General features: G+C 33.4%; 3 protein-coding genes and 1 non-coding gene across 4 annotated transcripts in view; all 4 read left to right on the top strand.

Moving 5' to 3' along the window:
- The window catches only part of LOC109807830 (nitrate regulatory gene2 protein), a 5,784-nt gene extending 118 nt beyond the window's left edge, over positions 1-5,666 (top strand). Inside the window, exons 1-4 of the mRNA XM_020370489.3 lie at positions 1-1,234; positions 1,737-1,921; positions 2,898-3,121; positions 4,623-5,666. The exon at positions 1-1,234 is cut by the window's left edge and continues 118 nt beyond it. Coding sequence (XP_020226078.2) covers positions 76-1,234; positions 1,737-1,921; positions 2,898-3,121; positions 4,623-5,412 — 2,358 coding nt within the window. The 5' untranslated portion in view covers positions 1-75 and the 3' untranslated portion in view covers positions 5,413-5,666. The remainder of the gene's footprint in view (positions 1,235-1,736; positions 1,922-2,897; positions 3,122-4,622) is intronic.
- A 7,975-nt stretch (positions 5,667-13,641) lies between these two features.
- LOC145957105 (uncharacterized) lies at positions 13,642-15,757 on the top strand. The gene is made up of 2 exons (XM_083073321.1): positions 13,642-14,519; positions 14,835-15,757. Exons 1-2 carry the CDS (start codon positions 13,987-13,989, stop codon positions 15,505-15,507), a joined length of 1,206 nt encoding a protein of 401 aa, XP_082929447.1. The 5' UTR covers positions 13,642-13,986; the 3' UTR covers positions 15,508-15,757.
- A 19,452-nt stretch (positions 15,758-35,209) lies between these two features.
- LOC109808283 (serine/threonine-protein kinase D6PKL1) lies at positions 35,210-41,666 on the top strand. Its single transcript, XM_020371200.3, has 4 exons — positions 35,210-35,510; positions 36,299-37,752; positions 39,761-40,623; positions 41,308-41,666. Exons 2-4 carry the CDS (start codon positions 36,347-36,349, stop codon positions 41,370-41,372), a joined length of 2,334 nt encoding a protein of 777 aa, XP_020226789.2. The 5' UTR covers positions 35,210-35,510; positions 36,299-36,346; the 3' UTR covers positions 41,373-41,666.
- A 23,001-nt stretch (positions 41,667-64,667) lies between these two features.
- LOC145957659 (small nucleolar RNA R71) lies at positions 64,668-64,773 on the top strand. Its single transcript, XR_014433702.1, has one exon. It is a non-coding gene; the product is annotated as a small nucleolar RNA R71 (small nucleolar RNA).
- The last annotated feature ends 7,316 nt before the right edge of the window (positions 64,774-72,089 follow it).

The following is a 72,089-nucleotide window of genomic DNA, read 5'->3' as shown; positions in this document are numbered from 1 at the left end:
TTAAACTCACACTCACTCACTCACTCACTCCCTCGTCTCCCTTCACTTGTTAAACCCGCCCACGCGCCACCACCCATGGGCTGCACCGCCTCCAAGCTGCAAAACGAGGACACGGTGCGTCGCTGCAAGGACCGCCGCCGCCTCATGAAGGAGGCCGTCTACGCGCGACACCACCTCGCCGCCGCCCACTCCGACTACTGCCGCTCCCTCCGCCTCACCGGCTCCGCCCTCTCCACGTTCGCCGCCGGCGAACCCCTCTCCATCTCCGAGCACACGCCGGCCGTCTTCCTGAGCTCCCAGCAGCCCCAGGCCCCCTCCCCTCCACCCCCTCGGCCGCCCTCCCCTTCGCCTCCCCCTCAGCCGAAGCTCCTCCCGCGGCGGCGTAAAGCTCCGGCGCAGAAACTCCCCCACATTCTCTCGGACTCAAGCCCCTCCTCCACCCCCCGAAGCCACGTGTCGAACTTGTTCCCCACCGCACACTCGACCTACTCCTCCACCCCTTCCCAAACCTCCTCCGTTTGGAATTGGGAAAACTTTTACCCTCCTCCACCCCCTCCCGCTTCTGATTACTTCCCCGAAGAAGATAAAATCTCTCTATCACAATCACACACACAATCACAATCACAATCACAATCACAATCACACACGCAAACACAGACCCAAACGCAAACACAAACACCCTCTCATTACTCTCACAACTCACAAAACACCATTCCCCAACCGCACGACACCGACTCCGAGAGATCTGAATACGATTACTTCCACGAGAAGCTTCAATCGCAGAAGAACCACTCTCTCTCTCCCTCTCACTCTCACTCTCACTCTCACTCTCATCATCTTCAGGAGGAGTATACCGAGACTGAGAGGGAGGAGGTTCAGTGTAGTGAGTGGGGGGATCACTACAGCACCACCAGTTCCTCCGATGATGATGATGATGATGGGGTTGAGGAGGATGTCGAGTCCAGGTCTGAAATCGGGACACGGTCGAATTTCGGCTCCTCTGTGCGGGCGGAGAGTGTTGCTGCGGGTGTTAAGGGTGGTGGAGGTGGCGGTGGCTTTGACGCGGCCTCGTCCGTGGCGGAGATGAAGATGGTGGTGAGGCATAGGGACTTGAAAGAGATCGTGGAGGCCATTAAAGAGAATTTCGACAACGCTGCTTCTGCTGGGGATCAGGTTTCTGAGATGCTCGAGATCAGCAAGGCTCAGCTTGATCGCAGCTTCAGACAATTGAGGAGTATGTTTTACTCTGTTTCCATCTTTATCATACTTAATTGGACTTTTCATCAGTGTCCATAAAGCACTTTTAGTAGTCTTTTGGGTGAGGTAGATTATGGGGTTTCTGTTCATGTTCTTCTATTAGAATTCCAGTTTTTTTTAGCTCATGGAAATTAGTGTTACAAGTATATACAAAGAAGTGTATTTAAGTTTTTTCTATCTTGAACACTAATTTTAATTTGGGAAAGAATCTTGAAGGATAAAGCACTCGAGGGATTGTTTTTGGGTTTTATTTCATGTTTAATTTGGATAAATTTTGTTGGTCTAATGGGGGTGTTTAAATGTTTTAATTGGGGGTGTGATGAGGTTTGTGTTTTGGTTATTTTTGGGGGATTTTAATTTTTCTGCTTTTTGGGTGATTTTTTTTTATTAGGATTAAGGTTTTTGGTTTTCATGATTTTGAAACAGTGGATTGGAAATTGTGGGCAGGTTTGAATTGAATTTTGATTTTGATTTTGCAGAAACTGTGTATCACTCGAGTAGCATATTGAGCAACTTGAGCTCGAGTTGGACCTCGAAACCGCCGCTGGCGGTTAAGTACCGGCTTGACGCCGGTTCACTGGAAGAACCGGGCGGTCCGAAGAGTCTTTGCTCCACTTTGGAACGGCTTTTGGCTTGGGAGAAGAAACTCTACGAGGAGGTTAAGGTAACTCTGCCTTATTTTGTGGGCGTTTATGTTATACTAGTATTTTAAACAACGCGGTTTCCTTTTTAGAAAAAAAATAATTTTATATTTTTCGAGACGATAAAAAGGTGAAGGAAAAAGGAACCGATTGAGGGTATGCGGTGTAGGATATGTTGGATTTTGGTAGCGTAAGGTCACCGCAGAATTTGACTGTTAAGTGTGAAAATGACCTTCTTTGCCTTTCTTCCCGCTTGAATTCACCAAAATGCCCTCGGTTGTTGGGACCAACCTTTATTATTGTGGTACAAATAATGCTCCATGATAGAAACATACTTATCCCCGAAAGCGCTTTTACACATGTCGAGTAATGATTCAAGTGTATATTAGGTGTTATGGTAAACCTTGATTGCCCAAGAATTTTTCATAGTTTTGGATATTATGTTATGTAGCAATCGGTTAAATTATGATACTTGTTATTTGTGTGAGGTTGATAACTTGTGCGTGAAATGACTGAAATACCCTCACCCTTTAAGTCGTTCCTCAATAGCAATGAAAGAGTGAAAGAGCAAACCGCTTAGCAGATTTAAGTTACTTAAGCACTTGCCTGTTTTTTCAATTTTTGTCTTACATGTGATCGGTTGTCCACACTCAATTGGGTCTGTCTTACAACTTTTTGTTGTCCGCAAGCTACATGCATGAAGGGCAAACATTTTCTGTTTTATATATATATATATATGTGTGTGTGTCTAGGTTTAATTACCCAAAAGGGCACGTTTCTTTAGAAATACGGCACTAAGAGAAAAAAAGAAGTACTGCCTAGCATATTGTTGTGGATGTTTGAAATTTCCATAAATGTTGTATCCAAGTTGGCTGCCTTTTTACCAAACTGGAGTCAGGTGGTTCTGTTGCATTTATTTTTAGCTAAAATCCTAAACCATGTGGTGTGGTTTGGAAACGAGCTGTGCTAACACATTCTACAAATTCTGCTTGAATCTAGGCTAGAGAAGGTGTGAAGATTGAACATGAAAAGAAATTGTCAGCCCTGCAGACTCAGGAATACAAAGGAGAGGATGAAGCTAAGATATTCAAAACCAAGACTTCCATAAATAGGCTGCAGTCGCTAATAGTTGTTACATCTCAGGCTGTGTCTACCACCTCAACTGCAATTATTGGCCTTAGGGACTCTGATCTTGTCCCTCAGCTTGTTGATCTTTGCCATGGGTATGTCTCTTCTGCCATAGCTTTATTGGTTTCTAACTTCTGTTAGCTCCAAATGTTGGGATAGCTCCATAATTAAGTTCTAGCATAATGAGATTAGATCAGCGTATCATTAACCAACAATAAAGTGAAGAACTATGGTAATTAACAATCAATCCAATTTGACAATAAATCAGGCATATGGGATCTCACTGAACTTCCGTGTGTACAACTGTAAATAAATGAACTTTAATGGATTCAGTGGGCCCCAAAAATTGTAGTAGAAATCCCATGTGTTTGGATCCTGTCGTGCCCATTTACAAATTAAATGTGATATTTGAGGCTTCATGATCAAACATACTTTGAAGACTGTGAGGCTTCATGATCAAACATACTTTGAAGACTGTGCAGCTTGTTGTGTGGCCATAATTTAGGATCATGCTGTTGCTTGGTCATGGGATACTAAATTAACGGAAACAAATGTAGATGGTGGAATTTGAGGACTTTGACCTGTAACAAATAACCAACACTCTGTAACATAAGTTTAACTGAAAACAATTGAAATGCTTTTTATTTTTTTCAAATCTTTTTCCTTCTCATTTATCTCGTGTGAATATGATTGTATGAGTCAAGAAAATCTTAGGTGGTAGTTGAAAACTTTATGGCTTACTGCTCTCGTATGCCACTTGCTTTATCAGCTCTGTGTAATTGCATGTGCTTCTTCGTACCGAACTGTCCAACTACTGCCTACCTCTTATAATCAAACCTTGGCCCACCACTGCACCTGTCAAAATGTTATTTTGTCTCTTTTAGGATCCGTTTGAGCAAAAATAATTTATTGATGGAGTTAGGTATGTTGAAGTGACTATTGTAGGATGGTATAACCCTTGTTAACTGATTCTAAACTGTTTGACTGTTTGTTGGGTGTTATAAGCTGTAAAGAAAAATATTGATGTTACTGATATTCATCTGTTTTAATTATTGTTCCAAATAATCAAATCTGCGACAATATTGCCATGGTAGTGTGTGTAATTCCAATGAGGCTTTTTTCTTTTCTTTTCTTTATTTATAGAAAATGATTATGGTAATACACCGTTGAAATATAACTAATAGATCTTGAATGTAAAATTCTAGAAAATCTATTTAAACATGTTGATGGCATAAAAAAATTATCTTTAGGTTAATGTGAAATTATGCGAGCTTGATATTCACGATTTAAACTTTGCTGCCATTGTCAACTACCTTGGCCACATGATGGCAAGTTGTTTCCACATTCTGAATAAACCTTCAAGGTGGCAGAGAATTATTGTGCTGAGTCAGTGCATATAAAAGAATAGCTGCATGGCATGAGAATAAATCTTGACAATCGCATCTCTGAGGATAGGAATGCGGTTATCTATCATTCTTAGTGTTTGCTTGTTTTGCAATGAAACAGAGAATTTTTTATTTAAAAATGGGGATGGCCTGCTCACAGATAATAGTGTATTCTTATGATGTGTGTGAATTTGTGATATTTTAAATGTAGATTCATGTACATGTGGAAAGCAATGCACCATTACCATGAAATTCAAAGCAACATAGTGCAGCAAGTCCAGGGTCTGGTGAACAGATCATCCAGGGGAGACTCCACTTCTGAACTGCACAGGCAGGCAACTCGGGACCTTGAATCGGCTGTGTCAGCTTGGCACTCCAGTTTCTGTCGCCTTATAAAATTTCAGCGCGACTTCATCCTGTCCTTGCATGGCTGGTTCAAGCTCAGCCTCCTTCCAGTCAACAATGATAACATCAATAACAACAGTAGGGAAACCTCTGATACATACCACTTTTTTGATGAATGGAAACTCGCACTTGACCGTGTCCCCGACACGGTTGCATCTGAAGCCATCAAGAGCTTCATCAATGTTGTCCATGTGATATCCTCCAAGCAAGCTGAAGAGCTCAAGATAAAGAAACGAACCGAAACAGCTTCCAAGGAACTTGAGAAGAAGGCTTCTTCTCTGAGAAACATAGAGAGGAAATTCTACAACTCATATTCTATGGTAGGCATTAGCCTCCCTGATTCTGCACCTGACAATGGACAAGGCTTGGATGCACGTGACCCACTTTCCGAGAAAAAACTGGAGCTGGCAACCTGTCAAAGGCGCGTGGAAGATGAAATGCTGAGACATTCAAAAGCTGTGGAAGTAACAAGAGCCATGACTCTCAACAATTTGCAAACAGGCTTGCCTGGAGTATTTCAGGCATTGACCAGTTTCTCTTCCTTGTTCACTGAGGCTCTTGAATCAGTGTGTACTCGTTCATATGCCATCAAGTAGGTAAGCTAATTCATTTCTTCTGCATGGGATCTAAGTTCTTCATAAGGGCTGGGAATTTTTGGCGGCAAGCTCTTATTGCTCTCACTATTTTGAGTTATATTTTGAAATGTAAATATGAAGAATTTTGGGGTTCCACCTATTTTGATGGAAAAGGGGAATTTTCTTATTGTACAGGGAAATTTCTTGGTTTATTGTATCAGAGGATTGCAATTTTTACTATATCAATAAATTATACGCATTGTGCTTTCATGTCCCATCATCAATTTTTGCCCTCTATACAAATTGTGTGTATATGTTTGTTTTTCTTTACCCCTTGAGGTTGTATATATATGCTTTTATATCTTAATGGGTTGTATGGGGGACTAAGGAGATGTTTGGATGATCCAGGAAATTACTCAGTACAGATTTTTTTTGTTATTCTGTTGAGTGAGATTATTATATTTCATTCATCATTGGTTAACAGGTAAATATAATTTCTTCGCATGTGCACTAAATAGTTCAGGATCTTAAAACACTAATGGAGGGTCAGATGACCCAGTTTCTGTGGAATATTATTTCCTTTTATCTTCGTTTCCTCAAAAGGAAGTGAGTGTGTTAATTGAGGGTGACAGCTAATGTGGACTTGAATGGACAAGAACGGGCCTCACTTGAAAGTGGAAAGTTCCACAGAGCACATGGCATGTGGAGGAATAGATATGTGCAAGTTGCAAAATGCATAGTCATGATCTTCGCAACTATTGATATTTATTATTTTATACACCTGTTATTATGTTTTTTGGCAATTGGAAATGTTCTCTATCACGTCGTCATCTACCTTTCACATTACGATCCAGATTCATCCCTTTTTTTTTTTTTTTTTTTTTTCAATTCATGCCATTGGTTTAAAGTATTTATTAATTTTGTTGATAATTAATCTGTGTTGGAGAACCTATTAGTCATTTTTAGTGAGATTCTTTTTATCCAAATACATATTTTTCACGCATAAAATTCAATCATGAGACCTTGCTTAAGAATATTGAATCTAGTATGACTCAATTCAATGACTTGTTGATAAATTCATCCATGTTTTATTATTATCATTTTTTTGTATATTTTTTTTTTTTTTGGATAACCATGACATTGACTTGTATATTGTCTTATCCATGTGATACACGTGAATGAAAAAATGAAAATTTTGATTTTATCCACGTCGAAGTCATCTACTCAAACTCTTCTTAATTACATTAAGAATATATAATCTTATATAATTTGAAATTTAATCGACTTGTTGTATTATTTTATTTCAATGGATGGAATATTATTTTAAATATAATTAATTTTATACTATTAAAATACATATTTAAACATTGCAATTTTTAACACGACATTATATAAATTCAAAGGATTTTAATTCTAATAAATTACGTATAACATACCAGCACATCTTATGCAATATTTTGGAGTATATTGAATTACAATTTTGAAAGACTTTTTATTATATATATATATATATATATATATATATATATATATAAAAGCTCTTAGTGGTATACAAATTAGGACTTCTTTTTAAGGTTCAACTATGTTTTAAGTCTCTACAAATATTATTCAGTCTTTAGTTGAGATCTTTGACATTTTCTAAGAGTATTTTTTTAGTCTTATCACCATCTAAAATAACAAAATATAAAACATCAATTAGATGATAAAGGTAATATATATATATATATATATATATATATATATATATATATATATATATATTTAAATTAAGATAATTAAATTATTTTTATTTGCATAATTTAATTGAGTATTTTGTTTATTATATAAATAATAGTTATATATACTTTTCTTTTATAGATTTTTTTTTCATTTTTAATATATTATAAACATGAATTTTTATTACATTTAATTTTAATTTTATTTTTATCGATATTTATTTTTTATTACATTTAATTCTTACTTTTCAATTTGCTAATTTATTTATATTATTGTACTATTTTTTAAAAATATATATAATTTATGTAACATTGTAAGTTTTCCTAAATTATTGTGTTTTTATAAATAATTATATACATGGTACCTATGGAATGGTTGTGACTCTGGGGAGTTAAAGAACTCCTGGAGAGTTAAGGAACTCCTAGGGAGTTACTAAGGTGTTTAGAGGGTTTTTCTGGCCATAAGCCTAATTAACCTTGTGAAAGAAGGTATATAAAATTTTTGTTGAGAACTGAAACTCATAAGTTCATGTTCTTCAAACCCTAGAGAGAGAAGCTCTAAGATTCTAACCAATTCTTCTTCTAGATTTCTCGAATTCGTAGAATCGATGCTAACATATTGATTCCAAGCTTATAGCTGAGGATCTAGGCTATGGGTTGGTGTGGAGCTTCCCAAAGCTCATTCTTCTTTCTTCTTCATCTTTTCCTTCTCAGATTGGCTTAAAGTTGAAGTAAGGGAAGTTAGAATTAGATTCTTGTTGTATGTTTGAGCTAGAAGTATGATTTAGATGTTGGTTGGTTGCATTTGTATGGTAGAATTGCATGATCTTGAATGAAGATGTTGAAACTTAGTGTTTAGGTTTACAAGGAGAGAACTTGGTGAATTTGGAGAATATGAAATCGCATGTTGTACTTCTGGTTGGATTTAGGTTTTTTAGAGTGCCTATGTATGATATTACATGTTGCATGCTTAGATTGTCCAATTTTTAGGTGGTTAGGAGATGAATTCGCGATATGCATAAATGCAAAAATCATAGTTGTGCCAGACACACCTTCATAGCACCAAACATTGTTTCAACCAAAGGCCTTTGTCTCGACTCACATTGGGTGTAGGATCGATGGTGTCACGCATGAGGAGAGAGATTCATCTCGGGTTGGGGCAACACCAAGACACTACAAGAAAAATGCTAATTTTCGACGGAAATGAGTAAATTTTCGACGATTTTTTTTTTCCGACAGATTTAAATCCGTCGAAAAAAGTGGCCTCAGAAAAAAAAAATTGTCGAAAATAATTTAATCCGTTAGAAATTTCTGATTGAATTTTCCGTTGGAAATTTTTTACGGATATTTCCGTCGGAAAATTTCATCAAAAATTATAATTTTTTTTACTTTTAATAAATTTATTAATGTAACAATCCTCATATTTGGCCTCTCAAGGGTTCTCTTTCACGACATTTCACTTTTTAGCGTGTTTTATCCTTACTTGCGCAATTTCTGGAAAATTTCTCAGAAGATCACCCATCCCTATACTACTCTAGGTCAAACACGCTTAACTGTGAAATTCTGATGTCTAAGTTACCGAAATGTATATGTATGTTATCAGTATAACTTGTACAAATTAATTCATTTAAGTCATCCTCAAATATACAATCTCATACTTGTACTATAATAATAATATATAATAATTTTATATTACGAATAATAATAATAATAATAATAATATATTTATTTATTCTTTATTTATATGTAATTACTTTTATAATTAACATCTACTTATTTCTATTTAAAATTATAATTTAAATTATTTAATTTTATAATTTATAATATAATATAATTTATAAAATTATAAATATTTATTTATTAAATACTTATAAATTAAATTTTAACATTTTAAATAAATTATTAATTAATTTAATATATTTATTTACTTTAAATCAAACATATAAAATTAAAAAATATATTTATCCTTGTTTTATTTTCTAATTATCAACTATTAATAAAATACTAACTTAAAATCTTATCTAATTATATCATAATATTCTCATATCAAATTTAAAACCAGATATTAGTTATAAAAAAATATTAAGATCATATAGTAAATTGTCAATAAGATTTTAGTTAAATAATTTAAAATAATTAATATTTCAATTATATTGTTAATTAGAAAATAATTTATTTTTAAGATAATTAATTTTTTATATATTAATTATTAGTAAAATTTAATAATTTTTAATTTAACAATTAATTAGAACGATGAAATTCAACACACACCATGAGTTATTAAGCGGAATAACTTTACTAAGAATTATTTTGTAAGTTATCTTAAATCAAACATATAAAATTCAAAAAATGTATTTATCCTTGTTTTATTTTTTAATTATCAACCATTAATAAAATACTAACTTAAAATCTTATCTAATTATATCATAATATTTTCATATCAAATTTAAAATCAGTTCTTACATTTTTGACAAATATAAATTTGTCAGAAATATTTCATCAATAATATAGCTTTTTCTACAAAAAAAAGAAAATTCATCAAAAATATAAATTTTTCAACAAATTTAATTTTGTTTTATAAGAAATTATCTTCGATTAATATAACATTTTGTATATATGATTTAAGAGTAAATAATTTTCAAGTTAACGATTGGATTTACAAAATTCACATTTAATATAAAGTTATTGACCGGTGTAATACTTAGTAAAATTTACACCGATGTAATTATATATATATATTAAATGTGACTTTTACTAAGTATTACACCGCTCAATAACTTTATATTAAATGTGAATTTTGTAAATCTTACTATTAGATTGAAAGTTCGTATCTCTTAGATTATATATACAAAATTTTATATTAATCCAAGATGATTTGATACTTCATTTTTATAAAACAAAATTGATGTAATATATTCATTTCAAGATACACTAAAATATGAACACTTTGATTACCTTCTAGTTGTTGTTCAATTTTAACAAAATTTGATATACACGTATATATAAAGTGATATGAACTTTTAATTTAACGGTTGGATTTACAAAATTCACATTTAATATAAAATTATTGAGTGGTGTAATACTTAGTAAAAGTTACACCGGTATAATTATAACCCCTACTATTTATGTTAAATAAACTAATATATGCACTAATTATTTAATAGAAAACTCATGAAACACACAAATATGAAAATATTCACACTTGAACTTGCTTACTATAATTTTAATGACAATATACTAACATCTCTAAGTATTTTATAAATATTTGAAAATAAATATTATTTATTTAAAATAATTGTTAAGATCAAAAATATTAATTTATAAGGTTTAAATATATTTTAGTCTCTATAAGATGGGTGATTTTGATTTTGGTCTTTCACTAGTTTGATTATTTTAAGGTAGATAAATAATATTTATTTTAAAAAACTAAAAAAAAAATTAGAGGTGTTAAATATCAAAATGATAATAATACGTAATTGTTGTAGGTGACACCTAAGATAATTATTTATCTTTTTTAAAAAAATAAAAAAAATAGTTAAAAATGATTACATAAAAATAAGAATTAAAAATAAAAATTCTAATTTTAGAAAATGAAAAATATTTTTTTTAACAGAAACTAAAATCAAAACTTATTAATTTTATAAGGATTAAACACATATTTAAGTCATTTTAAAAAGATAAAATTAAAGAAAAATACTTTTTAAAAATAAAAATAAAATTTATTCATTTTATAATATTAAAAGTAATATTTATAAATTTCAAAAAAAGTGATCATCGGATTCCCGAACAGTTCAAACCAGGGACGTTAGGAAGTGTGCTATGGTCTTAAGTTTTTCGACGGAAACAAAAATCCGTCGAAAAATTCCGTCAGAAATTTCTGACGGAATCTTCTGTCAGAAATTTTTTGTTGGAAATTTTCGTCAGATTTATATTTCTATCGAAAATTTTCTACGAAATTTTCCATTAGAATTTTTCTGTTGAAAATTTTCGACAGATTTATATTTATGTTAGAAATTTCTGATGAAAAATTCCGTCGAAAACTTCTGAAGAAAATATAAATCCGTCAGAAATTTCTATCGAAAATTTTTCATCAAAAAAATTATATTTTCTGACGGATTCATATCCGTAAAAAATTTTCTGTTGGAAATTTGCGTTTTTCTTGTAGTGAGAGTGATTTGAATGACATTGGACATGAGAGCATTAAAAAGTCTCTGACTTGGTGATGCTGGACCCTAGTTGGGTGGTGCCAAGCTTGATCAAGACAGGGGCTCTTTGTTTGAAATGAGGCTAGATGTGGATATTGTCAGGCCGGGCAGGAGGTCCTAGGGGTTCCCTACCTTAGCCATGCAGGGCACGAGTTTAGTGATGTCGGTGTGGGTGAGGCAAAGAGCTACCTACCTCAATGGTGTCGGTTGTTTTGAAAACATTTGTTGTTTGGTGAGTTGAAATGGAAACATGAATATAATGGTTGAATCTATTTTATGTTCTATGATGATGATAGTTCTATATATATTGATCTAGGATAATATATATGCAAATGTTTGAATAGTTGAATCATTGATGAGCATTAGTATATTATACTTGAATGAGTTGTTAAACATTGATATACTGTGCATGATTAGTGCGATTTGATCTTTATATTCATTGACGTAGGGTAATGTATATAGGTGATGTGTATTGAGGTGTTGATGTTGAGAATGTTATAGGCATTAAAACATATAGATTGGCTTAGGACTAGAGGAGAGGATGTTAATTTGAAAGTTGAATATCCCATATAAGGGATATTGTTATGATGTTCTAGAAAACTAGTTGTTGAAAACCCTCCTTAAGTAGGTGTGAAACTCTTTGATTGAATTTATTAGGTATCTATAGTCCTTAGTCAATGTTGGAGTAAGGTATGAAGTTAAAGGTTACAATCCTTAACTAATTGCTAAAAAGGGTTTCTGATTCCTCAAAGATAATTGGTAGGCTAATACATAAGTAATTTGGTAATGCATGTCAAACTTATGGTACACCTCTACCCAACTATACTAATTTTGATGGTGGAATCAAACTTTTCTAATGTAAGTGGTTACACCTGAGAAATCGGAAGATAAAGATTGATATCCCAATTTAGTTGTCGATCTAATGAGCATATGAGGCATGATTACTTTATTATCTATTTAAAGTGACATTAAGTTAAAAAATTTGAGGACTAAACTGACGTTAAATTATAATTTTAGGAATTAAAGAGACATCGTCTTACAATTTTACAAACTAAAATGACCTTATATATTACAAGTTCAAAAATTAAAATGATAGTGTACTATAGTTATATGTCACATGATATGTAACACATGTCACTTTACATATGTGTTACATGTATGTCACATGACATAATCATGTCACATAGGTATTTTCATTTAAGAAAATAAATTTTATTTAACAAAGAAACTTAAATGAGTGACAAATTACATTTTCAAGGACTTTTCTTTTAGTTTTATTAGAATTGGAGACTAAATTGAAAATAATATATAATTTGATGAACTAATTTAATCATTTACTCAATTATTTATCATAAATTTAAAATATAATTTATAATTATATATAATAAATATGTTTGTACATTACACGTATCATAATACTAGTTAATTAGAATTAGTAATAAAGGCTAAAAGAAAATATATAAATTATATATATATAATATATATAAATTGTATTTTAGATTTATAATAAAATAATTTATATCATAACAGAAGATAATTTTTAATTAGTGATAATTTATTTGTAAAATATTATAATTTATAAATAAATATGATAAATTAAATTAAATTAAATTAAAAAATAAAATAATTACTAAAAATTATTTTATTAAAAAAATATCTAAAATCACTCTAATTAAGGAGAATCTCCCTAAAGAAAAAGCTCCCAAAGGGTGGATGGTAGATTGAAATACTAGTAGATTGAGAAAAAAAAAATCAAATATATAAATAAAGATTAAAAAAAATGTTAGTAACTTGAGAAATAAATTTTATTAGTTCTTAAGTCAAATTTGATTTAAAATTGGAATTAAGTAACTTATTTGAAAGGGATAAAAAGTTAAAATATAAAATTAAATGTTCAAAAAAAAAATTTACGTGATTGTTCAATATTGTATAAGATTAGATTAAGTGATTTTTTTAATCTACTTTGATTTTGTATCTGATATAACTTCCTATGGATGAGCTAAAAACAAGTTTAATAAATTTTAAAGATACTTAAGATAGTGTTAAAAAGAAGTTTCGCCAAATTCGTGATATACATCATACCCAAATCCTACAAATTCATGGAAAGAATTAGGCAAATTTTATTTTTACAGTTCTATTCAAATCTACGAGTTTGTAAAGAGATTTAAATTTAAATTTTTATCAAGTTGCGTACGTACGTGGATATTTTTAAATTTACTCCTGAACTATAGAAAGATAAATGTTTATTTTTATAAAATCTAAATTCATCAATATTTTTATCTGTTTTAAGTGGAGGTATATCTTACATATTAATATATCTAAAGAAATTCACTTTCAAATTATCCTTTTATTTTATTTACATGTATACTTTATCTTCTTAACCATATATATCTTTTTAATTAATTTACGTTCTTTTATTTTTATCTCTAATTTAAATTACATTTTTTCTAAAAATAAATCGTCAATAATTGGAATAAAATCTTTATATTACAATTTAAATTACTTACTAAAAGATATGATTGATTTGCCTTTCCTCGTCAATCTCATACCTTCATCCAAAATCTCTTATAATGATAAAATATCTATTAGAAATCTTGTAACCAAAACAAGTTTAATCACTTTGCTAATAACCCTATATAAGCAGCCCAATGCATTAGGCTTCAACGTAACACACAATGAAAATGGCTTCAAGAAAATCCAGAATCATCATGGAAGAAGAACACAACATTGACCTACTTGTTGCAATTCTTCACCGTTTACCCCTCCGTTATCTTCTTCCATGCAAAAGCGTGAACAAACAATTTCTCACTCTTATTTCTGAACCATTCTTCTTTCACCCACGTCTCACTCATCACCAGTTATCACCTAATAATGCATTTGAAGTGCAAACACAGTTCATCCTTTTCCGCTTTGTTTCTGGATCCGATTACCAAATCAAGACGCTTTTCTCCATAGATTCCAACAACAAAACTCACATGCTAAAGGGCTCTCACTTTCTCCCTCGTTCTTTGCCTCAAGATCGTGACCGAGTCAGAGTGAAGGCCACGCATCACGACCTTGTTCTATGCAGTACTCATGATCATTCTCACACTCATTATTTCGTCACCAACCCTTTTACAAAACAATATGTTGCTTTGCCTCCATTACGTAGGAGCCATGCACAAGAATTGGCTCGCGTAGGCTTCATGTGTGACGAATCTCGTTCAAGGTTTTCTAGGTTTTTTTTAAAAGATATATTTGTTTTGCAGTTTTTTGAATATGATTAGTATTACTTCGTTCATCAGAATTGAAATTTTATTTTAATAATATATATAATGTATATTACTGAATTCTACATTATTAGATATAAATGCATGCTTCTAAAATAAATGTTAATTTTATTTGAAAAATAATACTAGTCTCACTTAATAACAAGTTATACCTAAATTTTGTCTTGTCTTGTATCAATGAAGTGCATGTGTGATTTATATTTTTTTTGTTGTTGTTATTCTAACGATTTGAAATTTTATTTATATTTCAACAGGTTTTGTGTCATGCATATTCCAATCGTGTGTTTTCAATACGTTAGGAGCTTCCAAGTGAACATGTTTTCGTCTGAGACAGGTAAATGGAGTTCGTCTGATGTTATTGTCCCGTGTGAGCCAAATCGCCCGATTCTAATGTCAAACTCGTGTTCTAAGAACATTCTTGTCTACAAAGGAAAGTTTATTTGGTGGATAAAGTACTATGGTTTTGTTGTGTGTGACCCCTTTAATAATCCTTGGTATCCCGGGTGTCAAATAATAGATATTCACAATCCTTGTTCTACGTTTGATGAAGACGGAAAATACGATATATACAACGGGATATGCAATGGGCGAGTTAGGATATGTGTATTTACAAAGGAAAATTTGGAATTCATAGTTTATGAACTCGTGAGTTCTGAGGAACTGAAATGGTCGACACATGTCTATTGTCTTAAAGGAGTTATTACGGACAACATGAATTTGTTGGGATTTCACCCTCATTGCGAATTTATAATGTATTTATATTCAAAGAATGGCATTTTCATGTGTGATTACAAGAATAAAAAAGTGGAGTGTGTGTACACTGCAATGGATGAAGACGAAGGTATACGAGCTTGGGGTAATGTCATGTCCCTTCTTCTTCCTGAATGGCCAACGCCAGTTCCTACCTTGAATGCAGCCAAGCTCTGAGACTAGTTACTTGTTTGATTCTTATTTTACTTGTAATCAAAGTTTAATTGTTTCACAATTTTGATTATTTTCATTAGAGAATTAGGGGGTGTATTATATTGGAATTTTGAAAGATAATTTTTAATATAAAAAAATCTTTGGATTTTAAAAGTTTTTTTAGGAATATTATGATTTTTAGGATTTTTTAAAAAATTTTAATTTTAATTTTAATTAAGATTCTATAATTCATATTTTAATGAATTTTAATAGATTTTGATGGATTTATATATTATAAAAATTTTAGGGATTTTATGAATTCCAGGAAAAGATGAATTTGTAATACTACATGATTTAATAAAAAAAATATAACATAAATAATAATAAAAAAATTTAAAATAATTTTTCTATTTTTTGTTAAATAATAGATTTTAATATTTTTTTAACTAATTTTTATTCTTATATTTAAAGTTATATTAGTCCTCCATGAATTAATATATTCTCTTTCATATACTTGAGTATGAATAACATGTTTAAAATTATAGATTTTATTAACTAGTAGTATTAAAGATGAAGATTCATTTATTAATTTATTTAAAATTTATCAAAACGATATTTTATATATAAAAAAAATATATATAGTGCAACACATTAATATAAATTCAGTTTATACCTTTAATAGAAATAGAGCCTTAACTTAAAAATTATAAATATAATTTAAGAATATTAAATATTTTTGTAATCACAGTTTTTAAGAATGCATAATAGAAATTAAACACTTTATTTTCATTGAAGTGTTAATCCAATACACCCCTTAAATTGCATCTCCAAATATGTCACTTTGGCGTTGTTTTTAATCATGGTGTTTTTAACATATGCAATATAATAGTAGTTTACTCCAATATAATGAAATCAAACTTAACAAAAGATAAGATGCCTATAATCACGTAGGGAGGAGAAAGAAGTTAAAATTTTTTGAGTAATTTATATTGATGCATTTATTTTTTCTTTCATCTTATTGTTTATATGTATTTCTTTCTCCTTATATTAGTCATCACATTTAGAGGGTGCAGAAGAATTTTTTTTTCAAGGAATATGGTTCCTGATAATCATGGGAATCTAATATTTTTATTATATTAATTAAGTAAATTAAAGTAACGTTTACTACAATAAATCATTCCTTTTAACTCAAAAATATTATATTCGCGTCTATTTCATAAGAATAATTTTGTGAAAAATACGTATAAAAAATATCTTCAAAAAATTAAAGAATTTTATTTTTTAATTATAAATTAAAAATAAAAAATCAACATTTTTAACGTCAAATTTTTGATAAAATAAAAAGTATTTAGCATAACAAATGTTCCCATAATTTTTTTTCTTTATTTTTTTTCCTGCGTCTCTTTTTAACAAACAAATTCACCCGACAATAGAATGGATACTATATTTTTCAAAAAGTTATTTCCAATAGAATTTTAACAAGTTTGAATGGTAACGACATTGAAATAAACTTCGTACTTTTTTCTTTTTAATCGTTTTACGAATAACCTTGCGCTTGAATACACATTTTCTTATAATTTTCACAACGTACTGTGTGGTAGTTCCCTTTGATATTAGAGGAAATTAATATTAAATTTTATTTCAAAATTTTAATTAATGTGTTTTATGAGATCGATGATTCATCAATATATAATATAATCGCAAAATAATGTGAATATATGTCTTAATCCAAATGGTAAGATCTTTTTTTTTTTTTCTAAATGAAACATTTAAATATGTGTCACTTAAAATAATATATTAGAAATATTAGTTTCTAATAAACATAATAACAACCATAACAAAAAAGAAACTTTCATTTTTTTGGTGAATTAAAAAGAAAATTTCATACATATATAGATTTATTTTGAATTATTGTTTGAAATTTGTGGAAAATATTTTTGATCGGTTAAATTTAAAGACTATATAAGAAAATAGTAGGAAATTTACAATATTATATAATATTTTAAGAGACTCAATAATGCCTTGAATTTATACCTTATTTGTTAAAATCAAATAGTATTATAAAAGGTAACAAAAATTTATTTGTATCATATAATTAAAGTAAGCATATATATATATATATATATATATCAAATATATAATAAACAAATAAATATATTTATAGAAGTATTAAATATATCTAAATATAATATTTGTCAATATAATTCAATTTCAATGATTAATAATTATATTTATGCAAATACCTTTCGTTCTCAATAACTTTTCTCATAAGATTTCTTTTCTTCCACTCTTATTTTCTGATTTAAATTATTTCCTAATTTAAACTAATTTGCTCCTCACATCTTTGATTTCATTTTTTCCTGATTTTCATGAAAAATTATTTAATTATGTTATTTTTTTAATTTTCATATTGATTTAAATTTATTTATTTCTTATTTGATTAAATTATTTTATCCATCTAATATCTAATTTTGTGGTGGATAAATTATCCCCGATTTTTTTTAGAGATAATGATTTATGATTATCCTTTCTTTTATTATGAGGATAAAAAAAATTTCAAATTAAGTTTTGTCTAAATTATACTATTGATTTTTTATCTTATTTTTTTAAATTTATTTTAGTCTTTTATCTGTTAAAATATTTATTTTGGTCTATTATATTTAGATCAACTTAGTCCTTCTAAAAATAATATTCATTTTCAATTTTATAATACAATTTTGAATTAATTTAGGATGTAAAACTTGTAGCAATAGAGTCATATATATGAAAATTATGAAATTCAATTGTTATTCGAATCCAAAAGAGTTATAAACATAATGAAAATTATGTGTAAAATATATATCATAAATAACTAAAAAATAATATAAAATTATATATATTTTTTAAAATTTTTGATTGCTTTTTGGAGTTATTTTTATGATATTTTTTTTTCATATTTATGAAACTTTTTATATTGTGTTCAATAATTTTCATATAAGTGAGTATAGTTAAACAATTTTTAAGTCTTGAATTAGTTAAAAAGGAATTCAAAATTATATCTCAAAATTATAAATAATCATTGTTTTGCAATGAATATATCGATCCAAATTTATAAAATAAAAAATTAAAATGAATATTTTAAAAATAAAATATTAAAATAAATCTTAAAAATAAAATAAAAAACAAAAAATATAATTTATCCTTAAATTTCTTACTTTCTTATCATTGTGAATTGGAATTTGAAGACTTCAAATTATTAATGATTGAAATTGAATTATTTGTTGAAAAATATTATATTTAGATATATTTAATTTTTTCTATAATTATATTCATTTAAAAAGAATTTAGATAAATAACTAATTATTATTAAAATAAATAAAAGTTAACCTATCTTATGTATTAAGTGCGTTATTGTTGTAAGTAAGATATAACCGAGACGAGAAGAGGGCCTGAGAGATAAGGGACCAAATTTCATAAAACAGATGAAACAAAGTCAAAGACCCAACCTTTGAATACTTTCTTCTTCCTTTTCCTAATTCCAATACCTCACTTTTCAAAAAGCAAGGACGAACAAACTGCAAATTCCACATATTTTTTTATTTATTTACTTTCTTAAATCCACTTTTATTTCATCTATTAAGATCAGCATAATAGTAAAGTTGGAATAAAATGCAAGAAATCTGGAATTTGAATTCTGGTATCGTTATTAAAATTTCCATGATTCTTTTTTTATCTTTATAATTTCATGGAGGTGCAACTTTGATCCTCCTACTAGTGTCTAGGAGATACCGCCAAACATATCGAAAAATAATAATATTAAAATTTTTAAATTTTTTTTAATAGATTATAAATTGTAATTGAAATAAAAAGTAACATAACATGAATGGAACTTGGCATGATATTATTCATTACATTAAACTTGTCATGACTAAATAATTGCTACGTAGTGTCATTTTCAGGCACGTTGACATTTTCTTTTTAATTTTACATAATATGTTGCTTAATTTTTAATATTAGAGGATCAAACTTGTAATAAAAAATTGGAACCAAAATTGAACAATCAATAAAAATCTTGTGGAGGCTTGGCCTTCTGAGAGTTTAAATCCGTTAATCTGGCCCTCTTGGCAAGAAAATCAATAAAAATAAAATGCAATGCTCCTAACGAGGCCTTTTATTGTTGGGCCTTATAACCGATAATCTTGCAACAACAATAACAACAATCTTATCTTATTAAATGAGGTTCGCTCTAAAGATTACACATCTTTAGATTCATATATAAATTAATTTACATAATATTTTTTAAATTTTAATTATATATAAATTAAAATTTTAAAAATATTATTTATTGTTTAAGTATTTCAAAAAGTCTTACATCACTTAAAAGTCAAAATCAAGAGTAATTTATCAATATTATCATTTCCTTATTTCATAAAGCATCATTTCAAGAATAAAATTGTGATAATTTAAATGAGTATCAAAATCTACAATACTTTTTATGGGGGTAATAATGTTAGCAAACTTGAGGTCGAGAATTTCTTTTAATATTTTTTTAATCTCTCTTCACCAAATTTTATAAAATTAAAAATCATACAATCTAGTTTCTTTATTGAAAATTTCGGCCGATTTTCTATACACATATTCATATCACCTTAACTATTTTTTTTTAATCATAACATTCGTACGAAATATCTAATGTAAGAAATTATGACTAAACTTTGTTAAAAACCTTGAGTGCAAATAAGGTAATTATTATCCTTCCTATATAAATTGTTTCCTTGTATGAAACTATCTATATTCATTTTTTTTTCTTCTTATGCAATGATATACTTACTTTAAAATATTCATTTAGGATAAAATTTAGGTACAATTTTTAAGTGTGATTGGTATTATTCTGTAATTAGAATTATAATTTTACCTTAGTACTATATATATATATATATGCTAATGATGCTTGTATTTACGAAGTAAAATTCTAATTTTAATTAAAAAACAATATCAATAACACTTTAAAGAAACATATTTAAGTTTTGTGCATTCATTTAGAATACTGATTTCTTCCCTATGTTTGCATACTTACCATAACTAAAAATACTTATAAAAAAAAGCATTAAACCTAATAAGATATTGCTCTTGTTTAAAAATGATCCTTGTAAGTTGTATACCCCAAAGCTAATCCAATTTGTGATTGATTTGTGGTGTATGGTGAGAAATTTATGCAATATTAATTTTCTTACGAAATTAATGAATATTGATTGATTTGGTAAGAATGAACGGCATGGGACCATGTAGAGGAAAACAGAAGAAGGTGAGCATTGGCACTCGTGTTGGTTTCTTCAAGCTTTCACCATTTTTCTTCTCTTCTGGGTCTCTCTCATTTGTTCCTATTCCCTTTCTTATCACAATTATTCAATGCAAATCTGCACGTGCACACGTCCTTTTCCCTTCACTCACCACAATTTCCTTATAACAATATCCACATTTCATCTAATTGTTTAATATATATCAAAATATTCACCAACAAATGATGCTTCCTTCAAGTCCTTTTCATAATTCTTCACTCCAAGACATGGTAGAGGAAGTGGTAGACAAAATTTAAACCACAATAAATTTTATGTGCCAAATCTATTTCCCAAAAGTATCTAATCTACTTTCATTAAGATTAACTTCAAATTCGATTGAATTAGGGGTGGATATTAATTAATTTATTAACATGGACTAGTTAGCAATATGTTCCTTCCCCAACAATGCCAAGAGAATCTAATATTGTCCACCATAAGTGGCACTACAAAGTTATTACTATTTACGGAACTAGAAATGATACTTATATTTGGAGGAATTTTCATTTAGCACACCTCTTAGCTCATGATTAAAGAGGAACTTCATTATTTCTACAATTATTGGACAGACATTTTCAGAACAAAAACAATAAGAGGAGACGAAAGTGATGGAGGAGAAATATAAACGTTGCATGAAGAGAAAAAAAAATTATAGATTTTTTTTCTTTTTAAGTAGAGAAAATTAAAACTTATTAACAAATTTATGCATTTACCTATCTGATACCGTTATATTATATATATTATATATAATTATAATATTTTACTTTTGTTTCTAATTTTAAAGAAGAAAATAATTATATTCTTATCCAAATAGTAAAAGAAAAAAAATAATTTATCTTCTTATTTATATTTTTTTTCTTCCTATTTTCTCTCTACGTCTAAACAAGCATAGCTCTGAGGGTCCTTTTGATGGTCCCTTATTTTGCAATTTGCTGAGATCATTGAGCTTGTGGGCTTAGATGCATGATCGCATGTGGTACAAGGAGAACCATATGGTATTAATTAGAGTGGGGTTTCATAATATTTAATCATCACATAATTTTGTAATGTAAAAATTTGTGCGTTATAAGATAATTATGTAGAGATTTAGCAACTTTTACCGACCCAAGAGATAATATTTCAAATTTTAGTTTTGTATAGGCATTAGGAGGGTTTAAATTTCTTAATAAATTTACTCAATTCAACTTAAATTAATCAAAATCTAAAATGTTACTTATGTCTAAGAATCAAAAGTTATATATAGCAATGTTTCGCATTTTTTTTTATCAAAGAAGACTATTAAAAATGATTTACCGAATTAAAAAAATTATTTATATACCACATGTACATCAATTTAAAATATACATATATGATTGGATAATAATAGTGTAAGATCGATCAATTAAAAAATAATGAAAATATTAATAGAAACCACACAAATAATGGTTGTTTATTAATTGGCTGTTTGCTATAGTTTTAATTGAATTGTAGCGTACACGTTAATTAGTTGATTAGCATGTAGTTAGCTTAGAAAGCTATAGTTGTACTTGTTACATAAATAGAAGTGTGTAGCATGTATAGCCTTGGCTTTTATATATAAATAAAAGTTATATTGTATTAGCTTATTCGTTCAATTAATATTGTTAATTACTTCTATAAAATCCCTTTTCCATAAATTCCATATTATTTGAGATTCGTGTTTTCATCATCAAATTTAGGTTACGTGGATTGCTCATCCAATTTGTAGTACCTCGAATATTTGATAAGTAAATTTATACTTGTTTTGGAGTATTTTATTCCCTAGGGTGGATGTAATACTTGTTTTTAATTAATGATTAAGAGTAAATTGAAAAAGGTGATATAAAAATTCTAAGCTCAAAAGTGGGTTAAAAGATATATAAAATGGGTCAATATGTTATTATTTGTCTTATTTTTCATCTATTAAAAAGGTGGTTAACTTGTCCTGTTTTATTTAATAAAGTGGACTAAAAATCTTAACCTATCTCATTTATTGGTAGATTGATGGGTCAACTCATTTAATAATTAAAAATTATTTTTTAATATTTTCTTTATATATAATATATATATAGAAAATAAAAAAAATAACCTAATTTTTGAATAATAATTTATTTAGACACAGTAAATGAAATAAAAAATTCATAAAAATAATTAACAAGACTATTTACACTTGGTTAATGTATGTATATATAATTATATATACCATAATATCAAATATGAGTTCAAAAGGATCAAAATTAATACAACTATTTTGTTTAAATCTTAATAAAATGATATATTACTAAAAGAAAAAAATAAAAAACATAAGAAATTTAAAATTAAAAAAAGGTTGGTGGGCTGACACATTCCAACTCACCTTTAACACATTGTTTGACAAGTCAAAATGGGATGGGTTGGTGGATTGAAAACTTCAACCCATTGTAAAAATAATGAATTAGGTTACTCAACAAATTCATTTTGTCACTTCTATTTAATCTTTTAAAAGGATTGGATTCTTGGATTCTTTCACTAAGAAATCTTACTTATTATTTTTGGAAATTTTATTATTGAAAATTCATACTTCTCTTTTTTAATATTTAATTTTTTTTTGTTTAATTTTTAATTCAGAGATAAGATTTCACTGGGAAAAAATGTATATAAGGGAATCCAAATTCTCCTAAATTATATATATTACTCTAGGTCTTATCATATTGACTAGAACATTTAAATTCTTGCATGTATAACTGCTCCGATGAACACTAAAGACTATCATATATTATATATAGATCCGAGCTCATTCCCTTATAAAATCACAAGTTATGTGTTCATTGCTCTTCTCTTAAGCTACTCAAATATGTCGAACTAAACTTTAAATAGTGTATAATTACATATGTTTACTCTGTGAGATGAAATTAATTAATTTGAATTATTAGTCTATCTAGAACACTTTGTGTTTTTCTTCATGTACATTGCAAAAAAGAGGTGTTCCGTAAAAAGGATATTAAGTCATTCCCATGTAATAATAGATACAATTTGTTAGCTGAGTTGGCTTAGTAGTTTTCTGTTAGCTTCTCTTCTTAGGTATATATATATAGCTCTTGTATTCCTTTCTACAATATAATTTTACAGATCAATTTTACAGATTCTTATTCAATCTTCTTCCTTCCTCTTCTCTGATTGTTTCTAACATGGTATCATGAGCACTTGAATTTTTTTTTCCTTCCAGGCTTTATCATGGCTTCCGCAAAATCTACACAGTTCATCCCACAAGCCTTTTCTACTCCTATCTCTTCTAAACTCAGTGAGGATAATTTTCTCACTTGGAGGCAACAAGCTGAATCCACCATCCGTGGGTATCGTTTAAAGAACCATATTCTTGGAGCTAGTCATGTTCCATCTCCGCATGTGACTGACGAAGACAAAGAAAAAGGGGTCATCAATCCAGAATATGAAAATTTTGATCAGCAAGATAACCTGCTCAAATCCTGGTTACTAGAAAGTATGGAACCTCAATTCAAGGTCCGGATGGTTGGATACGAGTGGTGCCATCAGATTTGGAGAAATCTTGAAACTTATTTTGCTTCTCAAACCAAGGCTCGTGTGAAACAACTCAAGATTCAGCTGAGAGCAACAAAGAAATTCACGGCCATAAATCAATATCTTCTTGAAATCAAGAAAATTGTGGACACTCTTGCAGCAATTGGGTCACCGCTTCAAACAGCCGAGCACATAGATGCTATTTTCGATGGGTTGCCAGAAGAATATGATCCCTTCATCACTTCTGTTCTTACACGAACAGATGATTACTCTGTTGAACAAATTGAAGCCTTGTTAATGGCTCAAGAAGAACGGTTGGAAAAGCACAAAAAAAGTGACAGTGTCCCGCTTCAAGCCAATTTGGCTCAAGGTCATTACCAAACCAGAAAACAGCCTCACAATCAGAGAGGGGGTCTTACCAACAATGGTCCTACTGGTAGAAGTTATCAACGAGGTAGAGGTCGTGGCAGATTTAATCAGAATTTTGGTAGAGGAAACAGACCACAGTGTCAAGTTTGTGGCAAGTTCGGTCATATAGCCTTCCACTGTTGGCACAGGTATGATCAACAATATACTGAACCAAATTTCAATAATCTTTCTGATTCTTCCAACTCAGGAAATCAACAACAGATGCAAGCTATGTTTGCTGGTTCCCAAACCATGGCCTATGATGATCAGTGGTATCCAGATTCAGGAGCCACCAATCATCTCACCCCTAACTTGACTAATCTTGGTTCAAGAACCACTAATTCAGGCCAAGACAAGATTCATATGGGTAACGGTCAAGCAATAGATATTCATCATACAGGTACTTCTTTCTTTCACACTCCTATGTCCTCTAAAGTGTTCACTTTAAAGGATTTACTACATGTACCTCAAATAACCAAAAACGTGCTAAGTGTTTCAAAGCTCTGTAGAGATAATGAGGTATTTGTTGAGTTTCACACCAATCATTGTCTTGTTAAATCTCAGGATTCGAAGGAAACTCTTCTGCAAGGGACTCTTTAAAATGGCCTGTATGTCTTTGATGAAGTCAATTTTCTGCAACCTGATACTTGTGTGAATAATACTACTCATGTCTCTACTAATCCTACTGTTCTAAATGTTCAAAGATTTGACAAATCTTATGATATATGGCATACTAGACTGGCTCATGCCTCTAGGAAAATTGTAGAAGCTGTTATGAAATCCTGTAATATTTTTATGCCTGTTAATAGTAATCAAAATTTCTCTGTTTGCAAATCCTGTTGTATTGGAAAATCTCATGCTCTTCCCTTTCCTGATTCCACTACTATATATCATGCTCCCCTTGATCTCATTTACAGCGATGTTTGGGGCCCTTCTCACTATGTTTCTAGAGAGGGGTTTCGATATTATGTTCACTTTACTGATGCATATTCCAAGTTCACGTGGATCTATTTTATGCAAAATAAGTTTGAAACTGCACATCACTTTAGACATTTTAAAACTATGGTTGAAAATCAATTTGGAAGAAAAATCAAGATGTTTCAATCTGATGGGGGAAAAGAATTCACATGTCTTACACGTATGTTTAATGAAAATGGCATAATCCATAGAATCAGTTGTCCTCATACTCACCAACAAAATGGGACAGCTGAAAGAAAACATAGACACATCACAGAAGTTGGTCTAACTCTTCTATCCTCAGCTGGTCTCCCTCATTTATTTTGGACAGATGCTTTTAGTACTGCTATTCATGTCATAAATAGACTTCCAACATCTACCCTTAAAATGAAATCTCCGTATGAAATTCTTTTTAAGAAGCTGCCCAATTATCTTTTGCTAAAACCATTTGGTTGTGCTTGCTATCCTCATTTAAGGCCGTTTAACAGTCACAAAATGGATTTTCAATCATCTCAATGCATTTTTCTTGGATATAGTTTCCAACATAAAGGGTATAAATGTCTTACAAACAATGGAAAAATCATTATATCCAGGAATGTGATTTTTGATGAAGTCACATTCCCTGGTACTTTTGTTTTCAGTACTAACCACGTTGCAGGTAAGTCAACAACTTCTTTAGCCCAAGGTGTGCCAACAATACCCATTTTACCATCCCAACTACCTATTTCACCTAACCTCCAACCTACCCAACTTCCTACTACTTGTAATACTCAATCTGCTGGTCAGCTTACACCTATCATTTCCTCAAATTCTTCGTCAACAGATACACACACCTCAACTCCATTACAACTTGAATCTCACACTCAACCCCAATCAGCTTCTCCTGCACAAAATTGTCACCCTATGACCACTAGAGCTAAAGCTGGCATTTTTAAGCCTAAAATACTTTTGGCAACCTCTGAACCAACAACTACTGTCCAAGCTCTTGAAACCAAACACTGGAAACAAGCTATGCAAAATGAGTACAATGCTCTAATGAAGAATCATACCTGGGATTTAGTTGTTTTACCTCCAGGCAGGAAAGCAATAACGTGCAAACGGGTTTTCAAGAACAAATACAAACCAGATGGCCCCATCCTCAAACATAAAGCTCGATTAGTGGCAAGAGGTTTCAATCAACAATAGGGGGTGGATTATACAGATACCTCCAGTCCTGTCATCAAACCTGTCAGTATTCGTGTGGTTCTTGCTCTTGCTGTCTCTAAAGGATGGCCAATTCACCAAATAGATGTGGACAATGCTTTTCTTAATGGTGATTTAAAAGAAGAGATATACATGCATCAGCCACAAGGATTTCACCAAGGGAATTCAGATCTTGTTTGCAAATTGCGTAAAGCCATTTATGGTCTCAAGCAAGCTCCTCGAGCTTGGTTTCAAAAACTGACTGTCACTTTACTCCAGTTGGGTTTTACTCAAGCACGATCAGACCACTCTTTATTCATCTCTACCTCCAGCACCACTGCCATATACATTCTCATATATGTTGATGATATCATCATCACCAGCAATTCATCTCTTGCCATACAAAATCTTATTCAGACTCTTCATCAATCCTTTTCTCTTAAGGATCTTGGTAAACTTCATCATTTTCTAGGCATCGAAGTTAATTCTGATAATGCAGGTGGCATTCATCTTTCTCAAACCAAGTATCTTACAGATATACTTGATAAACTGAACATGTCTACGGCCAAGTCAATTAAAACTCCAATGGCCCCTTCCTTGAAACTTATAAGTGATAGTACTCAAGCTTGTCATGATCCTAGTCTTTATAGGTCAGTAATTGGCTCTCTTCAATACCTTACAATCACTAGACCAGACATTGCTTACACAGTAAACAAGTTGTGTCAATTCATGCATAATCCTCTTGAAGTTCATTGGAAAGCGACAAAGCGTCTTCTACGATATCTCAAAGGCACTCTTCACCATGGTTTACACTATAAGGCCTCTAGTGATACATAAATAATTGCTTACTGTGATTCGGATTGGGCGAGTGATCAAGATGATATGCGATCCACATCAGGAAATTGTGTGTATCTGGGTTCAAATATAGTATCTTGGATGGCAAAGAAACAAAGAGTGGTCTCAAGATCCAGCACAGAGGCTGAATTCCGTAGTTTGGCAAGCTTGGTTACTGAAATTCAGTATATTCAAAATCTTCTTTCTGAGCTTCATATCAAAAGTAAACAACCACCTTTAATCTGGTGTGATAATCAAGGAGTTGTTCTTCTCTCTGGCAATCCTGTTATGCATACCAAAACAAAACACTTTGAGTTAGATTTATGGTTTGTTAGAGAAAGAGTGGCCCGTGGTCAAATTCAAGTTAAACATATTCCAGGAAGATTTCAAGTTGCAGATCTCTTAACCAAGTCCCCCAGTTCAACAATATTTTTAGATCTTCGAGACAAACTCACTTAGACAGATACTCCACATTGAGTTTGAAGGGGGATAAAAAGGATATCAAGTCATTCCCATGTAATAATAGATACAGTTTGTTAGTTGAGTTGGCTTAGTAATTTTCTGTTGGCTTCTCTTCTTAGGTATATATATATAGCTCTTGTATTCCTTTCTACAATATAATTTTACAGATCAATTTTACAGATTCTTATTCAATCTTCTTCCTTCCTCTTCTCTGATTGTTTCTAACATTCCGTATTAGTTTTGATGACGCAGTGATTTGTGAAGAGTGTGATTGTACGTAAAAAAAATCCCTAGCTAGGGCAACTTTATTTGTAGCGAAAAGGAATTAAAATTGAAGGATGAGAAGTGGCAATACTTTGGTGGACTCCACATCGCATCTTTTGTGTAAACATCATGCTACGTACTCTGCCACTCATCATTTATCTACACTAAATTATTACCAATTATTCTAATCAAAGATTCTTGCTATTGTTTCCTCGTTTCAATTTGCTTTTTAATGTAAGAACAAAATTAATGAGGAATTTGTTATCATACTTTGACTCATTACTTCGAGGAAAATTATAAAAAAAAAAGGCTTATTGCGTGATTTGTTTGTCACATTTCCTCTACCTAACACTTTTCTTTTTCAGTGAAAGTATCGATCAATTTTGGTGTCCTATCTATAAAAAAAAGAAGCATTGAATCAGGAAAACTTATTCCCGCCAAATAGTTAGCCTATTAGCTATAGACATGCTATTAGTGCTGTTTAGCTTATGAATACACATGCTTACTATTTATTTTGTATAATTGAAATTTATAATAAATATTTTTAAAGAATAAATTATATTTTAGTTTGATTATAAAAAAGTTTATATTGGAATATAAAGTTATTTTTAATTATTTTTTTAAACAACGTTGCTAATTAATTTATGAACAAAGATAAAATTTTAAAATAAATTCTTAAAAATGATCTCGCTTCAAATAACTATTTTAATATGTTTTTTGTTTAAACAATAATAAATTTTATTGTTTGTCCAAAAAAATGTTGAATTAATCAAGTATACAGAAGAAAACCACACAATTTGAAAAATATATGAGAGTGAAAAATGGAGTAATTAAAAATTAAGACGTATGTTAACACTTGAAGCACTTTAGTAAGTAATGTGAAAGAGGCGTGTTACGTACTGATATAAATAAAGGGCAAAATTAACTGAGCAAAAATTAGATTATGAAATTGAACTATATGGGTAATTAATTTTGTGGTTTATGGGTTAACCTTAACCTCATGTGATTTTTATTTATTTATTAGAATAATAATAATACTAATAATAATAATAATAATGTTAAAGTTTGAACTTAAAATTCAGTATATTTTACTTCAATCTCTCGCTCTTAAGCGAACTCTAATAGTTCATGTGATTTTATTTAAACAAACTGTATTGAATATTCTTCTATTTTTATAAATAAGATTTAATTATGGTTAATAGTTAATTGAGTTTTCTTACATATATTATCAAAGATTCAAATTTAGATACGTATATATATATATATAAAAAACTTTGTTGTCATCAAAAGAAATCAATTATTGACTATTGAAATCTTTTGATAAAAAAATGTATTTTTTAAAATTTTCATATTTCACATTTGTTTCTTTGACATAACACACCAACCTACAATGTCAGTGTACCACAAAAATGACGGGTGCAACGTAACTCACATGGTGGGGTTTCAATCCGCTGCATCTCTATTTTCCCATCACCTAATTCGGTACAACCCCAACAACAAGTTTGGTCACCCTCGATTGTAAATATCACTATTTATTTTGAGTCTAAGTTACACTTTTGGTTTAAGAGTTTTTTTTATTCAGAAAATACAATTATAAGGTTATTTAACCAGCATTAATATTAGACTATTTTTGTGTCCCTTTGATGCTTTGAAAATACGTTTGCATCTCTATTCCCTAGAATCACCTTGAATAAATGTGTTTTTGTTATTGTACTAACATGTTTAATTAATTTGAACTAAAACTAATCTTATCTTTAAATTTAAACTTCAGTAAATGCGAGATAACTTATAACTTGCAGTGAGTTTTAACTTTTTTACTCAACTTTACTATAATTTTAGTTTTATTCATCATAGTAATTTTAAATTAATCAATTTTACCAATTCAAATTTGTAAATACTTACCTCACACACATTTTCAAACTATGAAGATCGGTATAATGATAAAAGGTTAAATTAATATATATATATATATATATATATATATGATCTTAAATTTAAATTTTATTATCATTATTATATTTTTTTTACTAATAAAAAATACATACATTTAATTAGGAAATATTTTAGTGGAAACACAAGTAACAGATCCAAATGTATTAGAGTGGGACAGCTGCCTCCACAAAAAATTTATCATTTACAAATTAAATAAACATTTATAATTGTAAATTATTCTTGTAATTTGAAATGTGTTAAAAAATAATTTATAATATAAATACTGATGGTAATTTATTTTAGTTTAATTATTTGCCTTCTCTTGATAGATATTCTTAATATTATTACTTTCTTTTCCCTGGGTACACAAATTTTATGTTATTTTTGCAACTAACTAAAAAAGTTCACTTATAAATTATGTCAAAAACATATTCTTTTTAATGAAATTTTTAGTTATTTAACCCTTCCATATATTATATTTTATATTTATGTTTAATTAAATTTTAATAGTTTTTTTAAATTATTAGCAACTAAAATATTTCTAACAAATTTAACTATATAAAAAAATTGTCATTATAATCTATAACTAAAATATTAATTTATATAAACCTGCTTAAAATTTATCGATCATTATAACACTATTAAAAAATAGTGAGGGAAAGAAAACTTTGGAGAGTGTTTTTATTAGAAAAATGTGAGCATATTATATAAATAATTTCACATTATATCTAAGCTTAAAATCTTAAATCGTTAGATATTTCGGTCTTTCTTATTTATATATTGTATTTTATAATATTTTAAATTTTTAAAAATTATTAAAATAATATTTTATTAATTAAAGAGGTTTGTAAAATATTTAATTTTTTTTAATAATTATGAATATTTTTAATTAATTAGAGAGTGTTTGTAAAATTATTTTATATAATATTTATTGAAAAAATATGATTATTTTATATAGGCTTAAATATGTTTAAACTATCTCGAATTAGGTCAATTTTTAAATTACTACTTTTAAAAAAAAAATTGTTTAAATTACCTGACTAAATTTTTTTTCTTCAAATTAGTATCTAACGTTAGTTTTCTCTATTAAATGATGACGTGACAAACGGACTGCCACGTCATCGCCCAATGTTGTATGTCATGTCAGCGCACAATGGCCACCTCATTCTCCACATTTGAGACTTAATAAGAAACTGGAAGAGAGGTTTAAGAACAATTTGAAAAAACCTTAAAAGAAGAAGAAGAACTCTCTCATGGGTGAAGAAGAATAACTCTCTCGTGGGTTAAGAAACTGAAAGAGGGGTCTGAGTACGTTTGACTCGACCAAATTGAGGAACTTCTACATCAAATTCATCATCTAATCCAGCAACTCTCTCCTCCTCTAAATCATCCAACTGAACATCCCTCACAGAGTCATCATCACTGTTTCAGAAATTGTCCCCAACAACACCTTCATTGCCACCATCACAAATTGCAAACATTTTTCACTTCCACATTGTTAGTAATTGCAAAGTTTGACATGTCTAATGCAACACTATCACAATTAATCTCTTTGAAATCAGAAGGACCAAATTTCCACCACAGTCTAACAGAATGTTCTCCATATGCCAAATTTTCTTTTACAATTCCCACGACTTCAAAATAGGACCACCTATCCATATCCATATTCTTCACATGCACTGGCTCGCTGCCTCCAACATAATGCATCACGGGGTCTAACTCAAAACGATCCCCGTGATAAAGTTTCAAATTGAAACCCATTAACACAACTGCAAAGAAACCAAATCTTTGAGTCAAAAAAACCTTAGCAACAGAACAGTTAAAGGCTATCAAATTGTAAACCCTAATAACATAACCAACCACTTACCTTCAACATAGACGGAGAATGGCAAGGGGCTTCGTTTAGAACAACTTTGGTAATGCTTCAACAATTACAACAACTACCTCTATTTATGGCTACAAAATCTCACCTCCACAAATGGTCATCGAAGAACGGTGCTTCAAACTTCTAACCCAAGGAACAAACAACCACGTACAATGCGCGTTTCCAAATTGAAGGAACACAAAAACGAAGTAGCTTCACGAAAAAGGAGAATGAAAACGAAAATCAAAACGAATTATAACTTCAATATTTTCAAAATCAAAAAGGAACAATTTTCAAACATGAGGTTGAAGATGAATGAGAGAATGGGTTTTTGAGTTTGTAAATTTCCAACATATACGCGAAACTAATTTTTTAAAAAATTTACAAATCTGACGTGGCAATTTACATGGAAAATGAGGTGGTCATTGTGTGCTAACATGGCATACAACGTTGGGCGATGACGTGGCAGTCCGTTTGCCACGTCATCATTTAACAGAGGAAACTAACGTCAGGTACTAATTTGAAAAAAAATATTAGTCAAGTAATTTAAACAATTTTTTTTTTTAAAAAGTAGTAATATGAAAATTGATCTAATTCGATGTAGTTTAAACATATTTAAGCCTTTTATATATTATATGATTTTATTAATTGTTTTATTTTATTATTTTGAGGGAAGAAAAAAATAACCATGATTAATGTTTTAACTGATTAGGTTAATAGAGGGGTTAAGTATTTTTAATTAAAATGGGGGCTATGTCAATTTCCTTTCTCACCTTTCTCATTTTTATGCTTTACATTCTAAAGAACTCAAAACCAAAGACTGGAAGAAATTATACGCAGATCTATGCCTTTCTCCTATAATTCATCAAGATAAGGGAAAGTGAGTAATTTCGGTCTAGGTATGAGATAATTGTTGGTAGTGAGGTTGACCTCCAACCTTGTCTTTGTTGTATGCATAATTTGAAAGGGAGAAATCCCATTTATGATTTGTGATGATTTGTTGTTTTCCATATGACTCTTCAACCCTTTTACTGATTTATCTATATGGTTAATTTTGTATATTGAGTTGATTTTGTGTAACTTGAGTTGTTCATAGATTCCTGTGGGAACTATAAGAAAATGTTTAGGGTGAAATTGTGTGAGTAATTAATAAAAATACGTAATTATATGTGTTATATATGATGTTTGAATTATAATGTATAGTAATTTTGTGTAATTTGAATTGTTTGAAAATATGTGAGTGATTGTAGTTCCTACTGGAAACCCATGATTTATAGAACAAGATGTGGATTGATGTTAATTGTATGATGAATTATGTTTTAAATTGCAATTGACCTTATTATGCTATCTTGGTTTATATACATGTGTAAATGACAATTTTATGTTGTTATGTGTATGAGTATTCAATATTATTTTACACCGTAAACTAGAGTGAGATACTTCTCACTCTCCATTTTCTGTTATTCTTGGATGTATATTGTTACAGGTGAGACTTATCATGATATTGATAATATTAGTAACAAGGCCTAATCCTTATCTAGAAGTGCTATAATAAAATGTGATATTAAAGTGTAGTTAGAAATTGTCATTTATAATGACTCATCATATCTTAGGACATAATATTGAACTTATTTCATAATGTTTTATTTAAAGACTATTTTTGAATTTTGTAATATGCTAGTTATAACGTGATATTTTCTAATAGACTTGATATTTTTAGTTAATTATCTACGTATGAACTTAATTATTATTTAAAGAATTTTTTCATTATACTTAGTGTTATATGCAGGTTAGAGAGCGCTACACATTTTATTTCACTTTTATTTATTTATTTATAAAAATTATGTGATTTGGTAATTATAGTTTGAAATAAGACAGAAGAAGGCATCAACAAAAGAACATGTTGCCCAAAGCATCCATTAGGAGCAACGAAGCGAAGGCAAGGAGACGATTTTTCCAAAACCTCATCTCTCGTGACTCGTGAGCATCCGGAATATCCATCTTGACCAAAATAAAAATAAAAATAAAAAGTCCCACCCAGGACCAACAATTTACCTCATAAAATACAATTTTAGGAACCTCCTTAATAATGGTTTGTTTAAATTCATTTATAATGGGTTTTTTAAAAACATTTCTTAAAATACATTATTTTACAATTAATTTTAATAATAATATTTAACTTTTTATATTTAAATTTATTAACAATTAAATATTCATGCACGAAATATTAAGACATGCAATGTACAAGAAATTTCTTAATCAATACCAAGTTTAATTCTTTGTATTACATGACATATTTTAAGTATTACATATATATATATATATATATGTTTAAATTTTAGTGGATACTCGATAATAACTTGTTAATTTAGATATTTGTGAGAAATATAATATGCATTTCGTTTAACGCATAAGATTTTTTTAATAATAATTAACAATAAAAACTATTTTTAAAAAGGATGAAAAAAAATTACAAGAGATCGAAAATAATTTATAGAGACAAAAATTATTAGACCAACTTTAAATATATCTAACATGATTTGCATCAATGTTTTTTTTTTTTTTTTAAATATAGATTACAAGTATTTTTAAAGAGAGATATTTTTGTTGAAATTAAAAAACATTTATAATATGATAAAAATAAACAGTTTTAGAAAATTTGCATATACAAAATTTAAGTCAAATACAATATAGATCAATTTCCTGTACAGAGAATCGGTGTAGAAAATTTGAATTGAGAATCTAAATTAGAACATCATTAAATGAGATGAGTAATTTGGTGTTAAGGAGTTAATGAGATGTTTAATGGAGCATCCCAAGAGGTATAAAAAAAATAAAGATACTCTAAAAAAAAAAAAAGATTAGAGTTGGGCATTCACTTTCTTTCTTTGATTGAGTCCCACCTTTGAAAAGCAGTGTAGCTCAAAGAAGAGACACCTATGGCCCCACTCTCTCTGTCCCGCTCAACAAAGTGTACCACAATCACAGTACTCCTTTGCCATCATTAACTTCTTCCCACTCATTCAAATGCCAAATACTACTATCAAAAAAGAGAAAAAAAGCTAAAGCCAACCATAACTATCTCCAACAACACTTTAGTGAGAGAAAAACACACACAACCAAAACAAAAGTAAAGCACTCCTCTTCCTCAAGCTTTTGTTTTTGTGTTCTTCCTCTGCCCATTGTGTTTTCACACCTTAGAAGCTCTGAGTTGAGTTGAGTTGTGAAAGGAGACAACTTTGTGAAGAAGAGGGGATACAAAGGGATACCCATTGTTTTTCTTCTTCATTTCAATGGTGGGTCATTGTCCCTTCTCTCTATTATGCTGCTTCGTTTCTTTTTCCTTCTTATTCTCCTTTTGGGTGCCTAGATCTCTCTTTCTTTTGTTTTATCTGAAGTGTTTTAGGAGACAGTTTTTCAATGGAAACAAAAGAGAATGTAGGGAGGTTTTTTGCATTTGACATTTCGATACCTATTGTTGCCTGTTTTGGGTTCTTCTCTCTCTCTCTCTCTCTCTCTCTCTCTTATATATCTTGTTTCCTCTGAAGTTCAGGGTTTTTGCTGAATTGTTTATACTTTGAGTTTGTCTGGGTCTGTGAGGCTTTAACTGATTATATTTTCTATCAGGCATAAATTCCACCATTTCGTGATATTTGCTCTAATTAACTAATGTTTATTTCACACAAATCAATTTTCAAACTTTAATAATTTAAGCTCCTTTGTAGTATCCACTGCTATGCTCAGTATTGGGGAAATGGATTTTGCACAACGCTTTGTTGTTAATTGTGTCTGTGATTTATGCTGCCTGATGCTTCGAGCTTTTTAATTGAGCTTTCTACATTTGTCGTTTCTATGTTGGTCAAATTTATAATGCTGTTGGTGCTTTCGGCAGCTATCACTAGTCACTACTAAGTAAAACATGGTTACTTTATTTTTTGATTCCATATTCTTCTTCTGTTACTTAGTTCCCTAGCTTGTTTGGAATACATCCTGTTCTTTATTGATGACTGTTTATATACTAAAAGTTCACTTAATTCAAATTGAGTGAAGCTTCTACTTAATTAGTTCTTTGCTCTATTTGCAGGGTTTTCTTTAGTAGAAGTCTTGGTTTGATGATATGTGATATTGGGATATGGAGAGGATTGCAGAACCAAAGGTACTTCCTCGGTCCTTGCCTGTTCTTGTTGAGGTATCTAATGCACACACGACTGCTATAAGAGAAGCTGGTCAAAGACTAAATGGACATGATGTTTCAAGTGTGCGTGGAATTCCAGCAAGAGAAGGGAATCAGATTTCGAAATCACGGGACGGTCCTATGACACGTCTAGCCTCCATAAGAGAAGTGGCTCAATTATCAAATGCACGAATTGTTTTGGTAAGAGAGGATATGGGATTTGATACGCGATCCTGTCAAGAGCCTCCCTCTCCTGTGCCTACAAGAACGTGGAAGGGAAAGGGATCTTTACCAGAACATGTAGAGCTTGTTCCCCATATTGAGACATTGAAGGGTAGCAATGATTCTTTTGGGGAAACAGGTCCAAGCTCATTTGCTGGTGCTAGTCATCCACCAGAACCTGTTGATACCGATCTTATGAGAACGGTTTATGTACCTATAGGTCAAACCAAATCAGATCCTGGATGCTTAATGAAGAGTGTGTCCTTGAAGGGTCCTTTCTTAGAAGATCTTTCAATTCGTGTTCCTGCTAAGAAACCAAGCCTGTCTGTTGTTTCTCCTGCAGAAAGCCTGGTTGAAGAATCAAATGACATTGGTAACTTATCCTCACCATTCTCAGGCGCTCGTGCATCACAGAATACTGAGAACTCTCCCCTTGCCCCGGATTCAGAGGAGAAAGAATGTGTCTGGGATGCATCTTTGCCTCCAAGTGGCAATGTCAGTCCTCATAGTAGTATTGATAGTACAAGTGTTGTTAGAACAATGAGCATTGTTAATAGTTGTGCAAGTACATACCGTAGTGATGCAGTCACTAGTGATGGCATGCTTAGTTTGGACCGGAATTGTGATAGCATTAAAGGAAGTGTAAGAGGGGATTCGCTTGAGAGTGCAAAAACTAGTGCTAGTCGAGCAAGTGATAGCAGTGGCCTCAGTGATGACAGCAACTGGAGTAACATTACTGGCAGTGCCAATAAACCTCACAAAGGAAACGATCCGAGGTGGAAGGCTATCCTTGCCATCCGAGCACGGGATGGGATTTTGGGGATGAGCCATTTTAGGTTACTCAAACGACTTGGTTGTGGTGATATTGGAAGTGTATATCTCTCGGAACTGAGTGCTACTCGGTGCTATTTTGCAATGAAAGTTGTGGACAAGGCATCCTTAGCAAGCAGAAATAAGCTGACTAGGGCACAGACAGAAAGAGAGATATTGCAGTTGCTGGACCATCCATTTCTGCCTACTTTGTATACACATTTTGAGACCGACAGATTCTCCTGTTTGGTAATGGAATACTGTCCAGGGGGTGATCTACACACTTTAAGGCAACGGCAACCTGGGAAACATTTCTCAGAGTATGCTGCACGGTATGTTTTGTACTTTACAAATATACATTCATTTACCAAAATTAGTTGTGATCTTTATGTGTTCATGTGTGATTTTCTTAACATATTCAAGGATCATGTAAATGCCTTTTCCCTTTCATGCATTCCCCGGATAAATGGTAATGTTTTTCATGTTCCATAGTTTTTCAATTTTTGAAATTTCTGGAGAAATTTTCTAAGCATTAAAAGATGAAAGAAAGAGGGAAGTATGGATGTTTAATTGAGCTGCTTTTGTGTTCTCGCTTATTTAATATTTCTTAATAGCCGACTCCTGAAGGACATGCTAAATTTTTTCTAATGAGTTATTTTTCTTAACCATTAAGAAGAGGAGTATTGTTTCTAATTTCTGATTCCTTCCATATCTTGCGTTGTTGATACTGCTAAGTACTGTACATGATTATATTTTTCTTAACAATCATGAAGTAGAGGAACATTGTTGATTCCTCTCATTTTCTGAGGTTTTTGGTGCTATAAATGATGTTGTCATTGTCAACCTTATGGTTGTGCTGCAGTATGTAAATGAATATAGAACAGCTTCTCTAAAGCAGGATGTCTTCCAGAATGTTATTGTATTAATGATAGGTAAAAGGTTAAAAAATTTAGTACATTGAAGGTTTATTCCAGGTCTTCTGCAAGCTAGTTTGCAAGCAAAATATGGCAGGCTAAAATAATTCAGATCATTAGGGTGCCATGAGCAATACAAATGTGTAGTTACATGCATGTTTAAGTATATTTTGAAGCCAAAGCTAGGGGTTCCTAAGTAGGAAGGCTTTAGTGGGTCTGTGGCCAAGAAAAATTATGGCATATTTTGTCCTGATTGGAAAAATAAATTATAATTTATAAGACAAGGAAAAATACTGAACTTAAGCTTTAAGCATAGGGTTTCAGTTCCAGATGCATTGGATTTAAGTTACTGTATTTGAAACTTGAAAGCTTATTTTCCTCGTTCTTCTTGTTGCTTCTGATCTCCTGAACTGCATTGAAGTTGCTTAGTTTTGGGCTTTTGGGCCTTCATTTATAAAAAAAAAAAGATGACAGTATATTGAAATTTATTCCATCATACACATTTTTGGTTTATCACAAACATTTGATGCAATATACAGAAATTTACATGTTAATTCTTAATAAATATTTCTGATTTCTATGTTGAGTACTATTATACTAAACTAGTGTTTCACTTAAATTTAGTGACTAGATTGTTTTACAAACTGCATTTTAGTTCTTCAAAGTATGGCATCTGTAGCCTATGTTTAGTCTATCAACTAAATGGAGTCTTCAAGGATTGTGCAAGGATGAAAAGGAAATGGAAAAGAAGGCTTTGTTTGGGTTGAATATGTTAGTCCTGAAAGAGAATGAGTTAATGATTTGTTTTTGGTTAGTCTAATCAGTTACTAAAACAACTATCGGCCAAAAGTGGAAGTGGTAAAAGTGACTGACCAAAAATGCTGTAGTTGCCACAAGGGATGTAGCTATGGCTGTGATCATGTCAGAAGTTGACACAGATTGATCTTAAACATATATGCTCAAATTGTGCATGATGAAATACAACTGCATTATTTAATGGTAAAAATAAATTGATCAATTGAGACCCATGAAATATGTCTACATGTTTATTGAGGCTGTTGAGTCTTGGAAAATTTCTTCCGTATGTTAGGTGTTTACATGGGTAGATTATGCACAGGAGACTTATTTTCTAGATGTCTGTACATAGTAGCAGCTTAGACTGTAATCTTTGTTCTGATATTAAGACTATTGGAATTGTAACAAATTTTTATAGCAGTGGTTATGCTGGGTTGTTCAATAACATGGAGAGTTTCTTCTCTTTGAAGTCTGTAACAATAGGAAGATGTTAAAACAATCTTGTTTATTCTATGTTACATTTTTACTTGAATAATATATAGGTTTTCATATAGATAGATGTATTTAGGAAAATGCAATTTCTCTTTCCAGTGTGGACTAACAAAATACTTGTAATTCTCTGCATGTGTAGCTTTTATGCTGCTGAGGTCCTGTTGGCACTTGAATATCTTCACATGCTTGGAGTTGTGTATCGAGACCTTAAACCTGAAAATGTACTGGTACGAGACGACGGTCACATAATGCTCTCAGACTTTGATCTTTCTCTCAGATGTGCTGTTTCACCTACCCTTGTTAGAAATTTCGACGGCGACCCCTCAAAACGAGCTGGGGGTGCATTCTGTGTCCAGCCGGCTTGCATTGAGCCTTCATCAGTGTGCATCCAGCCTTCATGTTTCATGCCTCGAATCTTCGCTCAGAAAAACAAGAAGTCACGAAAGCCTAAAGCCGAACCTGGCCTGCCATCCAGCACGCTTCCAGAGCTCATTGCTGAACCAACAACGGCTCGGTCGATGTCTTTCGTTGGCACTCACGAATACCTTGCCCCAGAAATCATCAAAGGAGAAGGTCATGGAAGTGCAGTTGATTGGTGGACATTTGGAATTTTCTTGCATGAGCTATTATATGGTAAAACTCCCTTCAAAGGATCAGGAAACCGTGCTACACTGTTCAATGTAGTAGGCCAGCAGCTTAGGTTTCCTGAGTCGCCGGCCACGAGTTATGCAAGCCGAGATCTGATCCGCGGTTTGCTTGTGAAGGAGCCGCAGCACCGTCTTGGCGTGAAGAGGGGCGCAACCGAGATCAAACAGCACCCCTTCTTCGAAGGCGTGAACTGGGCGTTGATCAGGTGCAGCACACCACCAGAGGTTCCAAGACCAGTTGAATGTGAGCTACCAGCAAAGTTTGAACCAGTTGATACTGTTGGCGTTGGCAACAATATCAACAACAACAACAGTAGTAAGAGAATGGTGGGTAATGACATGAAGCCTGGTGGGGGTAAATATCTTGACTTTGAGTTCTTTTAGTTTGGATTCCTCAATCTACTTTGTATTTTATTTTCCATCTTTGTTAATTTTGCAAGAGATGAAAGCTACATTATCATATCATGTTATTTCAGTTTAGTCATACTTAGCAGAATTCCATTTTAGTTGGAAATGATACGTTATATTCAGAGGGTAGGATTGGATCCCCTTGTCTAATACAAGAATTCATATAGATAATCTATGATCTAGTGCCTCAATACAAAATCTAGATATTTCTCATTAAGCTTGTTTCGTTTGTGGTTCCAATATTGTTATTTAGAATGCTCCAAGAAGATAGCATTTTATGAATGTTTTAAATTTTGATATTTTGATATATTGGTGGTGTAAAATTCTTGCACTATTATCATTATCACGACATAAACGAGGTTGACAATGACAACAATTACGTTCTCATCTTATTATGCATGGTCACATGAGAAACGAGGTTGAGAATGAGGATTAAGAAATTGTGACAAAAGCAATTCAGAGCTTGTTTGTTCTATAGTCATCAATCCAAAATACCTTGTTTGTGGACACACTTGTGGGGCACGCAAAATTAGTGGTCATGTTTGGTAATTTATAAATTGTCAAGCATGCATTCAAAAGGACTTTAGCTTTATGAAATTAGTTTCTGATTTTATTTCTGGTTGTTTTGCAGAAAAGCTTCACAATATAATTTTTCTTATTCTTGTGTTCAAATCAAAGAAATTGGAGAGTGATTAAGATGAACGAACCCTGAATAGATATATTATAAAGTGAAAGCCCACTTGCATGATGCTGATCCAATGCAACTTTTACTATTGTGATTTTTATACAAAGCAGCACCACCTATGAGTCCCAGAATTTTGTACTTAATGCCCAAAGCCGAGATGTTTGAAATCAGTGAAGAGTCGGGTATACAATTCACGCAAAGATTATAAAATTTGCTTAATTAATGAGTCGTGTGGGTTAACATTAGTAAATAATTAGATTTTATTTTTTTATTCTCAAATGATTATTATGGTCGTTATAATTGCAGTACCAATGTAATTGGTAGATATATATTAGGCTATTTTGAATAGTTCCTCATAAGTCAAACTATTTAATTCGTGCTCAATCCTCACCCATAAGTTATTTAATTGTTTATTAGACTTAATATATCGAGACAAATTGATAGAATTTTATATAGATAGTATTTTTTCTCTCTCACAAATTGATGAGAAATAAAACTTCAATCAAAAGTATGTTTTATAAATCCTTCCATATCTTATATTAACATGAGGCCACTGATCCCACTAAGGCTCAATACAAACACTTAAAGTAATTACAGTTGCTAATACAAGACAACACTGAATTAACACAATTAGGTCCAGTATCTAAATAGTACCAATTAAAACACAAAATAATGAAAGCCCAACAAAATTAAAAATTTTCTTCCTTCAAAGCTTATAGTTCTCTATCATGAATCAAAAGTCTCTCTTCATTGAGCAATTATGGATCCTAGCATGAACCTTGATATGCGTTTTTTATTTATTTATTTATCTTTGGTCAGCTATATGTGGTAATTTGCATCCATATGATTTGGACTCGTAAAATTATCTTAAATCCTTCTAGATAAACACGTGCCATTGGCTAGTTATTAGTGACATTTCTACAACTAGTTGACTTATTTGTGATCAAGATTCTACTTGATCAATTTGTTTATTTGATACAACTCTAAACATACCTCTTATTTAAGCATATTATTCTTTAATAATAATATTAAAATTATATTATTCCGTGAACCACTAGGATTGACATAATAATTAAGGGTTGAAAGAATATACACAAGATCTTAGATTCGAGATTTGTTACCTTCATTTTTAAGAAGTAAGAATGAGTCTAACTCAACCTTACAAAATCATTTTGTAAAATGATGATTACTCTTCATTTATATATAATATATATTATAGTGTTATTCCTAATGGATGTGAGGCTCTAACACTTCTCTTATGCCGAAAACTAAACATCTTGAACTTGAAGTTTGTAGGTGTAAATACTTGTAAGTGGTCTAATAACAACATGATAAGAGATGACCTGATAATTCAATAATACTCATTAGGATAAACTCTGATACCATTATTATAATCTTTTTTTACCAATAAAAATAAATAAAGCTCTACTTTCTATATACCTTCTTTTTTTGGAAATATTTTATATATTATACCTTATTTTAGCGCATTATTCTTTAATTAAAATGGTAAGATTATATTATCCTGTACACCAAAACATGTAGTATGGTCAAAGGGAAGTTACATCTCTTGAATCATTGCTTTGATTGAAACAAACACTTGAAATGTGTCATTGATGTATCTCGTTGAGGCAAAATGTAAAAATAAAAATAAAAGTGCCACAGTAAGTAGCTCCATTTGGACTCGAGTGCTGATAATGTTGAAAATCAATCGTGTTGCTATTGTATTTTTGTTTTGGTTTTATTTAGGTGTTTGTACCTTGCATTAAACCTTAAAAGAAATGTTGAAAGAAATTTTGTGTTTTTAAAAGTATGAAAGAAATGTCGCAAGCCTTCCTCAAGAAGGATGAAAAAGTATGACTTCAATTCCTGGAACATGTTAAAGCATGTCTAATATAACGGTTTCGGACTATTAGCCAAAAGATAAGGGATGAATGGTTGAGTTGAGGAAGAGAAGACAAATGAAATACGCAGACAAAAGAGAAGACGGAAAAAACGTTTACCCCAAGGATGAATAAATTTATTAGAGGAACAAGGACAATAATGTTCTTGATCATTGGAGTTGTCTCAGTTTGGTTGAATAAACTTTGTAAAAGGTACTCATGTGAATTTTGGATCGGTGAAAAAGGATGGAAGAATGAGGATGGAGTAGAAGAAATGTTGTTCCATGGTAGTTTGGATAAAACATAGTTTAAGAAGATGGATTATAATTTATAATTTTTTATTACTTAATTCTAATTTTCTTTTCTCTAGTTTGGGATGCACTTGATAAGAACAAAAGTTTCTCTATATTATAAAAATATAAAATTACTATTTTATCATTATAAATTTTATCCGAATCATAATTTTCTTAAGATTATACGCTCGTTTTTTTTACTTCTTCATTCAATTCGTTCTGCTTGCTTCTTTATGTTCGAATATAAGATTTATAACGGACCAGTTTCATTGACATGTTTGGACATGTTTGCGATAGAAAAAAAATATGTAAAATGAGTACAACTTTATTTCTTGATATACTCTTATACTATAAATTAGAATCCAAAATTTGAAGAATGAAACTTTCACTATTCTCATGCCCTCCATTAGAGATTTTGAATTCTCTATGCTCTTATAAGAAAATGCATTTCACACATAATTTTTGCAACTAGCAAAAAAAAAAAAAACTTTTCAATGATCTCAAATTACTTTTATTTTTATTTGTCCATTTGATTTTCTTAATTGCATATCCATTTCAATTTATAAATAATTTTATATCATAATTTAAATTATTTATTATAAATATAAAATTTAATTTATATATTTAAAAATATATATTAAATATAAGTTTAATCAGAATAATTTAAATTTAAAATACTTATTTGTTATGAATTATAATTATATAAAATAAAATAAAATAAAAATCGACTTCAAATCAATGGTATAGGCTATAGACAAGTTATACCAAGCCTCATGAAAATATTAAGTTGGAACTATGGTAGGCATGTGAACTATTGGGATGCAAGCAAAGTCCCATATCGTTCAAAGAAAAAGATAGACATGAGTTTATATAAATATTTTAAATTTAAATTATTCTGTAATGTTCAAAAGAACTTGGGCCCAAAGTGGATAATATCTCACCAATTACCAATGTGGATACATGTGTATATGTATGGTAACCCCCCAATGCCCAACAAAAACCCACAAATAGTCAAACTATCAAAGTTATCTGAAAGTTCTATTTAATTGAAGTTATCAACATGGTTTTCTTAATGGAAATGAAAAAAGTATCAACATAATTGCAATGCCTAAAGAATATGGCTAGTCTCTCCAACTTTTAGTGTGGATTGTGAAGGATATAGGATAGAAGAGTTAGAGGTTAATTTAAGCCTACCATGGAAGGGAGGTAAGGACGTTAGGGTTCGATCATTGTCATTTAACCATATTGAGGCAATAATTTTTTATAATAACACAGAAAGATTTTCTACTTGTGTATTTATAGCCATTTTGAGGCAACAAAAACACCTTACATATGGGAGTTACTCGATAACCACAAGCTTAAGCCCTCTTATTAAACATTGTGCTTATATATTGGGGACTTCAATTAATGAAATGCTAGATGCAAATTATGAAATTGGAGGAAATTTCTTTAATTCACATAGTATGACTAAATTCCATAAATTCCATAATGCATTATTTCAAGTATGCATCTTTTATTAAATTAGATTCAAGACGAATGTGTTTTCATTATTGATTGAAATATTGAAAGATAAAAAATATTAAAAAAACAAATAAAATGTTATATAATATAAATGTTTGAAAACTAAAAAATTATCATATAACCATAATAGTAAAATAATTTTTACATAATGGATAAATTGTTCATGATCACATTACTTAAATATTAATAAATTTAATTTTATTAATATATGACAGATTTATTTTATAAAATAAAATGATAAACTATAGTTATTAAGTTAAACTATTACGTGGTTTAGAAAAAAAAAGTTTAATTACAATTATGTTTATTACTATAACGTTTTAGTTTATTCTTCAGAATAAAATCTCACTTTAAAAGACCCCACCCCACATGTTTAATATGGTAACTTTATTTGCTCTCTCGCTTTCTTTTCAAAACGAGTACTTGTTGCATGGTCGGTGAAATCAAGTTTAACGTGGTTGTCCAATTTTTTAATCGGAATAATTTTTTAGTCTAGTCTGTGCTTGGGTTATATTATAGCTTTACGCATTTTATAAAAGATACATAAAACTTAATGACAGACATTTCTAATTAAATCAACAATTAAAAAAATTAAACTTAAGGAATATTTTATCGAATATTTCATTAAACAAATTATACCTTTTATAAAATTATCACTATATTACCTATAAAATATTAGTTTAAGAATAAGATTTTCAGATCGTATTTAATATATAATATTAAAACATTATAGGCTAATGTAAAAAAAAAAAAGATAATAATTGCTAATGTAAATCACGTAGTAGCTGGTATATAGGATAAATCGAGTGAGGGTGAATGTCGGTTTGATATGAACCTTGTTCATTTTTTAATATACCTAAATAATAGAACATACTTTTATGTTGTATTTGTATAGAGAATTTTATTTTATTTTTTAATTTGAAAATTTAAAATTTTAAAATATATTAATTTAATTTCTATTTTGTACAATTTTATTGTTTAAATGTATATATACGAAAATTTTATGAAAATAAAAAATAGTTAATTTCATATATTTATTAATTTTAAAATATTTTAAATATTTAACGATTAAAAATTATTAATATATTTTACATTAATATTAAAGAAGGGAAAGAGAGAGAAGAGTGAGAGCAAGAGAGAAATGCAAGAGAACAAGACTCTAAGAAGATATAGATGAAAAAAAAAAGAGATTTATGTCTTTTATTAGAGCCATTTGTGCCACATGTGTTATTTAACCCTTATACATTTATGCCATTTGTGTCAATTGTGTTTTTTGTTCTACTTTTCATTTTATACATTAATACATTAGAATGAATTTTACTTTTCATTAATAAAGATAATTTAAATCAATTCTATGACTAATGTATATATCAATAATGTAAACAAATAATAATTTTTTACATCGGTTATTTTTAATTTGTAACATTGCATTTTAGTCTTATTAATTAATTATATGATTTATGTGATTAATTGATAGATTATTGTTATTTTAGAGTTTGGAGAGTCAATGAATCTTTGAGAGTTAAGTTAATTTTAGTTATTTTTAAGTTGATCTAACTTAAAGAAGAGTATATAAATATTTTCCTAAAACATGAACTTCATATGTTAAGCTCTTAAGAAAAGTAGAGAGAGATTAGATCTTCTTCATTTAAGGTTTAATGAGGCTTAGGGTTTAATGAGGAACTCTCTAAACAACTTATTCACACCAGACATGAGTACTTGAGAGCAATGACAGATCGATAAACTTTAATAGTGGAGACAATACTTATTCATATATTTGTAGTATTAAAAATTTTACATATAATTTTTAAAAGTATAGATATATATCATAATTATTTTTTACAAACTTTTATATCTACTATTACAATTAAAGATGAAAATAAATTAGGTTAGACTAGATTATATTATAATTTTGTAGATTTGAACCTAACTTTCTTTAAAAATACATATTCTAAATATGACTTTTTTATCTGTCATAGATATCTTTTAAATGTTTTGTTAGAACTATAACCCTAAAGACCTATTTTATAATAATTTAACACTAATAAAAATATAAAAATAAATATGTTAAATTTTATAAAAATTAAATTAAATTTATTTATGATATAAAAATGTTTTTAATATCTAATATAAAGTTTTAGATGTAATTTATTTTAAAATATATTTTTATAATAAAATTTTTAAATAGAACATAAATCTTTCGATATTTTTTATTTTGATTTTTTTAATTAACGTGTACAATAAATAAAAAACACAAAAGGTTCATATGTATACTGTAAATTTTATTTTATCAAAAATTGATTTTTTTTAATATGTTACATTATATATGTGAGCATTAATATATATATATATATATATATATATATTTATATATATATATATATATATATTATAATTAAATTTTTTTAAAAAATTGATTCGTTATTAAAGAGTATTCTTTATCACATATAAGAATTAATTTTCTTTGAAAGTTTGACAAACATCAAATAAATAAATATATCCTCCAAATTTATTTTTATACATACGATAATTTAAATATATATATATATATATATTATAATATAACTTATTTTTAAATATATTATTTTTTTGGATAAAAAAATATGTATGTATCAAATGGTAGAGGGGGCAAGTGCCCCACTACACTACAAGTGCAATAGTCCCTGCTCGAGAAACTCTATGACTTGGTGACATTAGTCCTTGATCAGTTTAAGTTGTTTACTAGACATTTTATGAGGCCTAATGTTGTATTTACTTGATATGATTGCAATAGGTCAGTCGTAGTGTTTCGGTAGGGCCAAACTACTTAGATTGTTCATCTTTATTGTAGAGATCTTTATGGTTGATATACGTGATAACATATTAGTTATCTAAAGTTATTCATGATGATAATTTTGTTTGTGTTGTAAGTTGCTGAGTAGTTTTTATGTTGTTGGTGACAAGTTGAAAAGTTTCTAAGCTATGTTGTGTTGTATGTTGTATGTGATGATTGAAATGTAACTGGTGATAAGTTGGTGTTGTGCTTACGACTAACTTGATGTTGCTTAAGTTGGATGTGTTGTATAAGTTATACATTTATGTTGATGTTGTTATGTTAATTATCTCACAAGATTTTCTTTTTTTCTTTTTTTTTTTCTTGCGGTTTGTTTGCAATGATTACTTGGTATGAGAGCATGGCAAAGATAACTTGATGGCTTGGATTTTGGTGGATAGTCATGCTAAAGGTGACCTATTTTGTGTTTGCTACTCTGGTGTAGTATTTGTTGTATAGAGACATTGATTGATGATAGGATTGTTTTGTTCCCACTTTCGAATGTTTCATATATATGGTATATGTGTGCATGATGTGTATGTAATCCCTTAAGGGGCTTTATGTTTTCAGTCATATTGATAGGAATTGTTTTAATTTTTTTGCACCCTATACTTATATTTGTTACATGAATGTCCAGGTGATTGCTGCATGATAACCTTAATGTAATTAAGTAGATTATGCTTTCCACTATGTAGTTAATGTGCTATTTAAAGTATAATGACCTATCAGGTAGTTATAAAACTAATATTTTTTTTAAATCATGTTTCCACATTATTCAACTCGCATACTCTATCCTACCAACCACTTCTCACAACTCCCTTAGTTTTCACTTCCACCCCTTACCCCCACAAACAACAACTACAAATCATATTTGTCCTTGTTCTTTCCTATCAAGAGGCATCACTAACCAAATATATAAATCATAGCAATATATTTTATTTTTGATCAATAAAAAACACACATATATAGAGGATGATACTTCTATGACTATCGGGCAGGGAACTATTGACATATTGAGGATCTGTAGATCAAATACCATTTTCCACTTATTTGCTAATAAAAATTTAGTAGAGTGCAATTTCAGTTATATTCTAAAACTATTTTTGATTTTTTTTGTTTATATAGTTAAATAAAAAAAATTAAACTTGTTTGATAAGAGTAATTTTTGGGAATTATTTTTGTAACGACACTGGTCACTACACTTACTATATAGTTCATCAACTAAGTAGTAGAAAACATACATAAAATCTAACTTAGGATTATCATGTAAGTAGTTATTGGATACTCATGCAACAATGTATATGTAAGGAATAGATAACAGGAAACATAAAATCTTTCGGTGGAATTACAACCAACTCATGTATATATACATATACAAATACCATACTACAAAACATAAAATCTTAGGTGTCGGTTAAGCAACAACTATATACACATTACATGAGAGTAGCTCAACAAAAGAACACATTATCTCTAGTATGGAAAATCCTTAGCAAGCACTCTAGACCTAATCTTGCCCTACTCTTATAATAAAATGATCATCACAATCCAAAAACATGCAAAAACAAGGGTGAACTTGTATGCAAAGAAAATAACATGTTTAAAATAGACGTTTTTAGTCCCTATAGTTTAAAATAGAACTTTTTAGTCCCTATACTTATCTTTTTTAATCCTTTTTAGTTTCAGTTAGGCATGTTGAGTAGTATATAAGTGAGAAAGATCCACCTACCTAATACTTTAAGGTTTTAAGTCATGTTGTTGGGTCAGACTCACTTGTATGATTTTCTCACTACTCAGTGGTGAATTATTCCTTATTGTTTAAATGCTCAAATCCAACAATGAAATCAAAGTTGATGGTTTGACCAAGTGATTGGTGACCAGCTTAGAAGAGCATTAGCTAATAGAATTAGCGATGGATCTAATTCTATTAGCTAATGCTCTAAGATGGATTCTTATTAGACAATGGAATTGACTAGAGATCTAAGAGTGAGATCATTTATTGTGTTGAAAGTCTTCCTAGAGTGTAGAGGACATGTTTTGTTAAATTGTGATGATAGTGATGTAAGTAGGTCACCATTAAATACTCATAAATGAAAAATTGAAGACTTTCGTCACATCAACATGAAAAAAGAGAGCTTTACAAATAAATAGTTAATAACAAAGATTAAAAGTGTAACGATCCGACAAGTCACTGCACTTAGTATAGTACAGTTACTATGTAGCGAAAAACATGAAGTATTCAACTATTGTAGGGTTCACATGCAACAATACCTAATCATTCATACAACACACACACACACACACACACACATATATATATATATATAAAAGGTGTAGAAAAATAAAAACAATTCCTGTTTATATGTTTGGAAAACATTAAACCCATTATGAGATTACACACATACCATGTACATATATACAATACACATCAAATTCAAAATACTGAAAGCATAAAATCCTATCGCCGATCAAGCATCTCTATACAAGTATATTATATTAGAATAATACAAAACAAAATTAGGTCATCTCCACCAAAGTAGGCCATCCAACCTAATTCTACTTGTTCTCATATTAAGTATGATCATTGTAGTCTAACAATGATAACATTTTTGATTCACTATCAAAAACCTCTAAGTTTTCCCCAGAAATTTGTCATATGGGGAACAACCTAAGTCATTCTTCAAAGAGAATTTTTTATGAACTAAGAGAAATTAGAATGTTACAAACGCAAACACAAATTCAATAAAAAAATTTCAACCAAAAAAATATCAATTTAAGATTTCAATCCTTATGGTAAATTTTTTACGATTCAAATTTGTACCGTCCCAGTCGGATCCCGATCTGATACCCTTTACAGGTTTTGATCCAATGAATCTTGAATATGGGTCTTCTCGGTCGGCAGGCGATCTAACCTCTCACATGGGTAAGATCAGTCGAACTGCGATCTCACCCACCTCTTGGACGAGTCGGCCTGGGTATGGTCGGCCAGGGTGTGCTCGGCCATGGTGAGATCGGCCAGGCTGTGCTCGGCCATGATGAGCTCGGCTAGGGTATGGTCGGCCAAAGTCCGAGTGGGTCTCACCCTTTGGACTGGTCCGAGAATCAAGGATGAAAAGCCTATCTTTGATAATCAAATATTCCCAAGGAAAACCGTTATGGAAATCCTCGCGCTCACAAGGCCCAGGTGGCCCATGAACAGAAAAGTATAAAACCTAAAACCCTAGAGTTAAGACGGCATATTACACTCTTGAATGCTCTGGCTTTTGAGGCTTGACCTAGGAAGAAACCCTAGTCTACCCTTTGGCCGGAACATTTTGGCGCCCATTGTGGGGCTACGGTGAAACTTTCCCGAAGCCCCCAAAAAAAAAAACAAACTTGAAGAACAAAAAGCTACGAAAAAATGGCGAGAGGCGGCGCACCAAACCACGACCCACAACACCCTACTATGGAGGAGATGTTGGCATTGATCAACGACTTAAGAGAGGAGAATGCGCGATCCAGGGAAAGGGAGGAGGCCATTCAACAAGAGAACGAGGAAATCAGACGACGAGCCGATGAGATGCAAGCCATGATGGTAGCTAATATCAGAACGGCGGAGGAAGACGTGATGACGCAAGTCCCAAGGGACTTTAGACCTTTCTCGGAGGTTATAGAGGCTGAAATCATTCTGAGAGACCACCGAGTCCCCCAAGTGGAACCTTTTGATGGGACACAGGATCCTATTCAACACCTAACGGATTTCCGCGCTCAGATGTTGATCTGTGGGGGGAGTATGGAAGTCCGATGCAAACTGTTCATGGGAACGCTCAAAAAGGTGGCCGTCGATTGGTTTAGCGGTCTTCCTGACCGATTGATCACCGACTTTGATGTTTTTAATCGGCTTTTCATGGCACAATTTGCCGCAAATAAGAGGAAACACCGATCACATCGGATTTGTTCGATCTCAAGCAACAACGTGAGGAGTCGTTGAAGGACTTTTTGCAAAGGTTTAATAAAGTGGCTTTGAGGATAGCATCCTTGGACAAGATGATGGCGGTCATCGCCTTTCAAAAGGGACTAAGGTCAGGTGATTTCGACGTCGCACTGGAAAGAGCAAATTGTCAAACGATGTCGAAGGTAAGAGCTTTCACCCTGAGCCATCTAAAGACGGAGGAAGGACAGATCAATAAAAGAGCAGCAAAAAATCGAGAAGGTCTTTTATCAAATGTACTCTTTTCCTAGCTCGGTATTTTATCCCTATAAAAGTGTGAAAGGGTTTTTTGTTGAGAAAGTTTTTAACGAGGCACAAGTAAGCGATAAATATCAATTTTTCAATTTGACATATATAGTTCATGGTTCAGACCAAACTCGTGATTGATCGGTTAAATTCCGACTGGGTGAGTATAAATAACTCGAAGACCAAACTCGTGATTGATCCGTAAAAATCCGACTGGGCGAGTATAAATAACTCGAAGACCAAACTCGTGATTGATCGGTTAAATTCCGACTGGGCGAGTATAAATAACTCGAAGACCAAACTCGTGATTGATCGGTTAAAATCCGACTGGGCGAGTATAAACAACTCGAAGACCAACTCGTGATTGATCGATTAAATTCCGACTGGGCGAGTATAAATAACTCGAAGAACACATGATTGATCGGTTAAATTCTGACTGGGCGAGTATAAATAAATCGAAGACCAAACTCGTGATTGATCGGTTAAATTCCGACTAGGCGAGTATAAATAACTCGAAGAACTCGTGATTGATCGGTTAAATTCCGACTGGACGAGTATAAATAACTCGAAGACCAAACTCGTGATTGATCGGTTAAAATCCGACTGGGCGAGTATAAATAAATCGAAGACCAAATTCGTGATTGATCGGTTAAAAATCCGACTGGGCGAGTATAAATAACTCGAAGACCAAACTCGTGATTGATCGGTTAAATTCTGACTGGACGAGTATAAATAACTCGAAGACCAAACTCGTGATTGATCGGTTAAATTTTGACTGGGCGAGTATAAATAACTCGAAGACCAAACTCGTGATTGATCAGTTAAATTCTGACTGGGCGAGTATAAATAACTCGAAGACCAAACTCGTGATTGATCGGTTAAATTTCGACTGAGCGAGTATAAATAACTCGAAGACCAAACTCGTGATTGATCGGTTAAATTTCGACTGGGCGAGTAAAAATAACTCGAAGACACCAGAATTTGAATGGTATGTTTCTATCAATCAACTTAAAATTTGACTTAGTTCATTCTCCCATTTTCCTGAGATCGGAATTTGGATGACATGGTATACCAAAACAAAATTTGTTAACTTAGTTTATTTTCTTCCAATCGGAATTTGGATGACATGGTATACCAAAACAAAATTTGTTAACTTAGTTTATTTTCCTCCAATCGGAATTTGGATGATATGGTATACCAAAAATTTGTTAACTTAGTTTATTTTCTTCCAATCGGAATTTGGATGACATGGTATCCAATCGGAATTTGGATGACATGGTATACCAAAACAAAATTTTTTAACTTTGTTTATTTTCTCCAAATCGAAATTTGGATGACATAGTATACCAAAACAAAATTTTTAACTTAGTTTATTTTCGTTCAATCGGAATTTGGATGACATGGTATACCAAAAATGAAGTTTTTAACTAAGTTTATTTTCCTCCAATCGGAATTTGGATGACATGGAATACCAAAAATTTGTTAACTTAGTTTATTTTCTTCTAATCGGAATTTGGATGACATGGTATACCAAAACAAAATTTTTTAACTTAGTTTATTTTCTTCCAATCGGATTTTTCTTCCAATCGGAATTTGGATGACATGGTATACCAAAAATGGAGTTTTTAACTTAGTTTATTTTCTTACAATCGAAATTTGGATGACATGGTATACCAAAACAAAATTTGTTAACTTAGTTTATTTTCCTCCAATCGGAATTTGGATGACATGGTATACCAAAAATTTGTTAACTTAGTTTATTTTCTTCCAATCGGAATTTGGATGACATGGTATACCAAAAAAAAATTTTTTAACTTAGTTTATTTTCTCCAAATCGAAATTTGGATGACATAGTATACCAAAACAATTTTTTTTAACTTAGTTTATTTTCCTCCAATCGGAATTTGGATGACATGGTATACCAAAAATTTGTTAACTTAGTTTATTTTCTTCCAATCGGAATTTGGATGACATGGTATCCAATCGGAATTTGGATGACATGGTATACCAAAACAAAATTTTTTAACTTAGTTTATTTTCTCCAAATCGAAATTTGGATGACATAGTTTACCAAAACAAAATTTTTAACTTAGTTTATTTTCTTCCAATCGTAATTTGGATGACATGGTATACCAAAAATGGAGTTTTTAACTTAGTTTATTTTCTTACAATCGGAATTTGGATGACATGGTATCCCAAAACAAAATTTGTTAACAGTTTATTTTCTTCCAATCAGAATTTGGATGACATGGTATACCAAAACAAAATTTCTTAACTTAGTTTATTTTCTTCCAATCGGAATTTGGATGACATGGTATACCAAAACAAAATTTGTTAACTTAGTTTATTTTCTTTCAATCAGAATTTGGATGACTGTTGAGATTTCCGTTGAAGTACTTTTATTTATAATTATAGATTAGGTTACTTCCCTCAACGGACTCAAACACGGCAAGTATACCGGCCGTACAAGTAGTAAAAATATCGTATCCACAGGGATTAGAAGGTAATATAAGCATTTATTGACTATTCGTGACTAAAGAATAATTCCAATTTCATAGTTTGTGCAGTGAATGCCAAGTTGTGACTATTGGAATGAAAACTGTAAACAAATATTGTTTTGTGAGTGGAAAAGGTAAGGAATGGTATTGTGGTAATGTGAGGTTGTGGGGTTCAGATTTCACCGAACGTAACACTAATGTACCCTTAATCTCTTGTTGAATTCATTGTTCAGTCAACCATAAATTTACTCAGACCTAATTCCTTAGAGAAAGAGCCTAGGTGCAAAATATTGAATATCAATCCCTTGAGTACTCAATACCTCTACCCGCATTACCGGTTAGGGTTTTAAGACTACTAATGGGTCAAGCCCTATCCCTAGGTACAATTCCCACTAGGCATATGTTCATAACTAGTTTCAAGGATATTTCCCAATACTCAATGAAATCTTAAATCATGCAAAGGGTAATCAAGCCAAAACAAGCATTAAGCATAGAATCATACACAACAAGGAATGGAACAAAACATATATAACATTAAACACAAAAGGATTACAATAGAGTTTGTTGGTTACATCAAAACCCCAATACAATGGATAGAACCTCTCAAAACAAAGAGGGGAAAACTAAAATAGAGATGGAAGAGGAAAGGAAGAACCGAAGGAATGACCCACACACGAACGGCTTCAAGCTCCGAGAATCCCTTCTACAGCTCCCAAAACGCGCCCAATGTGTGAATGGGGGAGAAAACCCTCGAAATTTTTCTTTTATGCAGCCTGAGGAAACAGATTAGGGTTATTGCGCCCGGCGCGTTATACTTCGCGCCCGGCGCGAGCTTCCCCTGATGCTCAATGTGCTCTCTGCCTTGAATTGTGCCCGGCGCAATTATAAATTGCGCCCGGCGTGGTTGCCTGCTCTGCTCCTTAATTCTTTTGATTTCCACTCCTTTGGCCTTGTTATCCTCAATTCTCTACTTGAATACCTGCATATACAAAATAACCAAAATGAGAACAATTATATTGCAATGATACAAAGAATGGAAGAATTTGATCATTAAATCTTGTATAAGTCTCATCCAAAAAGAGGTAAAATTGAGACTTAACAACTCCCCCAAACTTAGAACCTTGCTTGTCCTCAAGCAAAAGGTAATTAATCTAGCGGATAACAAGTAATGCAAGTGAGTAAATTTCTACATCCTAGTTCACTTGTATCTTCTTTTCGCAAGCATGAACCTCAGATGAATTTCCAATCACAATCATTGCAATAGAACATGACAAGGTGCAAACAAAGGTTTCAAAAGAGATCAAAGAGCTGAGAAGAGTAATGACTATCTGTGTATGCATCCTCACTAGGAAAATGTTTCTCTCTATGCACACTAGTGTATCAGGGTGAGTGTTTCTCTCTAGTCTACTACTCACACCACGTAATTCAACTTTGTTCTTCGTTTCCAAATGAAACCAGTGGTAAAACAAATGCAGACACTTATCACAAGGTCTTTATTAGGCAATCTGGGTCAAGCAGGGTCAAGCGGTAGCAGTTTTATGGTTTTTCAAAGATTGAAGATGCTATAGCTTAAGAGAGCAATTAAGATTTTACAATGATGTCCCTCTCCATACCCCATTACAACAATTAAGCACATGCCCTTTACCTGATCCAAGCCATTAGCCTTTATGAGATGCATATTTACATTTTTGCATCTTAATATTTTTGTTTTTGTTTTGCTTTGTTTTTCTTCTCTCTTTTTTTTTTTTTTTTTTTTTTTTTTTTTTTTAATTTATTTATTTTGTTTTGTAATGGCTGACCACATACTTTCTTTTTCCCAAAATTTCCATTCTTCAACTCCCCCAAACTTATTTGATGTTATCAGTTTGCTCTCTTAACCAAAGCAAGGGTTATGGTTAATTTTTCTATGGTTTGGGATAAGTGGAAGGTGTGGTGTTTAGGCTTATGAAGGTTTGGGTCAAGTGAAAAGTGGGGATGGCTTTTTGGCTTAGATGGTTAACAAAATATGGAGATGTGAATGCCTTGATCATATAAGTGCACAACATAAGCAAACCACCAGGGAAACTCAAGCAAAGTCTATCATGCAACCTGAGCGTAGTTCACTCATCAGTGTTTAGGCTCAAACCTCACCCGGCTATGCATCCACAAACTATCAAACTCAGCTCAGTTCTATGATCAACATTGAAACCCATATGCAACTAGTCATGAACTAAAGATCTAATGTGGCTTGAAAACGTCTAAGGTACATACACTATATACATCAAGCAAACTACAATCCAGAATCAACCACAAGCAAAGCAAGTATCAACAAGATCAAAAACCATGCTAAAGCAACATATTCACAAAAATAACCAACAAAGTAATCACCAAAAAGAAATGGATATAAAAAAAATAAGGTTCTGGGACTAAAACAGTTAAATAACTACAACTGAAAAACAGAAAAATTAAATGACAACAAATAACAAAACTAAAATGGTCCAAGGCCAGCTCAATCTTCATCATCATGGGCCTGGTCATCCTCAGCAACTCCTGGGTCAGCAGCACCTCCAGCATCCTCAGAAGCTCCACCCCCCCAAAAGAAAGGAGCCTGGTCCCCAGGCCACCCCGTGTAAGCGTGATAATCGGCGGAGGTGGGGAACTGGTAATCGGGGGCAGAGTGCAGTGTGAATCTCCTGAAGGCATCAAACATGAAGGTCTGTCCACGGTGGAGTGATGCCATCTGGCCCTCGTGCCTCTGCATGAAAGTATCCATGCGGCCCTCCTGGCGCTGCATGAAAGTATCCAGGCGGTCCTCCTGGTGCTGCATGAATGTGGCCATGCGACCCTCCAAGGCGTCAAAGCGCTGATGGAAAGTGAGTGGAGGGTCGGAGGCAGCAGCATCATCTATGGGGACGTCTTCCTGGGGCTCAGCCATATGAATAGGCTCGGGGGCAGGGGCTGCTGCTGGTGCGCGGTCCTGGCAATAGGCAGATATGTATCTGCTGTCAATGGCCCTGCCAGGACCCTCAAATGGTGGCGAGTGGACATCCACACCTGCCAACTGGCATAACTGGGTGATGAGGGATGGATGTCCTAGTGCTGACCCCGGTGCGGAGTTGGCGCAGCCAGCTATCTCCATGCAAATGATGGCCCCCAGATCCACGGTCCGCCGAGTCATGATACAATACATAAGCATGGACCGGGTCCAGTGTAGGTCAGAAACGTGGGAGCACGGGAGAATGTTGGCATGCACCAATGCTGACCAAATGCGAGCCACCAAAAGAAGATCTCTGCGTTTCACGTGCAGAGGTAGCTGAGCTCGGTTCCTATGGAACCCACGTCCTGGCATACAAATGGCAGCCTCGACCACAGCAGGATCCATCGCAGTGTGGTTGTAGTTGCCATACTCGTTTTGCTCATCCTCTCTCAGTGTGGTCCCCAAAAATTCATTTATCGTCCGAGCATCAAAGGGGACATGCACACCCCTAACATAACTGGTGAATGGGGCAAGCCCCTCCTGTCGCAGAGCGTTAGTGTAAAACTCCTTGACCACAGCTATGTTAGCCGGAAGTGGATAAGAACCGAGCGTTCCCCATCGACGTCGGCGCATCTCTGCTTGAAATTCAGGGGCCTCGCCTGGCTCTAACTCGACCCTTCTCTCAAGAACGAATTTCTTGGCACTCACTGACTCAAAATGCTTTTCATTGCGCTCGGTGAGGAAGATATCTGAGTAAGGTCGAGATGGTTTACGCGGAGGTTGCCCTGATTTGCTCTGACGCGGGCGTTTGCTGGAAGATGCCATCTGTAGAAATTAAACAAGAGAAATCCCAGGCAGACAGAATGAGTATAAAAATATATACGGATGACCAGTGCATTTTACCGAAGAGGAAACTAGCCTTAGACTGGAAATGGAATTTAAAACAAAACTAAAAACAACCTAAAAAAAAAAAGGTTTCAGAGGGGAATTGCGCCGGGCTTAGCAATTGATGCGCCTGGCGCAGAGAGTGTAGAAAGCTCTCTGGAAGCGCGTGCGCTGGGCGCAAAACATAATTGCGCCGGGCGCATACACTAGTATGTACTCTCTGGAACCAATTGCGCTGGGCGCAAAAATAAATTACGCCGGGCGCGAGTACACGTTTTCAGAAAATGGCCAGAACGGGCTGTTCCAAGATCAGAACGGCCGTTCTTAAATTCGAAACGGGCCGTTCTGGAAATGGAACAGGGCGTTCCAAAGTACCGAAACGGGCCGTTCTGGAAATGGAACAGGGCGTTCCAAAGTCCAAAACGGGCCGTTCTGGAACCAGAACGGGCCGTTTCGCAGCTTCAGCCCTGGGTACCGCGCCTGGCATGGTTGCACCCCAAAATAACACCCCAAAATCCCAAAAAGAAGAAAGGAAAAATGCAAAACAAAGCAAAAAGATTGAGTGTGAACCTACTGGAGGTGGAGTGCGTGGAGGGAGAAGGAAAACCGCGTGCCCTTGAGGGTTGGGAAAAATGGAGGTTGAAGGAGATGAGTAGGAGTTGAGAGAGAGTTGAGAAAATTGAGTGAAATGAAAACGTGGGAGAGGAAGTTGAGTTAAGGCATTCGCGCGGTTGCGCCAGGCGTGAAATTACCCACGCCGGGCGCCATATCAGTAAAAATCAGAGGTTTGCCCTTTCTGGTGTGATGCCGGGCGTGGTAGATGGTAAGCCCGGCGCAATTAATGCTCAAACCTTCCAGTGGTCAATGCGCTATGCGCGCCGGGCGTGGCTAACCCCTGGAGCACCTAACTATTAATGCGCCCGGCACGCCAATAAATGTGCCAGGCGTGGTCGTTCCAGTGCTACAATGAAGTTTAGGCCGGGCGCAAAAATAAATTGCGCCCGGCGTGAGTCTTGACAGAGACCACAATGCTCTAGGTGCGCTGGGCGTGGATAAGACAAGCCCGGCGTGATTAAATCTTAAGCTTTCACCTAGGTTTTTCACTCCTCACACTCCTCACAAATTCAACTTAAATCTATCCACTCAAGCATGATTCACACACTCAACATAGAATATCAAACACAAACAACACAATACAACATACATATCATAGAACATAAATATCCACACAACAAGTCCTAGAACCAGTAATACAAACGATTATAACACAACAATAAACAATAAAAATTAAAAATAATAAGTAACTGCAAAACACATAAAAACAAAGTTCAGATCTCTGGGTTGCCTCCCAGGAAGCGCTTGTTTACTGTCCCGAGCCTGACAAGAAGAGACCTCAAGGGTCTCTAAAAGAAAGGATACAGCAAAGTCTTTCGACCTCTTCACCCAAGTAGGGTTTCAACCGCTGTCCATTCACAACCCAACTTCTTTGTGCCTCAGGATCTTCAATTTCTATGGCACCATAGGGTTTCACCTCCTTAACTCTGAAAGGGCCAGACCACTTTGATCTCAGTTTTCCAGGAAAGAGTTTGAGCCTGGAATTGAACAGAAGCACAGACTGGCCTGCCCTGAACTCTCTCTTCAAAATTCTCTTGTCATGATAGCCTTTGACCTTCTCCTTGTAGAGCTTAGATGATTCATAGGCTTGGAGCCTCAATTCATCAAGAGCATGCAGCTCCAGCTTCCTCTTCTCACCGGTGCTGAGAGGATCAAAATTCAACAGCTTCAAAGCCCAATAAGCTTTGTGCTCCAGTTCCACAGGAAGATGGCAAGCTTTTCCATACACCAACTGAAATGGAGTGAGACCAATTGGAGATTTGAAGGCGGTTCTATAAGCCCATAGAGCTTCATCAAGCTTTGTAGACCAGTCCTTCCTTGAAGCTGAAACAGTCTTTTCCAGAATCCTCTTGATCTCTCTGTTAGAGACCTCAGCTTGCCCATTGGTTTGAGGGTGATAGGCGGTGGCAATCTTATGATGGACTCCATAATGTTCTAGAGCCCTCTCCAATTGAGTATTGCAGAAGTGTGAACCTCCATCACTGATAAGTACCCTGGGGGTACCAAATCTGCTGAATATGTGCTTCTTGAGGAACTTCACCACTGTTTTGCCATCCGCTTTGGGTGTAGCAATGGCTTCAACCCATTTTGAGACATAGTCCACCGCCACGAGAATATACTCATTTGTGAAGGACGAAGGCAGTGGACCAACAAAATCTATGCCCCAGCAATCAAACACCTCAACTTCCTGCATGTTCTGTAAGGGCATCTCATGCTTCCTTGTGATTCCTCCGGCCCTTTGACAACTGTCACACTGCTTGGTGTGACTATGGGCATCTTTAAAGAGTGTTGGCCAATAGAATCCAGATTGAAGCACCTTGGCGGCTGTCCTCTCTCCATTGAAATGACCTCCATAGGGGGAGTTGTGACAGTGCCACAAAATACTCTTGGCCTCCTCTCTTGAGACACACCTCCTCAATAGGCCGTCTGCACCAATCTTGAACAAGTGAGGGTCATCCCAAACGTAGTAGGTAGCATCACGGAGGAATTTCTTTTTCTGGTGCCATGTGAAATCTTCAGGGATTACTCCAGCTGCCTTGAAGTTTGCCAGGTCAGCAAACCAGGGTCGCTCTTGCACCATGAACAACTTCTCATCAGGAAATTCCTCCAAGATCTCCCTCTCCTTCAGGGTCACCTCATCATTTATGAGCCTTGAGAGGTGATCAGCAACCAGATTCTCCTTGCCACTCTTATCTCTTATCTCCAAATCAAACTCTTGAAGCAGAAGAATCCACCTAATGAGTCTTGGCTTGGAATCCGGTTTGGTGAGTAAGTATTTAATGGCTGCATGATCTGTGAACACAACCACTTTGGAACCAATCAAATAGGACCGAAACTTTTCCAATGCAAACACTATGGCTAGCAACTCTTTTTCAGTAGTGGCATAATTGATTTGTGCCTCATTTAAAACCTTGCTAGCATAGTGAATGGCATGAAAAATTTTAGTCCTTCTTTGGCCTAAGACTGCCCCAACCGCATAATCACTAGCATCACACATGAGTTCAAAATCCAGTTTCCAATCTGGTGCAGTGATTATGGGTGCAGAGGTGAGTCTAGCCTTCAAAGCTTCAAAAGCCTTCATACAAGAATCGTTAAAACAAAAAGGAGTGTCTTTGTTTAGGAGATTGCTCAGGGGTTTGGCTATCATTGAAAAATCTTTTATAAAGTGCCTGTAAAAGCCAGCATGCCCTAAGAAACTCCTAATACCTTTGACATTGATGGGTGGAGGAAGTTTTTCTATTACCTCCACTTTGGCTGGGTCAACTTCAATGCCCTTGTGAGAAATCTTGTGCCCCAGAACTATTCCCTCGGTCACCATGAAATGGCATTTTTCCCAGTTGAGTATAAGGTTGGTCTCCAAGCATCTTCTAAGCACCACTTCAAGATTAGTCAGGCATTTGTCAAATGAAGACCCGAACACGGAGAAATCGTCCATGAAGACCTCAATGCTCTTCTCCACCAGGTCGGAGAATATAGCTAGCATGCATCGTTGAAATGTTGCAGGAGCATTGCACAATCCAAATGGCATTTTCCGATAAGCAAAGATACCAAAAGGACAAGTGAAAGCGGTCTTCTCCTGATCTTCCGGATCCACCACAATCTGGTTGTAACCTGAATACCCATCAAGAAAGCAATAATAAGCTTGACCAGCTAATCTCTCAAGCATCTGATCCATGAATGGGAGTGGGAAATGATCCTTCCTGGTAGCCTTATTTAGCTTCCTATAATCAATACACATTCTCCACCCCGTGACCGTTCTAGAAGGAATCAGCTCGTTTTTCTCATTCCGAACCACCGTCATGCCACCCTTCTTTGGAACTACTTGCACAGGGCTCACCCATGCACTATCAGAAATAGGGTAGATCATGCCGGCATCTAACAGCTTAATCACTTCCTTCTTCACCACCTCTTTCATCACAGGATTAAGCCTCCTCTGTGGTTGAGCAACCGGCTTGTACTCATCCTCCATAAATATTTTATGCATGCAATAAGCTGGGCTAATTCCCTTGAGATCAGAAATAGACCAACCAATTGCCCCTTGATAGAACTTCAGAACTCTCACAAGTTTCTCCTCCTCCAATGGGGATAAGGAGCTACTTATGATAACCGGCTTGCTTCCACCTTCATCTAGAAACACATACTTTAGATGAGAAGGGAGTATCTTCAACTCTAGCTTCGGGGTGATCACCTCCCCATCATCCTTCGAATCTTCCATGTGCACTGAATCCGGTGTCACCTCCTTATATGAGTCAAGGCTCCTCAAACATGCCTCAACCTCTCTATCTTCTTCTTCATGGAGGTATTCAACCATATTGACTAAGACTTTTTCCAAAGAGTTAGTGAAAGAGATATGCTTCCTGGAGTCTTCAACAAGTTCATCAATGACATCAACCCGGAAGCAACTGCTCTTGTCCTTGGGGTAGTGCATGGCATCAAACACATCAAAGTTAACCTCTTCATCATTCACTCTCACCTTAAGCTTCCCATCATCCACATCAATTAGAACTCTTGCAGTCTTCATGAATGGTCGGCCAAGAATGAGAGGTACATCAACGTCCTCTTCAATATCCATCACCACGAAATCAGCGGGAAATAAGAAACGGTCCACCTTCACCAGAACATCCTCCACAATGCCATGAGGATACTTCACAGATCGATCCGCCAACTGCAAAGTCATGCGAGTAGGCTTCACCTCCAAATCGCCAATCCTCTGAAGCATAGATAAGGGCATAAGATTGATGCTAGCCCCCAAATCAAGCAAAGCCTTCCCAATAGCTAAACTCCCAATAGTGACTGGGAGAGTGAAACTACCAGGGTCCTTGGATTTTGTTGGCAACATCTTCTGAATAATGGCACTACACCCCGCCTCCAATGTAATGGTCTCCTCTTCAAAATACTTTCTCTTCTTGGTGAGGAGCTCTTTCATGAACTTGGCATATGTAGGCATTTGCTCTAATGCCTCGGAGAACGGAATGTTAATTTGCAGGGTCTTGAAAATCTCCAAGAACCGAGCATATTGCCTCTCCTTATCACTTTTTGAAGGTGCATGAGGATACGGTAGGCTCTTGGTGGGTGGCACCTTCACAATATTCCTCTCCTCCATGGGTGCCTTATTCTTTTCTCTACTGATTCTTTCTTTCTCTTTTTCAAGTTCTTTTTCTTTCTCCTTCTTTTTGTCATTTTCAATTTTTTCTTTATTCTCTACAACCGACTCACTTCCTCCACTCCTTCTCCACACTCCTGGGCCCTCTAAGATGATCTCTTCATCAACACTATCATCATCATCTTTGCCTGTGTCACTCTTCTCCTTGCTCTCATCATTCTTCTCGCTCCCCTTCACCACAAACTCCCGACCACTCCTTGTAGATACTACATTCAAGTGCCCCTTCGGGTTTTGTTCAGTGTTGGCTGAGAAAGAACCTTTATGCTGCTCTGCTAGCTGCTTTGCTATTTGCCCCACCTGTATCTCCAAATTTTTAATTGAGGCATCAGTGTTCTTTTGGTTGGACATAGACAGTTGCATGAATTGTTGCAACGTGTCTTCCAACTTGGTGGTTCTCTCATACAAAGGTGAGTGTTGGTGTTGATGTGGAGGTCTGCTACTTGATGAAGCATTCATGTCTGGTTTGTTTCCACCATAGTTATTTCTCCACCCCTGATTTGAATTTTGCGGATAGGGATGTTGAGAGAAATTTTGCCGCCCTTGATTACCCATGTAATTCACTTCTGCACCTTGGGGATCAGAAGATCCGGCACAATGACCATTAAGGTGGTCACCTCCACAAAAATCACATGCCATCACTTGTTGCATAGGAGGAGCATTAGAGTGCATAGCTCGAAGTTGTTGAGGAAGCTTGGCCATCTGTTGATTCAAAGCTTCAATTTGTTGGGAAAGTATCTTGTTTTGAGCCAACACCGCATCTTGAGTACTCAACTCCAAAACTCCTCTCTTGGTTGAAGAACTTCTACCATGCTGGCTCCTGAAGTCTGTGGAAGCCATGGACTCAATGATTGTGATAGCTTCTTCAGCAGTTCTGAACATGACTGACCCTCCAAAAGAAGCATCCAATATCATCTTGGTTTGAGGTTGTAGCCCATTACAGAAAGTTTGAACTTGAAGCTCCACCTCAAAACCATGATTCGGGCACCTCCTCAACAATGATTTGTACCTCTCCCATGCTTCACATAGTGGCTCATCAGCACCTTGAGCAAAAGTAGCAATAGCAGTTCTGGCTTCAGTGTTCTTGGATGGGGGAAAAAACCTGGCTAAGAATTTGGTCTCCACATCCTTCCAAGTTGTCAGGCTTTGGTTTGGCTGAGAATGAAGCCAAGCCTTAGCCTTACTATTCAGAGAAAATGGAAACAACCTCATGAAAAGTGCCTCTTCATCAGCCCCAGAAACTCCAACTGAACCACACAACTCATAGAAAGTGTAGAGATGAGTGTGTGGGTCTTCATGATCCAGGCCAGAAAATTGATGAGAACTGATAAGCTGTAGCAGTGCAGGCTTCATTTCTGCTAGTTTGTCGTTCATTGTAGGCCTCACAATGCTTGAGAACTCCCTCGGGCTAGTGTAAGTGAAAGTATCACCTATAGTGCGCCTCCGGTTGTGATTGTCATTGTGAGTACCCTCTCCACCTTCCATAGTGAACTCAGGAATGTCAGAAACAAAAGCTTCAGGAAACTGAATGGTTGGTTGGCTAACTGGATTTGCTCTAGTCCTCCTTCTCCTCCTATTGCTATTATTCCTCCTTGCCGTGCGTTCAATCTCAGGATCGTTCAACAATGGCTCAGAAGAAACAGTACTTCTGGTTCGGATAGTACCTTGCATACAAGAGAAAACCAAAGACTAGAGTGCACAAGTCAGCCCAAAGAATTTGTTGCTGAAATAGAAATTAGTAATAAAAGTAAAGGAACAAGTCACAAATAGCTATAAATACTAAATCGCCATTCTAATCCCCGGCAACGGCGCCAAAAACTTGTTGAGATTTCCGTTGAAGTACTTTTATTTATAATTATAGATTAGGTTACTTCCCTCAACGGACTCAAACACGGCAAGTATACCGGCCGTACAAGTAGTAAAAATATCGTATCCACAGGGATTAGAAGGTAATATAAGCATTTATTGACTATTCGTGACTAAAGAATAATTCCAATTTCATAGTTTGTGCAGTGAATGCCAAGTTGTGACTATTGGAATGAAAACTGTAAACAAATATTGTTTTGTGAGTGGAAAAGGTAAGGAATGGTATTGTGGTAATGTGAGGTTGTGGGGTTCAGATTTCACCGAACGTAACACTAATGTACCCTTAATCTCTTGTTGAATTCATTGTTCAGTCAACCATAAATTTACTCAGACCTAATTCCTTAGAGAAAGAGCCTAGGTGCAAAATATTGAATATCAATCCCTTGAGTACTCAATACCTCTACCCGCATTACCGGTTAGGGTTTTAAGACTACTAATGGGTCAAGCCCTATCCCTAGGTACAATTCCCACTAGGCATATGTTCATAACTAGTTTCAAGGATATTTCCCAATACTCAATGAAATCTTAAATCATGCAAAGGGTAATCAAGCCAAAACAAGCATTAAGCATAGAATCATACACAACAAGGAATGGAACAAAACATATATAACATTAAACACAAAAGGATTACAATAGAGTTTGTTGGTTACATCAAAACCCCAATACAATGGATAGAACCTCTCAAAACAAAGAGGGGAAAACTAAAATAGAGATGGAAGAGGAAAGGAAGAACCGAAGGAATGACCCACACACGAACGGCTTCAAGCTCCGAGAATCCCTTCTACAGCTCCCAAAACGCGCCCAATGTGTGAATGGGGGAGAAAACCCTCGAAATTTTTCTTTTATGCAGCCTGAGGAAACAGATTAGGGTTATTGCGCCCGGCGCGTTATACTTCGCGCCCGGCGCGAGCTTCCCCTGATGCTCAATGTGCTCTCTGCCTTGAATTGTGCCCGGCGCAATTATAAATTGCGCCCGGCGTGGTTGCCTGCTCTGCTCCTTAATTCTTTTGATTTCCACTCCTTTGGCCTTGTTATCCTCAATTCTCTACTTGAATACCTGCATATACAAAATAACCAAAATGAGAACAATTATATTGCAATGATACAAAGAATGGAAGAATTTGATCATTAAATCTTGTATAAGTCTCATCCAAAAAGAGGTAAAATTGAGACTTAACAATGACATGGTATACCAAAAATGGAGTTTTTAACTTAGTTTATTTTCTCCAAATCGAAATTTGGATGACATGGTATACCAAAAAAAAAATTTAACTTAGTTTATTTTCTTCCAATCGGAATTTGGATGACATAGTATACCAAAAATGGAGTTTTTAACTTAGTTTATTTTCTCCAAATCGGAATTTGGATGACATGGTATACCAAAATGAAATTTGTTAACTTAGTTTATTTTCTCCATTATTCATGATATCGACGAATGTCTCGGTTATTCTCTCCCACATATCGGCGTGGTTGCCTGCTCTGCTCCTTAATTCTTTTGATTTCCACTCCTTTGGCCTTGTTATCCTCAATTCTCTACTTGAATACCTGCATATACAAAATAACCAAAATGAGAACAATTATATTGCAATGATACAAAGAATGGAAGAATTTGATCATTAAATCTTGTATAAGTCTCATCCAAAAAGAGGTAAAATTGAGACTTAACAATGACATGGTATACCAAAAATGGAGTTTTTAACTTAGTTTATTTTCTCCAAATCGAAATTTGGATGACATGGTATACCAAAAAAAAAATTTAACTTAGTTTATTTTCTTCCAATCGGAATTTGGATGACATAGTATACCAAAAATGGAGTTTTTAACTTAGTTTATTTTCTCCAAATCGGAATTTGGATGACATGGTATACCAAAATGAAATTTGTTAACTTAGTTTATTTTCTCCATTATTCATGATATCGACGAATGTCTCGGTTATTCTCTCCCACATATCGGCGTGGTTGCCTGCTCTGCTCCTTAATTCTTTTGATTTCCACTCCTTTGGCCTTGTTATCCTCAATTCTCTACTTGAATACCTGCATATACAAAATAACCAAAATGAGAACAATTATATTGCAATGATACAAAGAATGGAAGAATTTGATCATTAAATCTTGTATAAGTCTCATCCAAAAAGAGGTAAAATTGAGACTTAACAATGACATGGTATACCAAAAATGGAGTTTTTAACTTAGTTTATTTTCTCCAAATCGAAATTTGGATGACATGGTATACCAAAAAAAAAATTTAACTTAGTTTATTTTCTTCCAATCGGAATTTGGATGACATAGTATACCAAAAATGGAGTTTTTAACTTAGTTTATTTTCTCCAAATCGGAATTTGGATGACATGGTATACCAAAATGAAATTTGTTAACTTAGTTTATTTTCTCCATTATTCATGATATCGACGAATGTCTCGGTTATTCTCTCCCACATAATGCATAATGATGATCAGTGAATCGAAATCTAGTAATACGCTTAATAAAATAATAATAGTTTTGCGTCAATACAACGTAAAGTCAGGGCTTGAAGGGAGGTGTACCATCTCGGTCAGAATTTAATCTAACCTTCCCACTAGGCATTGATTTAATATCATGGATAACTAAGCCCTTTCGCCTATAAGGCTCAGGGCTGGAAGGCAAGTGCACCGTATCGGCACACCAAGGGGGGAGTTGGAAAAGGGCCAACCTGATTTTGGCCCAGGCATGGAAACAATCGGAATCTGACCTGATCCCCTCCCACGAGGGTGATCTCGGGGGAGTTCGGTCGGAATCCGATCTGGACTCGATCTCAGGGACAATTAAGCCCTTGCGCCTTATAGGCTTAGGGCTGGAAGGAAAGTGTATCGTCCCAGTCGGATCCCGATCTGATACCCTTTACAGGTTTTGATCCAATGAATCTTGAATATGGGTCTTCTCGGTCGGCAGGCGATCTAACCTCTCACATGGGTAAGATCAGTCGGACTGCGATCTCACCCACCCCTTGGACGAGCTCGGCCTGGGTATGGTCGGCCAGGGTGTGCTCGGCCAAGGTGAGATCAGCCAGGCTGTGCTCGGCCATGGTGAGATCGGCCAGGCTGTGCTCGGCCATGGTGAGATCGGCCAGGGTGTGCTCGGCCATGATGAGCTCGGCTTGGGTATGGTCGGCCAAGGTGTGCTCGGCCATGGCGAGATCGGCCAGGGTGTGCTCGGCCATGATGAGCTCGGCCAGGGTATGGTCGGCCAAAGTCCGAGTGGGTCTCACCTTTTGGACTGGTCCGAGAATCAAGGATGAAAAGCCTATCTTTGATAATCAAATATTCCCAAGGAAAACCGTTATGGAAATCCTCGCGCTCACAAGGCCCAGGTGGCCCATGAACAGAAAAGTATAAAACCTAAAATCCTAGAGTTAAGACGGCAGATTACACTCTTGAATGCTCTGGCTTTTGAGGCTTGACCTAGGAAGAAACTAGTCTACCCTTTGGCCAGAACAAAATTATAATCCAAATTTAATCAACCTAAATCAACATGAGTATAATTAAAATGTAGATATAAATATAGATTTATTGAATTTCATAAAAACATGAAACCCAATCGTGATCTCACAAGTTTTGTGAAATTCAAGAACAGCAAATGATTGATTTAAGCGCTTTAGATTATTTGAGGCCTATATCTAAATCTAGATCTAGATCTAGATCCAAAATTAATCTTGCAATCTGATCCATATCTATTAAAACAAAATTCATAATCATGAAGAATGAAAAATAGATTTAGAACAGAGAAAAAGTTAAAGAGAATTTATACGAGAAAAATAGATTGGAAAATTGAATTTTACCAAATTCATGAAACCTTAAACATCCAAACTAGGTAAAACTCTCAACAAAGAAGTTGTAGAGCTCTATCTAGGCATGGCAATGGAGCGGGACAGGGGCAGATTTTATGTTCCCCGCCCTCATCCCTTCCCCTGATACCTGTTGGGGATAAAATTAGGGTACTGTTGAGAATTCCGTTGAAGTACTTTTATTTATAATTATAGATTAGGTTACTTCCCTCAACGGACTCAAACACGGCAAGTGTACCGGCCGTACAAGTAGTAAAAATATCGTATCCACAGGGATTAGAAGGTAAACTAAGCATTCATTGGCTACTTGTGACTTGAGAACAATCCCAATAAATATGAATATGAAGTTAAGAACAAAACTACTGGAATTGTTAAAACACAAATAAATGAATTAGAAATGAAATGGGGTGAGAAATGGTAAAATGGACACTTGAAGTTGTGGGGGTTTGATTTCACCAAACAAACACTAGTGAATCCTATGTCTCTTGTTACAACCATTGTTCAGTCAACCATAAATTTACTCAGACCTAATTCCTTAGAGAAAGAGCCTAGGTGCAAAATATTGAATATCAATCCCTTGAGTACTCAATACCTCCACCCGCATTACCGGTTAGGGTTTTAAGACTACTAATGGGTCAAGCCCTATCCCTAGGTACAATTCCCACTAGGCATATGTTCATAACTAGTTTCAAGGATATTTCCCAATACTCAATGAAACCTTAAATCATGCAAAGGGTGATCAAGCCAAAGCAAGCATTAAGCATAGAATCATACACAACAAGGAATGAAACAAAACATATATATCATTAAACACAAAGGGATTACAATAGAGTTTGTTGGTTACATCAAAACCCCAATACAATGGATAGAACCTCTCAAAACAAAGAGGGGAAAACTAAAATAGAGATGGAAGAGGAAAGGAAGAACCGAAGGAATGATCCACCGTGGGAGGCTTCCGAAGCCTGAGAATCCCTCCTGCAGAGCTCCTGGAGGCGCCCCTGGGCGAATTTGGAGAAAGATCCCCGAAAATGGCTTTAAATACGAGCCTGGGAGATCAGATTAGGGTTCCGCGCCCGGCGCACAATTCTTCACGCCCGGCGCAAGTTCTTCCAGAGAAGTCAAGCACTCTCTGTCTCAGCACAAGCCCGGCGCAATTCCTTTTGCGCCCGGCTTAATGCGCCCGGCTTAATTCCTTTTGCGCCCGGCTTAATGCGCCCGGCTTAATTCCTTTTGCGCCCGGTTTAATTCCTGGCAGAGATGAAATACTCTGTTTTTGTCACGCCCAGCGCAGATTATATTGAGCCCGGCGCAGAGCCTCTTCTCTGCTCCTTAGCTTCTTAGGTTTTCCACTCCTTTAACCCTTTTTTCCTCAATTCTCTACTTGAATACCTGCATATACAAAAGAAACCAAAATGAGAACAATTAAAATGCAATGATACAAAGAATGGAAGAATTTGATCATTAAATCTTGTATAAGTCTCATCCAAAAAGAGGTAAAATTGAGACTTAACAACTCCCCCAAACTTAGAACCTTGCTTGTCCTCAAGCAAAAGGTAATTAATCAAGCAGATAACAAGCAATGCATGTGTGTCAAATTCCTTATTCTTGGTTCACTTATAATTTCATTTCACAAGCATGAACCTTAAACGAATTTTCAGCCACAATTATTGCAATGGAACATGACAATGTGCAAACAAAAGTTTCAAAAGAGATCAAAGAACTGAGAAAAGCTAATGACTATCTATGAATGCATCCTCACTAGGAAAGTGTTTCTCTCATATGCACACTAGTGTATAGGGGTGAGTGTTTCTCTCATATCTACTACTCACGCCACAGGATTCAACTTTGCTCTTCGTTTCCAAATGAAACCAATGGTAATACACATGCAGGCACTTATCACAAGGGCTTTATTAGGGCAATTTAAGGTAATTAGGGTCAAGCATAGCGGTTTCATGGTTTTTCAAGGAATAAGGGTGCTATAACTTAAGAGAGTACTTGAAATTTCTTCAATAATTTCTTTCTCCATACCCCAATGTATCATTTTAGCACAGGCCCTCAACCAATTCCAGCCATTAGCCTTTATATGATGCATCTGTACACTTTTGCATCTTATTTCATTTTTTTTTTTTTTTTTTTTTTTTACTGACCACATACTTCTTCTTTCTCAAATTTCTTCATTCTTCAACTCCCCCAAACTTATTTGATGTCATCAATATACTCTCTTAACCAAAACAAGGATTTATGGTTAATTTTTCAAAGTTGGGATAAGTGGAAGGTTGAGTGTTTAAGCTTAGGAAGATATGGGTCAAAGGAAAAATAAATATGGCTTTTTGGCTTAGGTGGTTATCAAAATATAGAAATGCCTTGATCATGTAAATACACTACACTAGTAAACCACCCGGGAAACTCAAGCAAAGTCTATCATGCAACATAAGTGTAGTTTCTCTCATCAGTATTTAGGCTCAGACCTCACTCGGTTGGCATCCACAGATTATCACACTCAGCTCAGTCTATGATCAACATTGAAACCCGTATGCAACTAATCATGAACTAAAGCTCTAATATGACTTGAAAATGTCTAAAGTACACACACCATAAACATTAAGCAAACCTCAATCCAAAATTGATCACATACAAAACAAGTATTCAACAAGATTAAAAACCATGCTCTAGCAGGATATTCAAAAAGATGTACCAACCAGAGTAA

The sequence above is a fragment of the Cajanus cajan genome, chromosome 4 (assembly GCF_000230855.2).
Source record: "Cajanus cajan strain Asha chromosome 4, NIPB_CcT2T_4, whole genome shotgun sequence".
Taxonomy (NCBI): Eukaryota; Viridiplantae; Streptophyta; class Magnoliopsida; order Fabales; family Fabaceae; genus Cajanus; species Cajanus cajan.
The sequence above is the reverse complement of the archived record's forward strand: the minus strand, read 5'-3'. Positions and strand labels throughout refer to the sequence as shown.

What these genes read in the sequence shown, in the direction of transcription:
- LOC145957105 (XM_083073321.1), top strand. Translation starts at nt 13,987, where the DNA reads ATGAAAATGGCTTCAAGAAAATCCAGAATCATCATGGAAGAAGAACAC. An exon ending in TGTGACGAATCTCGTTCAAG is followed by an intron (nt 14,520 to 14,834) that starts GTTTTCTAGGTT and finishes ATATTTCAACAG; the next exon opens with GTTTTGTGTCATGCATATTC.
- LOC109808283 (XM_020371200.3), top strand. Translation starts at nt 36,347, where the DNA reads ATGGAGAGGATTGCAGAACCAAAGGTACTTCCTCGGTCCTTGCCTGTT. An exon ending in TTCTCAGAGTATGCTGCACG is followed by an intron (nt 37,753 to 39,760) that starts GTATGTTTTGTA and finishes CTGCATGTGTAG; the next exon opens with CTTTTATGCTGCTGAGGTCC. An exon ending in TGACATGAAGCCTGGTGGGG is followed by an intron (nt 40,624 to 41,307) that starts GTAAATATCTTG and finishes GTTGTTTTGCAG; the next exon opens with AAAAGCTTCACAATATAATT.